General features: G+C 38.3%; 3 protein-coding genes and 1 long non-coding RNA gene across 4 annotated transcripts in view; 1 reads left to right on the top strand and 3 right to left on the bottom strand.

The window, feature by feature from the left end:
- The first annotated feature begins 7,170 nt into the window (after positions 1-7,170).
- LOC137185285 (protein NLRC3-like) lies at positions 7,171-9,890 on the top strand. The gene is given in 3 exon segments (XM_067593632.1): positions 7,171-7,257; positions 7,713-7,890; positions 8,029-9,890. Coding segments are annotated over 3 exon segments (2,127 nt in total).
- A 6,269-nt stretch (positions 9,891-16,159) lies between these two features.
- On the bottom strand, positions 16,160-33,557 carry LOC137185185 (ADP-ribosylation factor-like protein 8A). The gene is made up of 7 exons (XM_067593506.1): positions 33,128-33,557; positions 29,114-29,194; positions 28,332-28,405; positions 27,855-27,948; positions 26,108-26,175; positions 25,443-25,513; positions 16,160-24,407 (listed from the first exon to the last, which is right to left on the bottom strand). Exons 1-7 carry the CDS (start codon positions 33,248-33,250, stop codon positions 24,355-24,357), a joined length of 564 nt encoding a protein of 187 aa, XP_067449607.1. The 5' UTR covers positions 33,251-33,557; the 3' UTR covers positions 16,160-24,354.
- Positions 33,558-43,616: 10,059 nt separating this feature from the next.
- Positions 43,617-46,238, bottom strand: LOC137185411 (uncharacterized). Its single transcript, XR_010928859.1, has 2 exons — positions 46,096-46,238; positions 43,617-45,647 (listed from the first exon to the last, which is right to left on the bottom strand). It is a non-coding gene; the product is annotated as an uncharacterized lncRNA (long non-coding RNA).
- Positions 46,239-49,277: 3,039 nt separating this feature from the next.
- LOC137185284 (tyrosine-protein phosphatase non-receptor type 7-like) overlaps positions 49,278-54,835 on the bottom strand; it is a 9,871-nt gene continuing 4,313 nt past the window's right edge. Inside the window, exon 5 of the mRNA XM_067593631.1 lies at positions 49,278-49,379. Within this exon, the coding sequence (XP_067449732.1) occupies positions 49,278-49,379 (102 nt within the window). The remainder of the gene's footprint in view (positions 49,380-54,835) is intronic.

Genomic DNA, 54,835 nt, shown 5'->3' with positions numbered 1-54,835 from the left:
CTGACTGTTTTTATTCACATTTTCAATTTGTGCATAAAAAAACCTGAAAAGGCAAAATATTGATAAAAGGATTTTTCCTGTTGCCTGAGGAGTAAAAGTTGTTGTGTGGATAAAAACAAATGTAATCAGACTGAGTGAATAAATGATAACATACGTGACTTAAACGTAATTGAAGAGCTGAAAACATCAGATCAGTGTGGAGCGATGAGGAGACTGTAACCTTCCTCAAATGAATACATTAAACTGACAGAAATGTCATTTTTCCATCACGTTTCCACATGGTTTTCCATTGTTGAGCTTTGACTGTCGCTCTTTTAATGACGTCAAACTTTAGGTTAAACTTTGCACTGAATTTGCCTTCTCTCAGACAAAAGAGAATAAGGAGTTTCACAAAATGTTGAACTATTCCTTTAACGTAAAAATAGCCTAACAGTCAGGTGGGAAAATGAAAGAAACACTGTATGTGTGTGAAAGTCTCACAGAGCCTCTCACTCACCGTGTGAACTCCATTATGAAGCACTACTTGTCTAAAAACTCTGTGTGTGTGTGTGTGTGTGTGTGTGTGTTCAACTTTAGCCATCTCTTCAGCAGGAAGGGGTGAGTGCATGAACAGCAACAAGTGTGTGTTTGTGAGTGTGTGTTTGTGAGTGTGTGTCTCTGAACACAAGCTCAATGAACACAAACTAATCTGACCTGAATGTCTCTCACACACACACACACACACACATACACACACACACACACACACGCACACACACACACACACAGCCAGGAGCACAATGTTAGTTTTGTTCTGTGGGAAAACTGATGAGGGAAGGATGGAGGGGGAGGAGGGGGGATACTGTTGTCATGACAACGAGTATGGGGTTTCGATGGAGAGCTAGGTTGACTCTCATTTTGGAACAAACACACACACTGGTGGGACCACCTTGTACTGAGGACAGGAAACATTGAGGCCTGCTTCTTTGTTGATTGGTATAAAAGTAGTTATACACACACACACACACACACACAGACACACACACACACTTCACACTGTGAAAGAAAAGTTTTACCCACTTGTTGACAAGCAGCACCGAGAGAGAAAAAGCGGAGGGAGGGTCTGAAGAGGGGATGGATGTACGGAGAGATGGAGTTTTTATCAGTGCGATCACGTCACGGCCAAATGACCAGATGACCGGCTTCTTCCTCCTTTCAGGTTCTTCACTTCTTTTTTTGTCTGTCTACTTTTGAGTCGCTGAGAACGCTTAGCTCCAGATTCGCTCTTCTCTTCTATTAAACTATTAATTATCTGCCCAAAACACAAACCCTGCATGATAAAAGAGCTGCTGGTGTGATGTAACAGGACATTCCTCTGGTGGTCATTTTGGAGGTCTTCACGGTTGAAGGCCTCAGCATGGATGTATAAAGTGAACTGGATGCAGCGTCAGAGGTGGAGCCCCGTTCATTTCTATGAAACAGAGGCGAAGGACGCCAAAAAAAGTTAAACTTCTTCCGCATTGCTTCCGCATCTGTGGGGCCCACGGAGCAAGTGCACTAGTGACTTTCGTTGTAATTACACGGTTTGGCCGTTATGGCGCTCTTCCTGTATCCAGTTCTTTTTACACATCCATGGGCCTTAGTCTCAAGCTCAGCTTCTGAAACTTGTATTTCCACAGTGAAATACAGGGTTCCCACACAGTGATTGATAGTGGGTAGAAGTGATGATTTACATTGATTTTTTTTTCAGCACTTTACACTTTGCTACCTTGAAGTCACATCAATTACAGAGTAAGAGCAACAGTCGCTGAAAAAATCATGATCAACTGTGAGAGTGGAACAAAGAAAGGTGTCAAACCTGCAGCTGGAGGGCAGAGCTCCATGTCCAGGGACTTTCTGTAGAAGATACATGTTGGCTGGTGGAGTGTCGGGGGGTGGAGGGTTGTGGTCACACATGGGTTGGGCCCAGGTTCACAGCAGTTTGTAAACCATACAGAAAATGCACAACAATGCAATAGAGCTGTGAAATGGGAGGAGATATTTCAGATGCCCCTGGTTCCAGAAGGAAAACAACCTTTCTGTTTCCTGCAAGTAGTCAGGACACCTGCTGACAGCTGGTTTATTATGCTGATTTATGGTCCAACTGTATATAAAGTAGTGTAAACTAGCTCCACCTCCAGCAGCTACAACAGTAACATGCTGCTCTAACACTTATGCTTCAGTATTAATAATCTAATGATGCCATATATAATAATATATAGCCACTGCTATTACTTTCATACTTTTGAACTACATTTTTCTCTCTCAGAACTGGTTCTCATGACGTGCTGTCTGACCACATCAGAATTCAAATGTTTTGACAGGTGAGAACAACAACACACTCACAGAGGACAGAATTACAGTGAACAATACAGACTGGGACCAGAATCAACTGTAAGAAAGTGACTGTACATAATTTATTAACTCAAAAAATGGATTGACCATTACATTATTCTGTGCTCTATATTTAAAGCGTGTCTCTCTAGTGTGAAATGAAGACTTTTGTTTCTTGTCTTGATTAGTTGATTGAGAGAAAATTAATCAGCAACTATTTCAAAAATTGATGAATCGTTTCAGTGACTTTTCAAGCAAGAACAACTGACTGGTTCCAGGTTCTCAAATGTGAGACTTCTCTGTTTCTTGAGTTCACATGATAGTAAACTGTCTAAATAACTTTTGGACTGTTGGTCAGACAAAAAGACATTTGAAGCCACCTCAGAGTCTGGGAAACTGGGATGGACATTTTTCACTGTTTTGTGATGTTTTATAAACTAATCAAAATCATTTGTTTATTTCGATCTTTTAGCTGAAGGCCAAACTTTTGAAAGTTAGTTGCAGCCCTAATTCACAAGAGTTTTTTTTAGACTTCCAGCCTTCGGTCTGACTGATAATGATGATGATGGTGATAAAGATTGTCATAAACTGCTGAGCTCTGCTGCTGATAGAGACACACATTAGAGACACACACAGAGTTGAGCATGAACCACACACACACGTCACAACAGAGACACACCACAAACAGTAACAGGTCTAAAACTGATGAGGTTTATAATGTTTGTGTGCGTGTGTGTGTGTGTGCGTGTGTATGTGTATGTGTGTGTGTGTGCTGCCCTCTGCTGTTCAGGTCTGAACCAGTCTGCTGACACGACACTGTGACACTTAAAAATACACCTAAAAATAAAACAGAAATACAGAAGATACAGAAAATTAAAGTCCCTCCACTCAGAAACTTGTTCATTCAGTTGGATGTTGTTCTTCCTCTCTGTGCAGAATGATGTTTGTTCAGAGTTTGTTCTCACATTCATCTGCTGAAGGAGGAAAGTTTCTCTGTTCTCACCTTCAATCTCAGTTTAACACATGTACAACATGGTTTATCAAAGTGATTTGATTTTTTTGTGCATCAGAGATGAAGATTTAGTAAACTTACTACAGAAACATGTTTGACCTTCTTTATGTTTATCTTACAGTCTTCAGTTCACACGTGTTCAAAGTGTTAATTTACTTGTGATCATTTGAGTGCAACACTATGAATGTCTACAAGCAGACACTGTCTGAAAGTGTACATCATTCCAGCCTTGCATGTTAGTTGTTCAGAACAGGTAGAAACACCTTCTAACTTAAGATATGATTGGACAACACTGGCCAACAACCTGCCTAAAGTCACCTACTACGCCCCTGTCCAGCCCCAAGGCCATTTGCTCCTGACCAATGATTGTTTGTGGGAACCAGTGAATCAAGAGAAACAAAAGGCCTTTCTCATTAAAAGCTTTAAAAATATAATTTATAGAATTTTGTTACCATGAATATCAATAGTGGCTAATTATTGGAACTGAATATATTATCCTGGAACTAAATAAAACATACGTGCTACTCCTGGCCCACAGGAAGTTCTCTCCTGATTGTCCCTGTCTGTCCATGTGTCTGTATCTGTCTGCTCATCTGAACCTGCTGCATCTTCCTCATCCTCTTCTTCACCACTTTCTTCCATCCCAAGTTCAAACTCATCCTCATCTCTCATCATCTGACAACTCCAAATCTGAATCTCCCTCAACTATCCAGTAAAGAATCCTCTCTGCTTCAGTTCTGTTTCCTACAACAATGCTGTGATTAAGTGGATTAATATGCATATTAATAATAAATGGGCTATTATTTCAAAACACAAATAATTTAACTCCTTTCAGAACTAAATGTATAATTCCTGACATGTTAATAAACAAAAAACATGTATGATTATCACAGTAAAAAAAGCAACAGATAAACTATATTTGACTTACCTCTCCTCTTTCCATAAAATATGCTTGCAGCTATGCTGTCCATTTTGGATGAAAAGGAAGAGGAGGTTTCCAGCATCCCAGCCTATGAAATGACATATCACTGGAAATCCCAGGATGTTCTTACAATATAGCAGGGATTGATAGAGTAGGTCAGAGTAAAAGGAGATACATGTGTAAGTATCAATGGGCTAGGTCTCATGAGAATACAGGGAGCAAGCCCAAATAAACAACCATACTTTAGAAATAAGCCCAAAAAAACACAAACCACGAATACCAATATCTGTAAGCGACTTTACAGAAAAATAAGCCCAAAGTTGCTTATAATAAGTGGATTTGGCAACTACGATTTCCACAGTGTAATACAGGGCTACCACTTCACACAGTGGAAGTGATAAATTACATTTACTTTTTTCAGTATTTTGCACTTTGCTACCTTTGTAGTCGCATCAATTACAGAGTAAGAGCAAAGGTCACAGGAAAAGTGATGATCATCTGTGAAAACAAAGGAAAGGTGTCAAACCTGCAGCTGGAGGGCAGAGCTCCATGTCCAGGGACTTTCTGTAGAAGATACATGTTTGCTGGTAGAGTGTTGGGGGTGGAGGGTTATGGTCACACATGGGTTGGGCCCAGGTTCACAGCAGTTTGTGAACCATACAGAAAATGCACAACAATGTAATAGAGCTGTGAAATGGGAGGAGATATTTCAGACGCCCTTGGTTCCAAAAGTAAAAACCCTGTTCATTTCTCTCATAAACAGTGTTAGTGACTCTCAGGTCTCTCTTCTACAGTTCAGATCAACATGAAACTCTTCTTGTTGAATCATCAGAACAAAAGATGAACAACTGTGTTAGAAAACATCTGGTTCTTTAGTAAAAAGTTGAAGCTACAAGGCTGTGGACAGAAAGATTTTGGGATAGAAGTTAACTATGACTCCCAAGGTGCATTTCAGCATGAAACAGCCAATCACACGGCTTAAAATTCAGTCACGTGTGCCGCTAACAGAGAAGCTAAAGATTACAATGTTGAGAAAACTGATTTTACAATCTAAAGATAAAATCAGTTAACTTTTACTTTCTGGGTCACTTTGAGTGAAGTCAGTAACCATGGTGACATGGTCTTTATTCAGCAATGAATTCTTTACACTCTGATTCGCACATCTGGCTTCATCTCGATAACAACGGCATCCGAGGACAAAAGAGGATTTCTCTGACATGAATTGTAAATAATGTAAACTGGTGTCAGAATATAAACCTAAACTGAGGGTCTACTTTACTCTTCCTGTGGACTGTAGGCACAGATTTATCTGTTTGACTTCATCTGTTGACACAAGAACACGTTTACTGGAAAACCTTGTGTCTGTGTTTGTACCTAACGGCCAGCGAACAGTCAGAAAACTTTTCAGAAATCTCTGCTCACACGTTAAGCTGAGTGACTAAAAGAACATTTATCTTTTCTCACACACAAGCATGCATGCACACACACACACACACACACACACACACACAGAAACACACATACACACACATATGACTTCCAGTAAAGACGGCGGGTGAGCAAACAGGTAGGGCGTAACGGTGAAAGTTCAGTCTATTCAGTCTCTGTTTTAAAGTCAACAGAGCAGAAGGAGGAAAACAGTCCCAGTCTGAGGCAGGGTGAGTGTTAATATCAGGGCTGCAAATGATGATTACTGTCATTATTGATCAATCTGCTGATTATTTTTTGGATTAATTGCTTAGTTTATTAAACTGTGAAAAATATGAGATCACAGTGTTGACGTTTTGAAACATTATTTCCTTTTTTCTTTTGCTGGTTTCTGCGTCCTCACAGCGATGTAACGTGGCACACTAGTACGGTCAAAATAGAGAGAAATCACAGTTAAGAACCACACAGATGTTTATCTGAAGTCTGTTTGTTGGACTTAAACCAGAGTCAAAGTTTATCTTGGTGATGGCTGGAAAACACACATGGTTGTAGCTAAAGTAATGTAAACTAATAAGAAGCTACTAAGTTGAGTGGCAGGACTGGCTTTATTATACTGTGTGTGTGTGTGTCCCAAGTGTTACTGGTTTACCTCTCAGACTCCAGAAGATGAATGATTTGGAGGAAGAGGAGGACGGAGCAGAGTCTCTGATATCCAGCTGTGTGTCTATGAAGAGTGACCAGTCTAAAAATGATCCTCCATACTTCAGTAATGAACTTGGACCCTCGGGCACAAAGTAAGAGACTGTTTCTACTGTAAACTGACTTGAAGATGATTCAATTTTGAAATGTTATTTAAAAACAAACACCACTGACTGACAACCTACACTCTACTACAAACATTTACATCAGATATTAATGAGATTCTGAAGATCTTCTGCAGCAGGTCATCTAAATATAAAGTGGCACCTGATGTGAGATGAGATTCAAACGCGTCAATGTAGAGGAGTCTTGCGTGCAACTTAAATAGCCATGCACGCATATTATTATTGCGAGCGCTTTGACAGCACTGTTTAGCCTGTGAGGAGAAAACTATGTTTCAAGCACACGCAGAATACGAAAGAGTGCGTGACTGTTATCCTCAAGCACACAACTCCTATCATTGCTCTCCTGCACGCAAAACTTTCCCCTGCTCACTTGCGAGTGTTTTTTCTTTTTGGGTGGACCCAGTCAAAATAGAAAGAAGTCACAGTTAAGAACAACACAGATTTTTATCTAAAGTCTGTTTGTTGGACTTAAACCAGTCAATCTTTGTGATGGATAGAAAACACACATTGTTGTAGTTAAAGTAATGCAAACTAATAAGACGCTTCTAAGTTGAGAGGCAGGACTGGGTTTATTATACTGTGAATGTGTGTGTGTCTCCAGTGTTACTGGTTTACCTCTCAGACTCCAGAAGATGAATGATCTGGAGGAAGAGGAGGACGGAGCAGAGTCTCTGATATCCAGCTCTGTGTCTATGAAGAGTGACCGGCCTATGTTTATGGTATGGCACTGGAAATTATTATTATCATTTTATAGATTTTTTTTTTTTTTTTCCTTTTTTAATGGCTCATAGTAGATTAAAGGGCCCCTGTGGAGTTTCTCAAAACAAACAAAAGCCATGTTCACATTTATTTACTTACAAAATGCATTGTGCGTATCATTGTGGTCTAACAAATGTGTTGAATCCATTTCCCTCCTCATGAAACATTTGCAAAGCCAATTTTTAACTTAGTATTTTAAATCCTGCAACCTTTACACCCATGTTTACTAGCCTGCAGTCTTCTTCTCTGCCTTTGCTGGCACATTGTTTTGTCTGTCTAATTACTTACGAACCCTCGCAATTGTAGTATCCATTATTTTATTTCAAATTGAATGTGCTTAAAGCCCAAAGCATGAAGAACAAAAAAATGTGTAACTGTCTAAATACTTGATTACATTTCTGGACTGTTTATGTAGGGAAAGAGCTGCATGCAGAGAAAGGAAAATCTCTACCAACTGTGGACACTGGTTCTGCAGACAATGTATCACCTCATACTGGGACCAGTCTGCTTCATCACAAGACTCCTCCTGTCCCCAGTGTGGAGAAAGATCCAGAACAAGACCTGGACTGCAGACAGACAATCAGACCAGCACTGTAAGTAAGACTGAAGATCCACCTGCTGATGTCATCATCTCTGAAAACAGGACAAGAATTTATGTCCTCTATCGTACTGAAAATTAAGATACGTGAGACATTTTTCTTTTTATTTATTTATTTTTTCCTCACTTTCAGCAGATAGTGATCTGCAGGAGGTTTTAAATGAACATAAGATTAGTCTGAGGAGGAGATGTGGATGTGTGACTGAAGGAACTGATGAAGCAGGAAGTGAAACCCTCCTCAACAGGATCTACACTGAGCTCTACATCACAGAGGGACAGAGTGAAGACATTAATACCCAACATGAGGTGAGGCAGCTTGAAAAAGCTTCCAAGATGGAGACCCTCCATGACACTCTAATCAAGTGCCACGACATCTTTAAAGTCTTACCTGAGCAACAGAAACACATCAGAGTTGTTCTGACGAACGGTGTCGCTGGCATTGGAAAAACCTTCTCAGTGCAGAAGTTCACTCTGGACTGGGCAGAGGGCTCGAAAAACCAAGACATCAGTCTGGTGATTCTGCTTTCGTTCAGAGAGCTGAACTTCATCAAAGATGAGCAGTACAGTCTCCTCATGCTGATCCATGTTTTCCATCCAACATTACAGAAGGTCACAGCAGAGAAGTTCGCTGTCTGTAAAGTTATGTTCATCTTTGATGGCCTGGATGAAAGCAGACTTTCACTGGATTTCAAGAACAGGAAGGTTGTGTCTGATGTCACACAGAAGTCATCAGTCAATGTGCTGTTGACAAACCTCATTGAGGGGAATCTGCTTCCCTTGGCTCTCATCTGGATAACTTCACGACCTGCAGCAGCCAATCAGATCCCTCTGACATGTGTTGACAGGGTAACAGAAGTATGAGGCTTCACTGACGCCCAGAAGGAGGAGTACTTCAGGAGGAAATTCAGTGATGAAGAACTGTCCAGCAGAATCATCTCACACATCAAGACATCCAGGAGCCTCCACATCATGTGTCACATCCCCGTGTTCTGCTGGATCACTGCTAAAGTTCTGGAGCACATGTTGACTACAGACAAGAGAGGAGAGCTGCCCAAGACCCTGACTGACATGTACTCACACTTCCTGCTGGTTCAGACAAAGAGGAAGAAGCACAAGTATGATGAGGGACATGAGACGAGTCCACAGGAGCTGACGGAGGCTGACAAGGAAGTTCTTCTGAAGCTGGGGCAGCTGGCATTTGAACAACTGGAGAAAGGAAACATCATGTTCTACCAAGAAGACCTGGACCAATATGGTCTCGATGTCACAGAGGCCTCAATGTTATCAGGAGTTTGTACAGAGATCTTCAGAAGAGACAGTGTGATCTTCCAGAAAACAGTATACTGCTTTGTTCATCTGAGCGTTCAGGAGTTTCTGGCTGCATTCTACATGTACCACTGTTACACCGACAGCAACACAGAGGTACTGAAGGACTTCTTGAGAGAAGACTACAAACACAGGGAATCAAAATCAGAGTCTTTCCTCAAGAGGATTTCGTATTTCAGAAACAATGATAGCTGTGACCCATCTCTGGATAACTTCCTGAGGAGAGCCATGGAGAAATCTCTCAAGAGTAAAAATGGCCACCTGGACCTGTTTATTCGCTTACTTCATGGTCTCTCTCTGAAAGCCAACCAGAAACTCTTGGGAGGCCTGCTGTGTTGGACAGAAAACAGTCCAGAAATCATCCAGAGAGCCATCAACAACCTGAAGGAGATGAATGCCCACAGAATCTCTCCTGACAGAAGCATCAACATCTTCCACTGTCTGATTGAGATGAATGACCGCTCAGTACATCAGGAGATCCAAGAGTTCCTGAAGTCAAAGAACAGATCTAAGAGGAAACTCTCTGAGATCCATTGCTCAGCTCTGGCCTACATGCTGCAGATGTCAGAGGAGGTTCTGGATGAGTTTCACCTGAGAGAGTACAATACATCAGAGGAGGGACGACGGAGGCTGATCCCAGCTGTGAGGAACTGCAGAAAGGCTCAGTAAGTCCTGATGTGATTAGCATTATAAATCAGTGTAGATTAGTAGTTTAGTTCTTCAAATATAAATAATATAAAATTCGTATTATTGTTAAAATAGTGCTTTACTTGTGTATAGCCAAAATAATATGTCAGTTATATTCAGTCTCAGTACTTGAGCTGTTTCAAATGTTGTGAGTGCAAATAATGTTGATTTTTCAGTTGGTTGTGTTTATAGCTGTTAAGTTAATGAACACAGTTATTGTATTTATTTCTAGTAATGATTGGATTTTACAGTTTTCTCTTCTATTTATCTTCCTTTGGGTGATGGAGGCGTCATTCAAACCTGGTAAAACAAATAATGGACTTTAGAGTTGTGGTTGAGGTTTTGTTGCTGCAGCAGTTAAGTTATGATTACATGAGTATGGTTCTGAAAATAATATCAGACAAACACTGTTTTTACCACTGTATGATTAAGAGTTTAAAATAAGATGTGTCATTTTCCAAAGGTGATTTCTGAAGTCAGAGAGAATTACTTTCATTATGGTTTCTGAGCCATTTCATAGTGAGCACAGGGGATCAGCAAGTCAGCAAACTGATTCAGTAATGTCAGTTATACAACAATATCTTAAGTTTGCTAACATTTACCAACATTAGCTTCCATAAACTACTGGTCATATGATATAAAACCCCTGAATGTGCTGAACCAAGCAATGGTACCTTTTATTTCTCATGAATTCAAATTTGTATTCTTATATTCTGTTCATCACAGAAAGAAACTCTTAGATGTTTAGTAGCAGGAAATGCACAGTGGTTTGATGAGTATATATGAGCAGAATGGTAGAATTCATTTATGCTTTTTAAATGTGCATAATGATGAAGCCCTTGCAAGTGATGCAGGTCTTTTATTATTTTTGCTCAGCTGTTTTGCACATGTAGATTTGAAAAAATATAAATGTGACATGTTTTAGTCTTTTTGCATTTTTGCTGCAAACATGATATTGTATAGATGGCGTCACTGGTGGGGCTGCAGAGTTGTCTTTATTGAAGTAGCAGCATGTTGTCATTAATATTAATGAGAGCTCTTTTTCATTGTTTGTATCTTAACCTGCATCCTGTTGGGTTCAGGTGTTGAGAGTTTCCATTTTCTAAACTTCTACATTCTAAACTTCTTCAGCTCTGAGCAGATTATGAAAAATTGAATGATTTCAAGCAGGAACATTGTCCTCTATTCTATTCAGATTGAGGGACTGCAGGTTGTCAGAGATCAGCTGTGCTTCTCTGGCCTCAGCTCTGAAGTCCAACCCCTCTCATCTGAGAGAGCTGGAGCTGATTGACAACAATCTGCAGTATTCAGACATGAAGCTGCTGTCTGATCTTAAGGAGAGTCCACAATGTAGACTGGAGATTCTGAGGTCAGTAGAGAGTCAGTCTGTGCTGGTTTCAGCAGTATTGTATTAAACACAGTATCAAAGCAAATATCCAGTATTTCCTGGTGAACCTCAAACCTCCAACCTGGCTGCTTTCCTCAGTGAAGCTGTGAGAGGACAATGGTGACAGGCTTCAGGATTGGACAGAAAGACAGAGAGAGAGAGAGAACAGTCAGCCAATCAGATCAGCCAGAAGCTTGTTGTGATCATGTGTTTGAGTTGATCTGAGGGCAAGTGTTATTGTGTTCATGTCTGCGGGAAATAAAGCTGGTTTAGATAGAGACAGTGGTTCTCGTCATCAAACTGTTGTACCATCAAATCTGATATGAGGTGTTTGATCTCTCATTTCAACACAAAAGAATTGACCAGTTCATCTTTGTCAGAGCTCTAAGATCAGTCTGACTGAAGCCTGCAAATCACTGGCTCTGATTTCACAGAGCCATCATTATGTTTAGTAACCATGTGGTCTTTATACAGACCAGAAACTCTGCTGAAGTCCAGGAATCACAGCAGATGTTTAGCTGAGAGCTCTGACTGATTTTCATGTGATGATTTAACAGCAGGAAAGATCTTCAAATCCCACAGAAACTCTGTAGCTTTTAAACTTTTATAACAGTTCACATGTATCAACAGTAAATCCATCAGTATGTGTTCATGACTCAGTATTCATGTGTTCATGAGCAGAATTTTTCTTCTGTGTACTTCTGTGAAATCTGCAGAGTAAACAGACTTGATGCCAAAATTCTTTGCAGGTCTGTGAGCTTGGAGCTCAGTGTGTTCACTCCAACACATTAACATGAGAACTGGCTACCTGCTAAAGGAAGCTGGCTATGCTGCACAGCAGTTCCACCTCTGATCTGAACAGGACTGAAGTCCCTGCTGCTCTTTATCCTGGATGTGCTGCATCACTGACTGACGGATGAAATGAGTCTCACTAAACACTGATTTGTGACCTCTGTTATTTCTTCTTCTCTCATCAGCTGGAAGTGGTGATCTCTGTAAGAGTGTGAGTGAACATCCAGAACTGTGTGTTGTGAGAAGATCAGCTGTATCCTGATGATCCAGAGAGGCTGAAGCAGCAGCAGCTGCTGTGTGTAGAGAGGCTCTGACTGGGCCATGTTACTGGGAGGTAGAGTGGAGAGGAGAGCTTCATCCAGCAGTGACTGACAGGAATCAGAGGAAGTGGAGATGACTCTCAGTGCTGCAGTCTGAACTGATCTGAGAACAGCTCTGCTGTCAGATACAAAGTCAAGTCCACAATTATCCCTCAGTGTTCCTCTGGATCTGATAGACACAGACACTCCTCCACCCTCCAAATCTCTTTCTTTTTTTGATCCATTCAGATCATCTAAAACCAAAGTGATTCTGTAGATAAGTTTGGTTTATGACAACATATATCTTAATTTACAGTAAATTAAATGACCTGTTTTAAAAACTTCATTGCTTTCAGCTTCACTCTGTGGAATAATGTAGAATTGTAGTACATTTCCACAATATATCTCTATAAACAGTTGGGGAAGTTGACATTAAAAAGCAGCATCCAGCCTGCATGTATAAAGTTACCTCTCTAAAGTTCTGGTTATTACCACCAAAATGCTAGATAAATCTAGACTTTTCACTCATAGTTTAATAGATAAGCAATCATTTATAACACAGAAACAAGATGATAAAACCTCTAGAAAGTGAGGATTGCATCAAAGCTTCACTGAGGTTTCTTAACTGATTTGTTTGGATTTTTCTCACAGTGAATATCAGAAAAGTTTAATAATTTTGTGTTGTTTGACAAAAAGTAACAAGAAAAAAGGTAGTCAAAAGTATAGACTGCAAACTCAAGTATCATTGTTATTAGTGTAATATTATATCTGTCAAACTGATCGAGTTACTGCCGAAACCTGAACTAAATAAAAGATAATTCAGGTGAAAATCATCTGTAAGTTGGTCATTATGAACGACTCCTCTCACATACTTGTCATCTTTTGATCCATTGTTAAGGTAAAATATTAATTAGAGCAGCTTTTATAGATAAATAAAATATGAATAACTTGTGAAAATAATACAAAGGTATGAACTCCAAACTTTAGTGTCATTGTTAGATCCACACTGAATAGCTGTTAATTTCCATATTGTATCTTGGAGGTTGGTGTCAGAATGCAGAAGGCAGCCTGCATGTATCATTCTAATTAGTACTAGATTATATTTCTTTATACTTGTTCATTTTTCCTCTGTATTTTTATGTTCCTATTTTAGGAGTCTATTATTACTGTATTGGTAATTGGTAATATAAGACAGGGTTTTTTTTCCTGAAAATTCGCCTGAAAAGTGGGGTCGTCTTTTATTTGAGGTCTAGAATTTTAAATGTCTGTGTAAGTATACATTCTCAACAACAGATGGCACCAAAAATCTGTAAAACAAGTGCTTCCCTCCTGACTGAAACGATTCACCATCCCTCACATCCCAACTAGTCTACAGTGCCAGGGGGCCTGAAAGATGGAAAGAGACAGTGATCTCACACAAAGTAGGCCGGAGTGTCCTTCGAGCGAAATACGGTATATTCTGTAACAGATTGCATTACTTGCAGAAACCAGTATGCATTTAGCCATCTGGCGAAGTAACTACACTATAATGAGTATTAGGAGTGTTTTTTATTATTGATCAATGATTCAGTCATTTTTATTTTATGAATAAATATGAAAAGATACTGTTGGTGCTTTCATTCTTGTTCCACTGGTTGTTTTCCTGATCTGCTATATGCAAAAAAAAAAAAATTGACATTGTGGGTGTATGTGATGTGCTGTTGTGTGTAGCTTTGTATTTTGTATTTTGTATGGTTTGTTCTGTGTGTTTTTTGCTTTGTACTGTTTGTTGTTGTGCTGTTGTATGTTTTGATTGTGGGGGACTGCTGATGTAAATTAGCTTTGAGCTAACTCTGCATCTTTTATGTGCTGCTGATGAAGAGACACATTAGAGACACACACTAATGACGTTTATGGTGTGAGTGTGTGTGTGTGTGTGTGTGTGTGTGTGTGCATGTGCTGCCCTCTGCTGTTCAGGTCTGAACCAGTCTGCTGATATGACACTGTGACACTTAAAAATACACCTAAAAATAAAACAGAAATACAGAAAATGCAGAATATAAAAGTCCTCCTCTACTCAGAAACATGTATCTTCTTTTTCCTACAGTTGGATGTTGTTCTCTGTGCTGAATGTTTGTGCAGAGTTTGTTTTCACATTCATCTGCTGAAGGGCGAAAGTTTCTCTGAGTTTACCTTAAATCTCAGTTTAACACGTGTACCTACAAGCAGGATTTCTGACATCACAACTAGTTTGGAGCCAATCGTGGTCCAGTATGCAATTTACATGAGTGTGATGTGGAAACATGAAGCCTCCACTGCACAAACACTGAGAATGGACTTTACAGTGAAGCAGGATACATCTTGTGTGTTGATGTGCTCATATTAATAGATTATGGATTTTTTAGTGGCAAATTTCTAACTTGGTAATTTAAGTTTTTTGTGTAAAAAACATATCCACTATTATTCTAATGTCTCTATGTCTTATAATTATCTGGAGGGAAACTTAAAACACAATCCACGATTCAATTTGAGATAAATGTAATTTTAGATAAATGTAAAGAACAAACTGTAAACTGTAAATTTGTTCAGACTGTGTGTGTTGTATTTCTGCCAAATAGTCATATACATTAAGACATTTCCAACATAGTTTCAGTCAACAGCTTCTGAATTATTGCTCATGGTTTATGTTAGAACAATACTGACGCTTTACACTATGCTTAAGATCAAATTACCCGACAGTAAACTCAAAGATTTATTAAGCCCCTTTCTATCTGTTAAAGTGCTGGATTTATGTCAGTCAGACAGAGGAGATGTTTACATTAATGTTCCTTACAGCTTTATTTAGAGATGACAGGACATTTAAGGAAAGGGACAATGATGTTTGCGTGATATTTGGCACCTAGTGCACGTGAGGAAGTTTAATGATCAGATGGAAGTGCTGTCCATCCTTTCTCAGGCTGCATCATCAATGGATATTATAACTTATTTTTTGGTTGTAGCTTTAATTAATGACATTTGACCAAGTGCTCCTCACAATGAATCCTGTAACAAATTTTCACATCTGTTTTATTGTTTAATATAAAACACTGAATGACAGGACATTCTGTTTAATTCCTGTTAGCTCACATGCTGTATGTTAAGCTGGATATTCATTTATTCATGTAAATGTAAAATATACAGAGAGAGCTCAGATCATTATTGTGGTTGTTTGAGGGGTTTTTAACCTCTTGCTGCGGTCGCAACACAATAGGAAAATTGTTTTTATAGACTGATCTGATATTAGAGGTTTCTCTTTCACTGTTTCATACGTTTATTAAACTTAAAACTTATTACAGTGAAACATGTTTGACCTTCTAACAGACTGTTCATCTAACAGACTTCAGTTCACACTTGTGCTTAACGTGTTACAGATATGTTTCCAGTCTGACTTTGTATGATTATCATCACGACTTCTACGTAAAAGTGACAGCTTTTATTCAGACATGTTAAACTGCTGTCACATTTATGTAAAGAAGTGCACGTCTGAAAGGGGCTTTATTTGTTTCCACTGTGGTCAGCTGGGTGCCAAACATATTTACTAATCAACAATCCAGATTTTTCTACAGGGTTTTCATTTTCACTTCTACTTTTTGTTTTCTTCTATGACAAGTGTGCTTTAAGTTTGGTTTTGTACTCAGGTCTACTTGGTTGATCAAATAAATAATACAAAACATAGACAAATTGTACTTTTTTCCACACTTCTCACTCACTCACTCACTCACTCACTCACTCACAGAAGTAATAAGCGACTCACGTTGTTTCTCCATAGTATTTAATTAGTATCATACACAAGCATGTTTCTATTAAAACACATTATATCAACTGAATCCAAACAATAATGTACAAACAGGTTCAAACTGACAGGCCGTCTCACCGCGTTCATCCTGCACGTACAAAACCCGACACAAGAAGACCCGGATCAGCAACAAAACCTGACAAATCCAGTCAGCAACAGTTATATTTTGAAGTTTTAACTTTTAAAATCACATCCTGGTTAGAGGACATGGGTGTATGTTTGTGCCAGCAGGTGCTTCAGCTGAATTTACATAATGAGCCATGTAAATCTGTTTTCCATATTTCAAAACTGAATTTGATCGAGCTTTCTGAACGTACTGCTTCAAATTCAGAAACTATGACCACTTAAGAATTAGTTAAAGTCAAACTGACTTCAGGAAAAAAAAGCATCAGATTTATTGGATTGAGGCTGAAGGTGAGTTTTCATCTCTTGATTTCATTTAGGGAGGTCTGCCTAAATTAAATAGAAATTGACTATTTTTGATAATTAAAGACTGTGATGAATTTGGACATAATGTTTTCAAAGTTTAACTATAAGTTTTAAGTGTGAAATTTATATTTTAAGGTATGAAAAATGGAAATTTGAACATTTACAACAAAGTGACAACTGGACAAAATTCAAAGCTCCAGAACAGCTACTAAACTGGACATTGTGGTGAGATTGTTTTGTCATTTATTTACTTCACTGTTGGACTGTTAGACTGATTTGAAAGGAAGGATACATTATATTTTTTTAAGAGAAATCAGTGTTCTGCAGGAGAAATCCACCGGAAGAAACCAGGTGTCTTTAATCCCCGACCAGGTTTCTCATTTAAGTGCATGTAAATGCACAGAGGCCATGTCTACATTAAAGGCTGATTTATGGTTAACTTTAGATAACATGGAACATTCTTGTTTAATTAGCCCCGGTCATGATGATATAATGTAAGTAAACAAGCTGGCTGGAGGATTGCGTCTGGCTACCATGGAGATAACCTACCATAAATCAGCCTTAAACCGGCTAAATTGGTAAACGCATCTTGTTCCCTCTGTTTTGTTCCTCTGTCCAGACTAAAATAACGTTTTTCTCTCAGAAAAACAGCCTTCAGAGAGTTTAAATGTGAAATGCTGGCTTTGCGTTGTACTGTGTCTGGACGGCTTCATGCGAGTGGTGTTCTCTTTATTGCCTACATTAAAAGCTTGTTTAGAGTTAAACATAGCTATCTACCACCTTTCTCTGCTCAAACTGTTGGAATCTGCTGCAATAAACCACATCTGGAAGTCGCCGCCAAAATGGAAGTAGTATACCGTTCTTTGTTGGTTTGGTTGTTGGATTTTAATGTGGACGGAGGTGTTTGCAGAAATGAGTTGAAACTCCTGCTGTGGAGTCTTGATGTTTTAGCTCAAAAACATAATTTTAGAATTTAGCCAGTTGAATGTAGACTTAGTCTGAGAGTCAGAGAATAACGAGAGATTTAGTAGCTGTGAGAATACTTGTGCTGGTTGTCATTTGTACCAAACACACTAACACTCTTGTGATGCTGTTCGTTCTGTCTGGATTCTGTCATATTTTGGTGACAATTCCATAGAAATCTCCATTGACTGATGTTCTGACGAGTTTGTTACCCAACAGGATAATCATGAAAAATTGGACATCACATCCTGCAGAGTTTCAAATTGTACATGCAGGATTACAGGTCGTCTCTAGAATATTTGCCATAAAAAAAAAAAGAAATATGTTAAACTTTACATTACAATGACCACAATCCAGTGTACTCATGTGTAAGAAAAGTACTGTAAGACACGTCGTCATTGTGTGATCCTCCTCAGACATCACGTACTGAGAAGCTTGTAGAAACATAGTTTAAGCACAATGTCGCTGCTTCTGATTTATTGCACTGTTTTAAGTACATTTCATGTTGTGTACTTGCATTACTTTTCTGTAGGTTAATACTCAGGTTGATGCACTGGATTAAGGCCATATAATGGTGAAGTTGCATCAAAATAACCATTTACTTCTTCAGGTCCCGCAGATATACAATCCCTGCCCTCAGCATGCAAACTAAAGAGATCAGAAGTGATCAGAACAGAGCTGCAGGAGGATTTCAACAGTCAACCATCCGACAGAAAAAACCACCAGCTGTCATTTGAAGTTCTTGTTCTGCCGGCTGACAGGTAAACTAGTCAAAGTAGCTGGTGAATCTCAGAGTTTACCAGTCGAGGTGAACTGAGAAACGACAAATCGCAGCTGTTGAGGTTTCATCTGTTCTTTTGCTTTCCAGTGTGATCCCATTTTTTTGTTTTCTCTTTGTTTTAATAAAGAAAAAGGACAAAATGAGGCTTTTTGACTCCACAGATGTTTCAAGTGTTGACAGGATTTCTTAAGAATGTATTTAGAAAATTGCAGGCTGAGGCAGTCCTGGTGGCATTAAGGTGTCAGTATGCCTCAAATGACGTCAAACATCTGAAACCCCCTTTTTTCAACATCAATCAAAGGGTTTAGGGGATTATTACCGATGCTTTTTGTAACTTTACGAGACGGACAATTTGACAATCACGCCCACTTTATGCAGTGATTGGTAAGGTATGTGGAGGTGTGAAAGTAGGTGGGGTTTGAAATTGTCCCTCGAGCTCTACTTTTATCATTCTTCACGACTACTTTTCTTGTGAACAATTGAGTCCAACATCATGAATGTCTACATGTAGAGACTGTCTGAAAGTGTGCATCGTTCCAGCCTTCCAGGTTAGTTGTTCAGAACAGGTAGAAACACTTCCTGACTTAAGATGTGTTAAGACAACACTTTGCGAAAATGGGTTTGTTTGAAGCATATTGAACCCTTCTGGATCTAGATATTGACTGAATCGCAATGTCATTGGTTCAATCCAGCCAGGGACTTTTGTTATGTCATCCTGCTTCATTACCTGTCGACTCAATACTATCAAATAAAGGCAAAAACACCCCAAAAATTATTTTTCAAAAAGACTGTAACGGTAAGTATTGAGCGTTATTTTCCACAGATAACAGGCCAAGACGTGACTGTGAAATTCCCCCGGCAATATGGTCTGTCTGACGGTGTCAATAACTAATAATCAATGTGCTGGCTGATCAACAGATCAATAAAGTTAGTGTGGACCAGAACGGAGTCAGACTGAAAACTCCAGAGCTCGACACCTGGAGCAGCAAACAATGAAAGGAGATTCAGTTTTTACTTCCTGGACTTAAGCAACACTATTTGATACATCAGTCTGACTGGAGTTGTGCTTGTTGTTTTCTGTCTCATCATGAATTGACACCTGCTGAGGCCTCCAGCTCATTAACACAGCTCCTTTAGACAGTTATTAAGATCAGCTTTCCATTGTAGGGCTAAAGAGGGCTGAACAACAGCTTTAGTAACTTAATATCAGAATCATATATTCTGCTGGATGAAGTCATCACCGTTAACACAGATTGTAGAGAAACCAGTGAATCAAGAGAAACAAAAGGCCTTTCTCATTAATGACTACGCCAAGTTGGAGCGCGCAAACTTAGGAGTTTGATAATGCTTTCTTTGGAGCTCAAAATTTGTCTTTCTGGGAGTTTCAACTCATCATTTTGGACTCGTCTGTTATTGCAACAACAGTATTGTTAGGGATATCACCGGCACATACAGGCCTGGAGGATTACACATCAACACACCTGTCCACCAACATCAGGTCCTCACATCTCCATAATGAGCAAGGAAGTTAAGAGCATAGAAATTACACTGACTGCTCCCGTCCTAATCAACCAACACTGATTACCAAAATACTGTCAATAAATACCCACATGTAAATCACCGATAAAAACAACGTAGAGATAAAAATTTCATTAAAACATCCAAACAATATCAAAGTAAATTAGATTAAAATCCCAATGTCACGAAGTAAATTAGGATTTTAATCTAAATGATGATTTCTTTATTTTTATGTTGTTTTTATTGCTGGTTTACATGTTGGTATTTATTTACTGCATTTAGTTGATTAAGAGAGTAGCACTATGATTTCCATGCTCTTATGAATGAATAAATTGAACATTTTGAACTTCTGAAGCATTATGTTGATAAACTGACAACATATCACAAATCTAAAGCGTAGATTTTCGGCTAAAAATCTCTAAACTAAATTTGGCAAACCAACAGTTGTCATACGAAAAGTTGTGGGTGTGGCTGTCCCCTGTTATCACTGCTGGTTGATGTTGAATAACAGTCGATTAATTGATTAATAGAACAACATCAACAACAGTTTTAATGAACTGTTAAGGTAATTTTTCCAAGAAATAAGTTTTCCTGCTTTGTGTGGTCTTGTACGACAGTGGACTTAACATCTTTGGATCTTCAGAGGTGAAATATTTAAGATGTCACATGTGATCAGAGCTTGGAATCGGTAATCAATACCTTTAAGGTATCAACTGAAATAAGTACAAAGTAGTATCAAAACTTCTCCAGTCAAACGATACCTGCATTCGATCCTTTTTGTACCCAGATCTAGAAAAAAAATTACTATTTGTATGGTTTTGCTCACAGCCAATCACCGCAAGCGTTCTTCAATTTGATGCAATGTGTGATTGGCCCACTATTGCAGCACCCATACACGTAGTGTGTGGTGGTGAAGTTAAGTGGGGTGTGTTTGATAGAGTTGTCAGTTCAGTACGGTAAGATGCCACAAGAGTAAATATTTCATAATTTGAACACTTATAATGTATTTGTGTAAAAATCATTTGGATGGGGAGGAGTGGTGGCCTTTTACACAACCGAATGTTTCCATTCACATGATGGGTATTGAATGACGTAGAAAAAAACTGGTATCACTGGTATCACTTTAAGGGTACCAGTATTGGTACTCGCATCATAATTTTTTTAACAATACCAAGACCCTATGTCTGATTGCTGTTATATATATATATATATATATATATATATATATACACACATTTATTTTTTATACCAAACTCAACAAAGTATTCAACAAAGTATCTTAATAATGAAAATAAAATAACTGCTAACTGCAGCCCTAGCATCAAGAACACTATTGAGTATTTGGAGCATTCTTGACTAAATGACTAAATGTGTGACTTTGAATTGGGACGCGACTGATAACATTTAACAAGTCCACAAGAAAAGAAAATCACCCAGATTGGAAAGGCCTCAAGTCTCTCTTGAACCTAAAATGGAGGCCACTTTTGGCCCAACAGTGGAAAGCAAGCGAGTGTTTGCTAACAGAGTATCTCCCAAAAACTCAGCAGACAGTTTGACCATTCTTAAACAAACAGACCTTAGTACAGAACAACATGCAGACAGGTAATCGTCCTTCTGCTTCCTGTTTGTCCTGCAGTCTGACTGGCTGCTGTTAGGACCAGGATGTTGTCACACATAATGTGAACCAACAGGAGTACAGAGCAAACAGATGCATAAGTAGTGTGAAAATGGCGTGAGGATGTAATGACGTTCTTTGTATCAAAGTATGCGGTATTTCGTGACTCAAGGAAAATTTGAATAAAACCTGTCACTCAGACTCAAAAATCTCTAATTACAGATTTAGATATTTTTGATCAATTAACAGGTTGACAGGAACAAGATCTTTGCACCACAAATCATGAGATAAATGAGAATCTGTCAAAACATGCTTTTAATACCTTCTCTGATTTGTTGTGGTTGATGTCGTGATTTACATCAGATCACTCACTAGTTTAAGATTTAAATGCCTGAATATTTGTTGCTACCATTAACGCCACTTAAAACATATTCCTTCACATTCACCATAAGCTGATAGTAAACTTGAACCAACTATGCAACTGCTTATTTAACATAAATTACATAAATAAATGAATTAAAATTTCAATTTGATTAAATTATTTAATTTCACTACTATAAGCCACAAACTTCCATATTTTGCTGCCACCTCATGTTAATTAAAAACAGGATGTGGACATTTTCTGCGAGCAAGTACGGAAGGCCAAAAAGGACAATTTTTCTTTGTTAAACCTATTACATTATTTTTTGTGACACTTACATGACAGAGTTTGTTTTCACATGAGAATGAAAAACAAAATCCTAAAATGTATTTCACCGTTGAAGCACCTCGTCAAGTGGTGAATGAACGATGAATCATGGAAATGTGTCAACATTACAATAGATGGATGAAAACCTCTTAGTCAGCGGTTCTATTTGCATAAATATCAATATGCGATTAAGTAAATCTTATCTGCTTGAAAGATGTGGTAGACCTTAAATTAAAAATGATGATTTCATTTCTCTATTTTGTCTGACATGATGTGAATGTAGCATGTGATCACGTGACACTCCTGGTCCAATCAGCAGACGTGTCAGACCAGAAAACACTGAACTCTGGTTAAACATCCAGAGTAGACTTATGAAGTCAAAAAACAACATTAAAAAATAATAATATAAAACAAATAAGAAATAAAAAGCTTATTACAGAGATATGAACAGAAACAATAACATTTCTCCTTCTCCAGTTAAAGTACCACTTCCTTAAATCTGGACAGACCAGGTTATGCCACAATAAGAAGATTATTAACATTATTCTCATTATTAATATCTTACAAAACCAAAATCAACAGTGCAATAAAAAGGTTTTTTATCCCTCGCTCAGCAGGAGAGAGAGGGAGAGAGATAGAGAGAGAGAGAGAGAGAGAGACGGCAAGGGGCGGGGCTTGGCGGCAAGGAAAGAAGAGAAAGAAGGTAACATCCAAAAATAATAAAAGAAAAAGGAAGGATAGAGGGAATACAGAGGAGGACAAGCAGTTTACAACAGACGAGGGAGGAAGAGGGGCTTCTCAGGATTATGAAATTATGAAGGTATGAATGGATGGATGGAAGATACGGAGGTAGAAAGGGAAAAATGGAGGGAGCAAGGAAGGAGAGGGGAGATGATGAAGGCAAGTTTGTGTTTACTGGCTAAGAGGTGATACAGGTGGGGTGGAGGAGGAGATGGGAAAACGTCAGGAAAGTGTACAGATCCACACAGCAGCTAACAATGCTACCTGTGTGTCTTTATGGCAAAAAAGTTCAGTTCTTCCTTCTTTTTTTTTCCAGTTATGGTGATGATTAAAAGTCAATATCAATGTACAAAAAAAAGGCTTTTATTTTAGCATAAACACCAATTTAAAAATAACGACTATGATGGGGGTGATGTGTGTGGATCTGTAGAGATGCACTGATAGCACTTTTCTGCAGCTGGTACCATTAAAAGTTTTTACCCAAATTACAAAAACATATTTCCTCTTTTCCTTCTAGTAACATCAATCCGTGCAGATAGTTTTGGTTTTATTCATCCAGGTTTTGTGATTTCTGACTCAAATGCTTCACAACAGAGGTGAATGGAATTTAGTTTGTGGTGCTCAGAGAATTGAAAAATTAACATTTAAACAGCAATCAAAAAATTTGGTTTTCTGTTTTTTTTTGGTTGTTTTCTGTCTCATTTCTGCAATTGCATCTGTAAGATCATGTGAGCAAACTGCTGAAAGCAAATTAAAAGAAATAAACAATAAGTTCCCTGTGAAATATTGACAGCGTGTTCTGTAATATGAGTGAACTGACCTATTAAGTGTAAATAAATTCCTAAGCTGGTCTCCTACGACTGTTGCCTTTGAGTTTCTTTAATTTTTAATAAAAATGACCAATTTGTTAGAATTATGTCTGTTAGAGTTATTGATCTGTTTATTTTTGTTTTAATTAAACAGCTGTATTTTAAATTTCTGTGTAAAGCGCTTTGGTCAACACCTGTTGTTTTTTGAATGTGCTCTATAAATAGATATGACATGACTCAACTATGGTGCAGTGTTTTGTTCTTGACAAAACCTATAAAAAGACGGACGCTGAGGCTCATGGGTAGTGTAGTATCATAATACTACCTTATGGTGTGGTGAAATTATCCAGAAATTTTATAAATACAGTTCCAGTGGAGAAAATATATGTATAATCTGGAACCATTGATTCTGCCTTCCTCTGTAAACAAACAAAAAAGCGGCATCAGTGCATCGCAAGATGGAGAGGTGAGAGTAGAGGGGGGCTGGATGATATTAATGTGGATGGGGTAGATGTACAGGGGGATAGTCAGAGGTTTGGGAGGGGGGGTTGGGGGGGGGGGTTTGATCGAGTGGGCGTGGCCTGTTCTGTTGGGGGGGGCGCGTCTGTTCTCAGGAACTCCTCTTAGTCCTGGAGTGTTGGATCAACCACTGGAGAGTGATGTCTGCAGAGAGAGATCAACGTGACATCAGCAGAGAAAGTGTGTCCAGAGAGAAAGAGCAGATGTACGAGGAGAGGAAAGAATAAAGAACTCCACACACTCAACATGACCTGGAACATTTTTTTCACTGTTTTAAATGAGTAATTCAACATGAAACCATCCTCATAAAAACAATAAATGAATTAATTTCAGTTCCCCCCCTCTGTGATGTTTGTCTCCACCTGCTGACAAACCTCGGCTACTTACTGATTTGTTTCTTGTCACGTATGATCACAACATTGTGAGCATCTTTTCTCTTTTATTAAAAAAAGTCCTGTATAATACATTCCTTGGGACATGGTTAATTTTTATTGTACATAAGCACGTTTTTTGTAATCATGGATTTTATTTTGTGAGCTGCAACAATTAGTCGATTGACAGAAGATTAATCAGCAATTATTTTGGTAATCAAATAACCGTTTTAGTCACTTTTTAAAAAACAATGCCACATATCTGCTGGTTGCAGCTTCTCATATGTGAGAAATTGAAGCTTTCATGTGAGCTGTTCATGTCAAATCTTTGGATGGACATTTGCGGACGTGGCTCTAAAAAAAAAAAATGATAACACGACTGACGACGTTGGTGATGTGATTTGAAATATCGGTGTTAAATATCTGTGTCTGTGTTACTGTCAGCACTCTAAACTTTACTCTGTGGTTTGAATCACGGAGCTGCACTGATGGACTTAGTGCTGGGGAAATGTTCGTTATATTGAATGTACCATATGACCTATTATAGTTCAGATACTTCCACCTCTCATCAGTGTTTTTTACTCTTTATCAATTGGACTTTGTTTGTTTGTGACGGCCACATGCCGGTTATTATTTGAATACTGTCTTTTATATGAGAGTTTACAGTATGTAACAGCCTTCTGCTAAACAGTTAATAACTTGCTTGTGGTGAGTGACGTTAAACTGAAGTTGGTACAATAAAAACAAACCTTGACCTTTGTTTGCACTTCTGTACTAGTACAAATGTGTGTGTATGTGTGTGTCGTACCAATGTTGTCTTTCTCCTTGCAGGAGATGGAGTAACAGCAGATCTCTCTGTCCTGGATGGCTGACAGATTCCTGATTTAAAAAAAAAAAAAACACAATCAATTCAAATTAATATGTCAAGGATTACACACACACACATTCATGCAGTATCATGATGTTGTGACAATGTTGTTAAAACACACAGCTTATTCTCTGCTAAAGTGAAACCAGGAGGAAACTCCAAATAGTGTGTTTGTTTCTCAGGCTTCTGTTGAACTCTCTGGGACAGATCTGTGCCTGTGACACAACAGTATGGAAGAAAATCAAAAACATGTGGTCACATGACTCATCTGACCAACTGCGGATGACGTGTTCAGCACATCAGCCTTGAAAAACTGACATTCAAAACAAAACTTGATGCTACACTTTTAAAGTGTAGTGAAAACACAAAAAATCTAATGTGTTTGTCTGTTTTATGTGAATAATTTGGCACCATCGATTTCTGATAAATGTCTCCAGACGTAGCAACGCTGGCTCATTTCAGTTTAATCAAAAAAAAAAAAGTCACGTGGGTGTCATGCCCAGAATGTGGTGCTGTAGCTCATATTCATGTACAAACAGATTTTTATTGTTTACACAGATCATAAAACATAAGATCTGAGAGTCAGTGTGCTGGTGTGAACTTACATCCTCTCTATGAGCTCTTTCTCATCCAGAGCTCCTGGTAGGTCCCGCTTATTGCCCAGAACCAAAACCTGAAGACACACAGACAGAATATACATCAGATAATACAACAGATATCAGTCAGACACCATACGAGATCCCACTGCCCCGGTCGGTTCAATCGAGTTACTTTGAGTTTATTTAAATTTGTTTAGGTGGAGTTAATGTTTAATGTAGAGTTAATGTTGTGGACACGAGTAGGAAGTGAAGACAAAAAACCTCACAGACAATGAGGTTACAGGGGACGTATCAAAATAATGTCGGATGTTAAACATGGTCAAAGTTCCATATCTTGAGGTGAACGTATGTAAAAATGCTGCCTTCAAGTCAAAAGTCAGGGCTTCAACCTACTGTGAACGCTCCGTTTGAAAAGTTACCTCTATTTCCCCATCAAACTGACATCAGACTGTTCATGCATGACCACAAACAGCCGCCCTTTCAGTAGCCTTTGTTGCTAACATGGTTGCTACGGTGTTTCCATGTGTTGTTCATGTTGTTCACTCTCATATTTCAGATGTGATTCAACTCCAACATGTACAGATGGATTTGAGAAGTTGACATTTGGAGTAAAGAAGGAGAAAAAGAAGTGAAATCCTGCTACTATAGTTTGTTTACGTAGCCTCCGGAGCCAGAGGGAGGAAGCTTCCTGAAGCTGACCAATCAGAACAGAGTGGGCTCATCAGGAGGCGGGACCTTAAAGAGACAGGAGCTAAAACAGCCTGTTTAAGACAGAGGCTGAACTGAGGGGCTGCATAAAGGACCAGTAGAAGATAAATAACTGAAAATCACACACAGATATTCCAGTAGAGCCCCAGAATATAAACAAGGACCTGGAAGTTTGCAGGATATGTGTCCTTTAAGATACCATGATGTCACAGGAGCAACTGCGAAAGGAAAGCTCCCCAGAATGCACCAGGACAACAGACTCAAAGTTATGAAGTCTCCTTTTATGGGTGCCCGTGCATCGTCACTGGTGTTATTGTATCTCATATCGTGTTCTTTAACATTTTCACTACTTCCTCAGTTAATTTGTCATCATAAGATGAAGATTAGTTATTACCATGCTCACTTCTGTATCTGTTTGAAACAACAGCTATTGTTACAAGGGCTGTAACAATTATTTTCAGAATGTTATTGATTAATCTAACAATTATTTTCTCGATTAGTTGTTAGACTATAAAATGTCAAAAATGGTGAAACATGTCAGTTTCCCAAAACCCAGAACCCGAGATCACCACAGTAATTAATATAAACTCCACTGAATCAGACTGTTTTATTTGACATGTGTGGCTTGTCCAAGGATAAATAAATAAATGAATAAACAAACAAACAAACAAACAGTATGGGTGCACACTGCTGCTGATGACCAACAGCAACTGCTTGTTGAATGTTACATCATTATTCAAAATTGAAAGTGAAAACAGAAATACCACCGAAGAAGAGTTTTATCCCTTACTCTACTAATGAGTGATAGTTTTGATAAATGTCATTTATCTCCATCTGGTGATATTAATGATGAGTCACCAACAGAGAATATGAGGATCAATTTGTTTTGTCTGTTCTAAGCATTTTATTGATATATTTTTGATATTTTACTTATAGTATTAAATTTTACAGATTTTTTTTGGATATGTCACTGATATTTCACTGATGTTTTACTGCTATTTGAGAGGGGTCTGCTCAGGATCAGTCTGTTCTGGTTTGTACTTACAGGGATTCCCTGCAGCTGCGGTTTGTCCAGCAGGTTGTGGAGTTCATTCTTGGAGGCTTCGATCTTCTCTGGATCTGCTGCGTCCACCATGTAGCTGCACGAGAGAAAATATCTATGAAAAAAATCTATACGATCACTCAAAAAAAATGAATCCAAACACTTGACTAATTGAAAGTATCTCCACATCATCCCTAACAGTCTGGTTCAACAGTTCAGACAGCCAAACACGCAAAACTACACGACTACTTTCTGCATTTCTGTGATCATCACATTCAGCTGACCAAGAGTCCACCAAACTCTCAACAATCATCAAATATTAGATTTACTGCAGAGAAACGTGTTTGTTTGTTGGACAGAAGGATCAGTTGATTAACAGTCCTTTGTGTCTCTGGGCCTTTATTGTGTTTGGACCCTCCACATACATCCAAGCGATCTATTCAGGGGACAGTAACCACAGTTTAGGAAACCAGGACTTACACGATAGCGCTGACTCCTCGACAGTAACGCTCCCACATGCTTCTGAACCGAGGCTGACCTCCGATATCCCACAACTACAGACAGACGGAGAGTTCGGAGAGAGAAGTTAGAGTGCATCACAAACACAGTGGAAAAGATTATTATGAGTTATTAAACATTATTGACTCGTGTTTTACAGTTCGGTCAAACTCAACTACTGAAAAATCCTCCATGGGACTGGTTTCAGGAAATCTATAAATGGCACCCACATCTTTTTAAGTCCTTGGATTTTCCTTTGAAAGCAAATGATGATTTCTTCCATAGATAACCAGCTTAAAAGTCCTTTTAGCAGTTTATTCAAAGACGGCTTTAGTGCTGATTTCCAGCACACAGCAACTGTATATGGCATGAAGACACTGAACATCTTTGTTTTTCTTTCTTTTTGATTATTGTGTTTTGTATGTTTGACATAAATGTTTAAAACAGAATAAATACGATGTAAAAATACTAACAAAAAGGCCATTATTGACATAAATAAATAAATAAAAAGCAGATTGTGAAACACTGACGGTTAAATAAAACTATTTTATCATTCCTGAAATTACAATAACCTAAATTTTCTTTTGACATCCTGACCTTTTACAAATGTTACGGATAAAAAAAATACATTTTTAAAAAGATAATTTCTGGCTCTTTACATTAAATGTTTTAATTCTGGAGTGGGGTATTATCTGTACAAACAGTCTGTATGTGTGCAGACAGGCAGCAGAGTGTGGGTACAAACAGGAAGTGGAACTACCAACCTTGATGGTGACGTTGCCCTTGGTGATCTTCCTCATGTTGAATCCAACTGTGGGAATCATGTCTTCACTGAACTGACCGGACTGAAACACACAAACACACACTTCTTAGTGACATAAGCCACTGCTGATTGTGATACTGTATGACGCAGCTGTGTGTCAATCATCATATGCTGGTGGAACAAGTCACTAAAACAAGAGTGCAAAACCATCAGAGCTTGTCACAGATGTATAATATCGATTAGTATGTTGGAAGAAGTGACAAGAAACTGGAGTTTGCAACATGGGATGGCTGGTGGCCGACCATAAACCTAGGAGTCCACCTGAGGACCTTGGTTTCATGCTATGAATAACAGATGAATTGATTATTGATTGATCACATACCTGATTGATCTTTTTTTCTTTAGTATCTATGGACAGTATGGCGCATGGAAAAAACGTGATGCCACACGACCAAGATGATTGGCCCAAATGTAAGATATTTTTTTCTGGAAATCGAGTTTTTTAAAGCAGGGGTTGTATTATATTATTTCTTTTGAAATGGAAAAACGGTCTCTTATAGAGTGTGTTGCATTATGGGTTTTTTTGTAGCACTAATGTTGCTAGGCTAGCAAGTTTCTTCCAGTCTGTTTATAGTGAGACTACGTAGACAGCCGGCTAAATTCTAAAACGCTGTTTTCAAGCTAAAACAACCTGCAGGAGTTTCACCTTGTTCCTGCAAACACCTCCGTTCCACATGAAAACAAGTAATTCTCCTCCTACTGAGCATGTGCGGAGGACAGACAAGCCAAATCAGCCACAGAAAACAAACGGAGAAGAAACGATATACTGTTTTTGGTTTTTTGCGACGGCTTCCTGACATTTAGTTTATTGCAGCAGATTCCAACAGTCTGAGCAGAGAAAGGTGGTAGATAGCAGAGTGGACGATAAAGAGAACAACACTCGCATGAAGCCGTCCGCCATTGTTGTCATTGTGTTTCTTCTTCTTCTTCTTCTTCCAATGAAACGCCGCGCTACTGCCACCATCTGTCCTGTCAGTGATATGACAGTGTTTCTACAAAGCTCCAGTACACACTACAACGCCAAGCCGGCGTTTTCACATTTACACACTCTGGAGGACGTTTTGGAAAAGCTCCGTTTTCAGAGCAGAACAAACGCTGTGTTAGTCTGGATGGAAGCCAAAACAGAGAGAAGAAAACGCATTTACAAATCTAGCCAACTTAGCGTGGACATGGTCTCAGTCTGTTACAGTCTGTCAGCGCTAAAAGTGTTTCGGTCCAGTTCAGCCTACGAAGGCTTTTGAAGGCTTGTGTGATGTGTTTTTCTGAGTAAATAAATTCCTGATGAGTAGAAATGAGTAGAAATGAGCTGACCGCAGAAACACAGCAGAGCCCAAATCATCTGTCAAGCAGCAAAAAAAATGCCAATCTTGTTTCGAAGATAATGGGGAGCTCAAAAAAAAAATGTCTAAAAAAAGAGAAAATTATTTTTCACCGCTTCTAAGAACCTGGAAGGAGAGACTGTGTGACTGACAAAATACACTAATGTGGGATTTATGTTATAATTTATTATAACATAAGTATTTGATGTTTTACTTCTACGTCCCATCATCAGGGTCGTCTGATATTCTGGCCAATACGATAGATTTCCTCTCTGTGCGGTTACTCGATCTAGAATTGAGCATATTACACAACTAATCGATCTGTGAAAAACATGAGAGTCAACATTTATACTAGGAACTAAATCTAAGGAATCCTTACAAAAAATGTTTGTTTAGAAAAAAACAAAATCTTTATCACTGTCCGATTTTATAGCTCTGAAAATATAAATTTCGAACTCAGAAATAAACCATCAGTTGAGCTGCATTTCAGACTTCTAAAATGATTAAAACATACAAAAATCTTTTTGGGTGGAGGAAAATCTATTTGAGTGAGTCACCCATATTTTCAACTGTAAAACATACCCCTCTGCACATAACTCGGGTCAGAATTATCTAAGACCCAAATCTAAAGAATCCTTATCAAAAATGCTTATTTAAGTAATGTGATTATGGTAAAATATTATCATCTCTATGTGATCTTTTAACCCTTACAGTGACAAGTTACAAGTATTCAGACTCTTTACTTAAGTAAAAGTACCAATACAGCAATGTAAAAATACTCCATTACAAGTAAAATTCCTGCATGAAAAATCTGACCACAGTTTAAGTACATAAGTATTATGAGCTTGATGTAGTTAAAGTATTGCAGTAAAAGTACATAAGTATTATGAGCTTGATGTAGTTAAAGTATTGCAGTAAAAGTACATAAGTATTATGAGCTTGATGGAGTTAAAGTATTGCAGTAAAAGTACATAAGTATTATGAGCTTGATGGAGTTAAAGTATTGCAGTAAAAGTACATAAGTATTATGAGCTTGATGGAGTTAAAGTATTGCAGTAAAAGTAGTGGTTTGGTCCCTCTGACTGATATATTATTATATATGACATCGTTAGATTATTAATAGTGAAGCATCAGTGTTAGAGCAGCATGTTACTGTTGTAGCTGCTGGAGGTGGAGCTAGTTTACACTACTTTATATACAGTTAGCTAGTTTAGTCCAGTGGTTCCCAACCTAGGGGTCGGGCCCCTCCAAAGGGTCAGCAGATAAATCTGAGGGGTGGTGAGATGATTAATGGGAGAGGAAAGAAGAAAAAACAAAGTTCTGATACACAAATCTGTTTTCAGTTTTTTGGACTTTTTCTCTAATCTTTGATTTTTGCTGAAATATTGGATCATTTGAACATTTATTGAAATGAAAGCATGTGAGAAGTTTAGAGGGAAAAATCACTATTTGGTGGAGCTGTTAACAACTCATAGACATGTGAAATGTGACCCCGACTACACACTGCTTTTTGTAAGACGTCAAAAGACAAAAAGGTTGGAAACCACTGGTTTCATCTTTAACAATGTGTTGTATTTTAAAAGCTTGTTATATTATCCATTGTGTCAAATCTTCATCTGAAAAGTAACTAAAGCTGTCAAATAAATGTAGTGGAGTAGAAAGTACAATATTTCCCTCTGAAATGTAGTGGAGTGGAAATATAAAGTAGCATCACATGTATCAAAGTACAAGTACCTCAAAAGTTGTACTTAAGTACAGTGAGAAGCACAGTAGATAAATGTACTTAGTTACTTTCCACCACTGTGATGCATTTCAAACTTCTACAAGGAAAATAAAAAGAAGTACAAAAATCTGGAAACATTTTTTTCAGGTAAAGGGTGATTTAAGTGAGTCACCTAAATGTTCAACTGTAAAATTTCCTGCTCTGCACATAACTTGGTCAGAATTCTCTAAGAACCAAATCTAAGGAATCTGTATTGAAAATGTTTCTTTTGGTGAAGCGATTATGGTAAAACACAAAACTCATCATCCAGTTTTCCAGCTTCAATGAGCAATTATCAGTTGGGCAGCGTTTCAGACTTCTAAAATGATTCAATTAAATGAAAAGATCTTTTTCGGTTAAGAAAAATGTACTTGAGTGCATCACCCAAAAATTATAATAAGAATCACTGGAGGCTGATGTCAGCTGATGGTGTGATAGAGAGGGAAGGTCACTCTGTCAGGAGGAGGGGGGGGGGGGGTCGACTCTCTTTCACTGGACCCACACATCTCAGCTACGGCCCTGCTACCAGCACCAGGGCTGTGGGGGTGGGGTATGGTGGGCTGGGGTTTCCTGACCCAAAACCTGTCATCCATCTGATAAAACTTACCTGTAATATAATATTTCAGGTGGAGGTTACGAGCATCGACCGGCACAGGTGTAACAGCAGCTCTACTTGATCAAATGTAAAATCAGAGCCAGAGGTTTTATATCTACAGCAGGGTGTTAACATCTGTCAGAAAACACAGCTAACACCAATCTGCCGTTTAGAAAGCATCTTCTACATCTTCCTGAACTGGCTGACCTCAGCGCCGCAGGACAACAATGGATGCAGCCAGATGCTAACTGACAGCTGGCTTCAGCAAAGGAATCTTACCGCTATCACATTGACGAAGGTCGTCTTCCCGGAGTACTGCAGCCCCACCAGGGTCAGCTCCATCTCCTCCTTCCAGAAGAGCGCCTTGAACCAGTCCAGCAGTTTGTTGATCAGCGCTATCATCTTTGTCGTCTGGTGCTAATGCTAAAGCTAGCTGCGGCTGCTAGGTGGCTCTGCTAGCGAGCTAGCTGGGCTAACAGCTAACGCCCCGATCGTGTTTTCTAGACGCCGACAGTCTCCGTGACAACCACGGACGGTAACGGGGGACCGGACGACACCGACTGGCGTTATACGAACCTAGGTGGAGCTTTAATAACTGTGTGTTTTCAGGCTGTAATGTCCGCTGTGTATTTCTGTGATGTTTACTAGCTGCGCCTTTTCCACCCGCTCCGTCAAGACAGCGATACTTCCGGTCAAGCATTTCATAATAAAACCCGCTCCATCGAAGCAGGGATTTTTCCGGTCAAGACTTTCATAATAAAACCTGCTCCGTCAAGACAGCGATACCTCCGGTCGAACCTTTCATAATAAAACCCCGTTCCGTCCAGACAGCGATACTTCCGGTCAAGCCTTTCATAATAAAACCTGCTACGTCAAGACAGCGATACTTCCGGTCAAACCTTTCATAATAAAAACCTGTTCCGTTAAGAGGTGTCAAATCTGGATTATTATTATTATTATTATTATTATTATTATTATTATTATTATTGGACTATATTATGATTGTTATGATTATTATTATTGTCCATATTATTATTATTAAGATTTGACGAGTCTGAGTATGGTGGTTTTTGATCTAGATCTGGTCTGGATATAGAAATATCAGTGAAATCACCTTTTTTCTGTTTTCATAAGCAAAATAAAGGTTTCAAAAATCTGGAAGTGGGTTTAAACAGCATTAAGGCTTTTTGCTACCATGTCTAACACTTTTTCACAAGTATAAAATCCGAGAATCAGCTGCTAAATATCATTATTTATGTTTCTCTTTGTCATGGTTTCTACCTTCATATAACCCATACCCCCCTGCCAGTGTGGAAGCACCGGCAGACAGCTGTCCTCTACCTCTGACCTAAGTATCGGACGGGTTCCCAAAATCTACACGCGAGACCGTCTTAGTCTGCTTAGGGGGCCAGAGTTCAGCCTGGCTTTCATAATCAACTGCTGTCATTGAACCACGCTAATGGGCCTATTTAGTCAAGAGTTCCTGACAGAAGGGACACAACGAAGTTTATTGGTACAAATAGGTGTTGGAGGTTTGAAAGTACTCCAAGATGGCCTTCTAACAGGTCATCACTGGAGGAGGCCCACTCTGACGGTCGAGAGCACTTGCCTGGTTTCATAGGGCGGCTTCGATGCCCCTCCACTAACTGTTTAGCCAATTAAACAAATATAATAAACCTTTCAATCTGATACTGTGTTGAAATTATACCTCTGTCACAGATTCCAATTATGTTAGTTAGTAAACATTACATGTTTATCCCTGGCAAATTTCATTATACATTTTTAACATGAATAAATTTAAATCTCTTGTCAGCCATATCCCAGAGGGGTGTCTTCTTACCTGAAAGGAGGTATCAGAAGACCTCAGAGATGAGCACAAGTCAGGAACTTTGGTTGGTGTGTATAAAAATACAAACCAGTTTTATTTGTTCTTTTCAAAAATGAGTAATGCAAAATACAACTTCCTCTTATTTGTATTACCACATATCGTCTATCTCCAGGAGATTGCAACGAGTCTGTCTCCTAGAAATTACCTTTATATGTGACTAAAGTGTTTCACAGTGACGCTGCGTTATCAAACGTTATCTCTGTCTGGATGATGTTCACAGTGAGATTTTGTGGAATGAATGAAGCTACATTACTATCTGTCTCTGCAGTGGGAGGGAGGAGGTCGGGGTGATTATCAGGTTATTTGTGTAGCACATTTCAGCAACAACATCAAAGAGCTTTACAGAGAGCATAAAAGGCATCAAGACAGAATATAAAAGCAAAACAATAAATAAAATTAAAAAAGTGTTGAATTTGGGAATAAAAAGAAGCTAAAAAGAATAAGACAGATAAAACATGAAGCTACATTTCTATGTGTCTCTGCAGTGGGAGGGAGGAGGTCGGGGTGGATGGGGGGCTACAAGATGTTTCATACTTCACTTTCATACTGCTGTAGTTTCTACCAGCAGAGATTTTACTGCAACATCAGATATTTTGGTGGAAAAAAACAACCAGGTACGTTGTCTCTGAACATTTCACTCATATGTTCAGTATCAACACTTAAAATTTAAAATACATTAACAAAAGAAAATGTAATCAGTAGGCCATTGTAGAAGATGTGATGAAGTCTTGTTTTGATCAGAAAAATTAAAAGTATATTTCACACATCTAAGTATGAAAACCAGTTAAATTTGACCCTAACACAATAGGACGGTTAATTGATTTTAGCATTAGGCTGCTACATAACAAAATGTGAATAAAGTAGAGTCTGAATAGTTGTGTATCATCAGCATAGAGGTGAAAAATAGCATGTTTATAGATAATAGTTGCTGATTAAACAAAAAGAAGAAAGAAAGTGGAAAAAACTGGAACTTTGCAGCACATGTTAACCTGCACAGTACAGAATCCAGATCCAAATCCAAACATCATCATGTGTTTGCTGTGAGTGCAGAGTAGTTTTGTCTGGATCCCTGTCGGCTGGATCCAGGCTCTGGTAGATATTGTCTTCACACGTGAAGACTGGAGGACAGTTCTCATTGATGACAGATAACTGAAAATAAAACAGGAATGACATCAAACCTAAAATATAGCAGTAACCACGGTAACAGCCCAGATATTGTGTTCTTCAATTGTTTGCTGATATTTTAGTGATAACAACTCGGCAGGCCAGAGGTCTATTAACAGTAACTGTGATTTTATTTAATTATACTTTGTACACAGTAGTGAAGTAGTTGCAGCCATGAGATTGTTTGTTCCTAACTGCAAAAATAAAATGTATAAATGCCAACAGTAAAAGTTAACATGTTAACAAGGGCCACTGCCATTATTCCTTGTGTGTTTAAACTCTTTCTGACATTGTCATATTTGTATTTTGTAGATTTTTAAATGTGTGTGAATGAATTGTATATGTGTACTTGTTTGCAAACGTGCTTCCCCCTTGAGGGATGAATAAAGTATTTTTGAATTGAATTGAATGAGACATACAGAGTTAAAGGAAGTCACCTCCATGTTTCTGCTGTCTGAGGTTCCTCTGGTGTTCAAACCAGAGTTCCTCCTCTTCTTCAGTTTGTAGAGGAGCAGCAGAACAACAGCCAACAGCACAACAACCACAGGCACACATACAACCAGAGGCCAGAAGTAACCTGGGCGAGAGACATCACACATGGCTGGGAAGGAAGAGAGAGAGAGACATTTATTAGTTTAAAAGTCTGGGATCTTTTGTCTTGTATTAGAAGCTTAAGGTTCCCTGTGGAATTTTTGACCACAAGTAGCTTGTTTTTACATGTGGATCTACGTTGTGCACACGTGGTTGACGTGATACACAATCCTGCCAGTGGTTTCACATCATCCCACTGATCTACAGGATGCAGGAACCTGCCCAGAAACACAGCAATGCACCAACAAAAGCAGGAGAGAAGAAGACCACAAGCAATGCAAGATTTAAAATACTTTATATAATCAGCTTTGCAAATATTTTATGATTGAGGAAACATATTCAACACTTATGTTGGACCTAAAGGATACACTCAGCATGTTTTGGTGAGTAACACTGAATATAAATATAACCTTGTTTACAAGAAAACTACACAGGGAACCTTTATCAAAAATGAGATCTTCCTGTTGAAAAAACATCTCAGACTTTGGTCTGAATGTTTCTTGACTTGTCATGTGCTGACATCACATGTTAATAATTATCTTACATCATTAGAAACGTAGGATGTGTTTAAACATTAGACGTGAAGATAACAAGGAAATTTATTGTAAAATTGAATGTGAAATGTTTTCTTCTAGGTGCTGAACTGTCTTATGTGCTGAAACACATGTTGGACCATCTTCTTATTCTTATTAGACAACGTTGTTATGCTGAATTTGACTGTTTTAAGAGGACGTTTTGTTGCAGAGAGACAGTGATGGACAGATGGACAGACATGAACTGTCCTGTACCTGTAAACTGCTCTGTGGTTTCAGGGAAAGATGATGAAGGTGTGAAGCTACCTGAACTGGAGATTAAACTCTGTGTTGTTGTTGGTGTGGAGGCTGATGGGACTGATGTTGGAAAAGGTTGGAGAGTCCGGTTTGGTTTTGAAGTGGTTGGAGCTGTGAACAATGAAAACACATTGAAACAATCAGATACTGAATCAATAATGCAGAGAAATGAGATGCTGCTCTAGACAGAAAGATCATATTGACAGCATCCATCACATACACAAGAAATACGCAGCATTAAATATGTTAATGAAGTAAATGATTAAGATTTGTTCTATTAATCACAAGAAAGTATTGTTATTTGGACAACTAGTATGTCTCCGCCAACCTCAGCACTCCTCTTGTTGTCACTAATCAACTTCTGGCTGTAACCCGAAAAAAGAGATATTTGTTTCTGTCATGTCATTTCCATCCACTCTTTAAATGTTGTATTCAAAATTCATTTTTTAAGATTATTTCTTGGGCATTTTATGGCTTTATTTGATAGTGATAGTGGAGAGAGACAGGACATGTGGGGAGTAGAGGGATGACATGCAGCAGACAGTTCGGCCAGCTGGGAATCAAACTGAGGACTCGCTGCTCAGGGCGTTAGTGTCCATGTGATAACCACTCAGCTATCAGGTCACCCCAAAATTAATTCTTTCTTATTTTAAATGAAAATATGACAACTTTTCATAATATTAACCATTTAAAAATTGATATTCATTGAACAGAATGTGGACTGAAAATAAAATATAAAACTCACCATCTACAACAAAGATCTGGAACGTGTTGGATGAATCTGGAGACGAAGCTCTGCCGTAACCACACCTGTACCGTCCTGTGTCTGACTTCTTCAGCTGTGTGATGGTCACATACAGTCCAAATACAGATCCTTGTGTATATTCAATGCTGTATCTGCCATTCTGAGCTCTGTTCTCTTCTGTTTCAACCAGGATGTCTTCTTCTTTTTTACATTCATCCTTACAGAAGAACTTCCTGCTTCCATAGACAGTATTGAGGCATCCTTTTGTGAAATTTGCTCCCATAGTTCCTACAAAAAGGAAACGAGTGTTTTCACCCAACGTTGCTGCTGAAAAGATGAACAATCAACAGTTACTGTCTGTACTGGCTGTAAGATGCTGCAGTCTGATCACAATATTTTCTGCTTCACATTTACACAGATCCACAGAGTCACACTGGGAGCTGCCCAGTTCAACCACAGTCTGACTGCTGGAGTAATGATTTCATCCAACATTGATACACTGAGTCAATATATCATAAACGTCTCACATTCTTCAACAATTTAATTAAATTCTATCCGACTTCATTTATTCTTAATCTTTAGAATCATTAAATGGGATGAACATAGTAAATATATCAGGTTTTATGACTTTCAGTAGAAACTCACCATCTATAACTGTGATGTCAAAGTCAGTGTAAGCATCTGGGGCTGAAGATCCACCCAAACCACATCTGTACCGCCCTGAGTCTGACTTGGTCAGCTGTGTGATGGTCACAGTCACAGTTCTTCTTCCAGAAGATCCATCTTCATATCTGATGCTGTATCTGCCACTCTGAGCTGTGACATCATCTGTTTTAATGAGAATGTCTTCTTCTTTACATTCTCCTTTACAGAAGAACTTGGTGCTTCCAGATGAAGTCAAGGAGCAAATAATTGAACCACTTCCTCCTTCAGCTCCAGCAAAAAGGTTTATTGCATTGACGAGTCCAGTGTTTCCATCCTGCAGTGCTGTTGGAAAGATGAACAGTGAATACTGATGATCAATACTTTGTGTATTGTAGACTTACTGTAAACAGACTGCAGATTAATGAGGGCTAATCCATCAGTTCACAGAGAAGCAGAGATGATACAGAGGCAGCCATTAGCAAAGTTTTCACTGACTGTACAGCAGTTGCTGTTGTTCTACTTGTAGCTGCAGTTGTAGTCACAGTGTCTCTGTGTAACGTCTGTTTTTCAAGAGAAGCCAAAGACAAATTTCCACAGAGGTGGACAATAAAGTCAGTTAATCAATTAATCAATCAATATGTTTTGTTAAATTACAAGATTAGATTATAGAGATGTTGTAATTAGTAACAGAGTAATTTAGAGAACGACAGGAAAACTAATTAACATGACAGCAACATGAAAACTAAGTGATACAAATCTGACATTTGTTAAAATGAACACAATGAATGTCCAGAAGCAGTTTGTGCTGCAGCTTTACAGACACAGTCAGGTAATCAGTCCTCACCTGATAAGAAGCAGAAGAACAGAACATGGTGGATATTCATTCTGAGTTTGATCCTGATGCAGAAAATCATCAAACTGTCAGAGAACTGCCCCCCCCTTTTCTCTCTCTCTGCAACATGAGTGATCTAGAGGAAGCATACATGTCTGACAAACATAACCTTCCTGTTCCTCTTTCTCTCTGTGTGTTTGCAACATGATGATGATGATGGTGGTTAAGGGTACATTAATGAATGAATAATTCTATTTTTGACCCCATTATTTGACCCATATGACCTCTGTGGAATTATTCAGACACATTAAACACCAACAAACCAAACGTTCCAGTATGTTAACACACCAGCATCTCACAGCACAATATATTGACCTCATATAAATCTTTACATACTGTATAATATCCCAGGAGATCCCAGGAGTTATAACCATTTATTAAATATCAGTATACAACTTATAAATGCTAAATATGGGGACGATGTTAAAGTCAAGTGTTACCAATAGATATTCAAACAAATTGAAGGAAGCAACAAGAAAATGTTCAGTGAAGTGTTTGTTCAGAAAAAGAAAAATAGATCAGTGAGAGATATTTTGGCTCTAACTGAGACTCTGTGAGAGGAGTGTGTTGCTTTTTGTGTAAAATTAATATCACAACTACTGACTGCAAACTTCCTTATTTCTAAAATGCATCAGACAACCTTCAGAACCAAAGTGTCCTGGGCGTTAACTCACACCAATGAATGTGTTTGTTCCCTTCAATTTGCTTCTCAAGGTTTCTCATGAGCTTTAAAATATATTGCTCATTTCTTTTCTTTCTTTTTTTTGTAGAATAACACAACTATTTGTAAATTAAGAGACATATGATGTGAACAGCTGTATTAATGATTTATGATGGATTATAAATATGTAGACTTTATTTGCCTAAGAAATAGACCTAACAAGAGCATTTACTAGAACTCTGAAAGTGTCAGACATGAACACTGACTTGAAGCTGACTTGAAATTTGTTGGGAAATAAAAAAAGATTCAGTGAAGAAAACAGTGAAAGACTGCAGGACCTCTAGAGGCACGAGGCTCTGTGCAGCAGCAACATTCACACCACTTGCAGAAGTTCTGGGGGAAGTAAACTGTAAAATTCATGATGCAGCTGCTTTGATGTGCAGTAAGAACAGCTCTGACTGAAGTCACTTTTAAATCTTAAACCCTTTATATTAAATTTAAAGAAGCAAAGTAAAAGTTTAGTGAATGTCAGCACCCTCGACCAGTTTAGATTAAAGGTTCATATTTTGCTTTTTTTGTTTTTCTGTCATTTATATCTGGGGATGCACGATATTGAATTTTTTGCCGATATCCAATATGCCGACATTTTCCATCTCATGTTTACAGACGATACCAATATCGATTTGAAGACTTATAGTAGCTTTGATGTCTGCTGTGTGGGTGTTGATTGGCCTTCCTATATGTTTTAAGACTATCTTGCCAGACTAAGCAAGATTCTTCCACTTTGGTGGAACGCCAAATCCTTTCCAATTTTCGCGATGTTTGCTTTAATTTGCAGGTTTGAGAGTTATACCATGGAGCTAACCTCTTATGTTTTATTATCTTCCTTTTTAAGGGGGCGATGGAGTTGAGTGTTATTCGTAATGAGCCTGCAGCACTATCATCAAGATTATCAATTTGGGAGGGACTAAAGTTAACATAAGAGTCCTCTGTAGTATTGAGACATGGCAGTGAATTCAGTACTGATGGAATTACTTCCTTAAATTTAGCTACAGCTCTATCAGATAGACATCTGCTGAAGACATTTTTGTCTAATAGTGTGCAATCCAGTAATAGGAATTCAAAAGTTATTAAGTAATGATCTGATAAAATAGGATTTTGTGGAAAATTTATTAAATGTTCAATTTCAATCCCATAAGTCAGAACAAGGTCGAGGGTGTGGTTAAGACAGTGAGTGGAATTATTTACACACTGCAAGAAGCCAACTGAGTCTAATAATGAGATAAATGCAGTGCTGAGACTATCACTATCAATGTCCACATGAATATTAAAATCACCTACTATAATTACTTTATCTGTACTAAGGACTAAGTTTGAAAAAAACTCAAAAACTCATCAATATGATGATCAGTTCTCCAGATCCTCTGTGTTGCAAAGCTGCTGTGCTGATCCAGTTTGACCTGCTGTGTGTCTGTGGTCACCTGCCTTCCTGCTTCACTGCCTTGTGTTGAGATTGTCAACTAGAAGTCTGTTTATTGAATTTAAAAGTAAAACTGTCTTTCACTCAACCAGCCTGTCTGAGTGTCTGCATGAGGGTTCTGCTTCCTGTTGTCTAAACTGGTTTGTTACAGTACAAACTGGCCAAATGTGGACGATCAGCACGTCAAACATGAAAATGGAGATGTGAAACTTCATATTAATTCTATGATTTAAGAGTATATAAGGGGAGGTTTTCTGAATAAAGAGACTGGGTTCCTGAAGCTCCACACTGTCAGCCAAAGAAACTGAGCCCTTTAATTGAATTTAGGAGTTTCATAACGACTCGGTAAAGTAGTTTTGATAAACCTCATTAAAAGCTTCTCATAAATATTAAAGTGACAAATAATGATTACAGGCCAGAAAACACGTGATGCAACATGTGATGTCAAACAGGAAAAGGTACAAAAATGAGCAGCTCAGATTAAGAAGCTGCAGCGTTCTGAACAATTTGAATCAAATGTTAAACTTCTCTGTGTGTAAATGTCTTTTTCAATATGACCACTAGGAGGCACCAGAGTCAGACACTTTTAAATTACCGTATTTCCCCTAATAGTAACTTAATAGTTATTTACCTCAACTACTGAGGGTACCTGGCCCTTAGCTTTAGCATGCTCATAGATTTATGCTCACCGGTTCAGCCAAGTTACTCTGGTTACCTTGGTAACTCATCTTGATGTTGTGTCGCTGCCATCAGTATTATTGAAATATGAGCTGTTATCCCCTTATAAGACGATATTGCATCTCCTCCGTCCCCCTCCCCTCTCTGTGACAGTTGGTTAGAGGGCTACACATGTACTCATAGAACTCGAGTTACATCCAGGTAACTATATTTATGCTTAACTGGCATGCACATTATATAACAGGCATCAGGAGTTTATCCACCCGGCTTTTCATTGACCACCAGCCACTATTAGAGGAAATACGGTACACACATACTGTCTGTAAAATGACTCACTATGGTGGACACAGACCGTCTTATTGCTGCTGGAGCAGCAGTCATGTCCTGTCTAAAGATTGAGATCTTTTTTGGATGTAAATGTGTCCAAAACTAAAGAAATAGTAATCTCACTAGAACACACAGACAGTTCCAACAATCATTCTTGACTTCAGTAAGTGTTGAACTTGTCCAGACCTTCAAATACTTGGGAACTGTGTTTGATGATGTGAGGGGTCAGTGGATATCAGTAAGATATTTTATATTTGTTAATGAGGCCATTCCCTACTGTTAAATCAGAGACCAGCCCCCCCCCCCCGATTTATTTTCTTTTGTAATTTAGTTGATTTTAACAGGTTAATTTGCAGAATGTAATTAATCTAATGGGTTAAATTTAAACTGCATAAAAGTTCATGTCCGCAGGCAATGTAGATCATTCTAAATGCCTTTCCAGGATACAGTGTTTGTGAGTTTGTATTTCATTCAGTATTGTTTGTGGATGCATTGTCTGGTTCCTGCCACCAGATTATGCTGTTGAGTCAGAAAACGTGAGTTGTGAAGGAGAAGAAGAAAACTGTTGATGTTGTTGTTGTTGTTGTTGTCATGGTAGCCAAGAGAAGAAGACAATCATTTTTTAGCAGCAGAGAAAGTGTGCTGCCGGACTGTAAGAGTGAGCATAGACTGCTTTGTTTTTGTTGTTTATAGCAAAAATAAAGACATTGCTAGTTGCACGACAGTCCTGCATCTGCCTGAGTCCTTGGCTGCAACAATGACATGACATTGAGATTTAGTGACAGTACATATGTTATTGTGAAAAAGACTCAGTAGTGTCTGTCCTGTAAACTAAACTCCTTTGGAGTCAATGAGAGAATACTGACAACGTTTTATTCCTCTTTTATTGAAAGTATTTTAACTGCTGGTTTACATTTGTCAAAAGGACAAGAACCCATTACCACACGTTGTTAACTTCAGCTCAAAAATTATTAGCAAAACACAAAGATCCCTGTTACAGCTTAATACTGAACAAGTCCTCAACAAAGCAGAGAAGATTGTCAGCAACCACACACATGATGTCCTCTATGACTACTTTAACCTGATACCATCAGGAATGTGTTTTATATCTCCTGCAAGTAAAACAAACAGAAGGAAGTTTGGCTTTATTCCATCAGACTTGTGAACAGTACAAGAAATGGTCAGTTTACCTCATGTATGATTGATTCTTCTGACATAATATGGACCTTTGTGGTGTTGGATATTGTTGACCAGCTACAGACCGGCCTCTGCCATTAAATTCTTTCTAACACTGTCATATTTTTATTTTTTAGATTGTTTTCATGTGTGTAAATTAATTGTATATGTGTACTTGTTTGCCTCAAATTGCCCCTTGAGAGACGATTGAAGTATTTTGAATTGAACTGAATAAAAATCAGGATTCTCTTGGCTTTCATTAGAAAATGTGACTTGGTCTGATACATTAAGTAAAAACTGAGCTGCTCTGACTTCTTCATGTGTTGCTCAAAACGAGTCTGTCTCCTAGAAATGACCTTCATATATGACTAAACTGTTTCACAGTGATGCTGTGTTATCAAACATAATCTCTGCCTGGATGATGTTCACAGTAAGGTTTTGTTGAATGAATGAAGCTACATTTCTATCTGTCTCTGCAGTGGGAGGGAGGAGGTCGGGGTGATAATCAGGTTATTTGTATAGCACATTTCAACAACAACATCAAAGTGCTTTACAAAGAGCATAAAAGGCATCATGACAGAATATAAAAGCAACACAATAAATAAAATTAAAAAGTGTTGAATTTGGGAATAAAAAGAAGCTAAAAAGAATAAGACAGATAAAACATGAAGCTACATTTCTATGTGTCTCTGCATTGGGAGGGAGGAGGTCGGGGTGGATGGGGGGCTACAAGATGCAGGACTGTGACAGCAGAGACCCGGGTTCACATCCTGAGTCCTGTGTGTGTTCAGGTTTGGTTCAGGTTAGTGAAAGATGCTGCTCTGGCTTAAATGTTCATAAACATGTTGAGCTTTAAGTCACTGCAGACTTTTTTCTGTATTAAACAGAGACCAGGATCTTTCTCTGACCTGAACCAAGTGCTGCCAGAGTCTGAACACAACCACAAACACTTTCATACTGCTGGAGTTTCTACCAGCTGATATTTTACTGCAACATCAGATATTTTGGTGGAAAAAAAACAACAACCAGGTACGTTGTCTCTGAACATTTCACTCATATGTTCAGTATCAACACTTAAAATTTAAAATACATTAACAACAGAAAATGTAATCAGTAGGCCATTGTAGAAGATGTAATGAAGCCTTGTTTTGATCAGAAAAATTAAAAGTATGTTTCACACATCTAAGTATGAAAACCAGTTAAATTTGACCCAAACACAATAGGAGGGTTAAATGATTTTAGCATTAGGCTGCTACATAACAAAATGTGAAAAAATAGTCTAAATACTTTCTGATGCACTGTAATATGCAATTGAGTTGAATATGAATGTAATTTCTAGGAGACAGAGTTGGCTCAAAGTGTAGAAGAACAATATCAAACAACATCTACATTTATGAAGACAGAATGAACATTTCAGAATAAGCAAGTAAGAAGAAACATAATCAGTTGTGTATCATCAGCATAGAGGTGAAAAATAGCATGTTTATAGATAATATCTGCTGATTTAACAAAAAAAAAGAAAGAAAGTGGAACAAAATGGAATCTTGCAGCACATGTTAACCTGCACAGTACAGAATCCAGATCCAAATCCAAACATCATCATTTGTTTGCTGTGAGTGCAGAGTAGGTTTGGTCCAGATCCCTGCTGTCTGGATCCAGGTTCTGGTAGATGTTGTCTTCATACGTGGAGACTGGAGGATGGTTCTCATAGATGACAGATAACTGAAAATAAAACAGGAATGACATCAAACCTAAAATATAGCAGTAACCACAGTAACAGCCCAGATACTGTGTTCTTCAATTGTTTGCTGATATTTTAGTGATAACAACTGGACAGGCCAGAGGTCTATTAACAGTAACTGTGATTTTATTTAATTATACTTTGTACACAGTAGTGAAGTAGTTGCAGCCATGAGATTGTTTGTTCCTAACTGCAAAAATAAAATGTCTGCCAACAGTAAGAGTTAACATGTTAACAAGGGCCACTGCCATTATTCCTTGTGTATTTAAACTCTTTCTGACATTGTCATATTTGTATTTTGTAGATTTTTAAATGTGTTTGAATGAATTGTATATGTGTTCTTGTTTGCAAACGTGCTTCCCCCTTGAGGGATGAATAAAGTATTTTTGAATTGAATTGAATGAGACATACAGAGTTAAAGGAAGTCACCTCCATGTTTCTGCTGTCTGAGGTTCCTCTGGTGTTCAAACCAGAGTTCCTCCTCTTCTTCAATTTGTAGAGGAGCAGCAGAACAGCCAACAGCACAAACACCACAGGCACACATACAACCAGAGGCCAGAAGTAACCTGGGCGAGAGACATCAGAGACGGTTGGGAAGTAAGAGAGAGAGAGACATTTATTGGTTTAAAAGACTGGGATCTTTTGTCTTGTATTAGAAGCCTAAAGGTTCCCTTTGGAGTTTTTGACCACAAGTAGCTTGTTTTTACATGTGGATCTATGTTGTGCACACATGGTTGACATGATACACAATCCTGCCAGTGGTTTCACATCATCCCACTGATCTACAGGATGCAGGAACCTGCCCAGAAACACAGCAATGCACCAACAAAAGCAGGAGAGAAGAAGACCACAAGCAATGCAAGATTTAAAATACTTTAAATAATCAGCTTTGCAAATATTTTATGATTGAGGAAACATATTCAACACTTATGTTGGACCTAAAGGATACACTCAGCATGTTTTGGTGAGTAACACTGAATATAAATATAACCTTGTTTACAAGAAAACTACACAGGGAACCTTTATCAAAAATGAGATCTTCCTGTTGAAAAAACATCTCAGACTTTGGTCTGAATGTTTCTTGACTTGTCATGTGCTGACATCACATGTTAATAATTATCTTACATCATTAGAAACGTAGGATGTGTTTAAACATTAGACGTGAAGATAACAAGGAAATTTATTGTAAAATTGAAAGTGAAATGTTTTCTTCTAGGTGCTGAACTGTCTTATGTGCTGAAACACATGTTGGACCATCTTGTTATTCTTATTAGACAACGTTGTTATGCTGAATTTGACTGTTTTAAGAGGACGTTTTGTTGCAGAGAGACAGTGATGGACAGATGGACAGACATGAACTGTCCTGTACCTGTAAACTGCTCTGTGGTTTCAGGGAAAGATGATGAAGGTGTGAAGCTTCCTGAACTGGAGATTAAACTCTGTGTTGTTGTTGGTGTGGAGGCTGATGGGACTGATGTTGGAAAAGGTCGGAGAGTCCGGTTTGGTTTTGAAGTGGTGGGAGCCGTGAACAATGAAAACACATTGAAACAATCAGATACTGAATCAATAATGCAGAGAAATGAGATGCTGCTCTAGACAGAAAGATCATATTGACAGCATCCATCACATACACAAGAAATACGCAGCATTAAATATGTTAATGAAGTAAATGATTAAGAATATTTGAAGTGGGTTTGTTCTATTAATCACAAGAAATTATTGTTATTTGATTTTTGATTACAGACGAGTAAGAAAATAACATCCACAGGTTGATTTTCTGACATTAAACATAAAAGCACAAATGTCTGAAAAGGTTTTTAAAAATCGTACAAACTGATTGTTGTAAATTTAAAAACTAACATTATAAAGGCAACACATTTTACATCAGATTACTTTGTGACTCTACAAATGAGTTTCATCTTTAGAAACATTTTAGAGTATGATGTCTTGAACATTAAGGAACCTGAGGAACCGTTCTTCTCTATGTTACCTAATGTTAATAGAAATATAGAAAAGGTCCCAGGTTGGACAGCTAGTGTGACTCTGCCAACCTCAGCACTCCTCTTGTTGTCACAAATCAACTTCTGACCCAAAAAAACTTTGTTTCTGTTAAATTTTGTATTCAAAGTTTTCATAATCTTAACAATTTAACAATTGATATTCATTGAACAGAATGTGAACAGAATATTGAATATAAAACTCACCATCTACAACAAAGATCCAGAATGTGTAGGGTGAATTTGGAGACAAAGCTCTGCCGTAACCACACTTGTACCGTCCTGTGTCTGACTTCTTCAGCTGTGTGATGGTCATATACAGTCCATATTCAGATCCTTTTCTATATTCAATGATGTATCTGCCATTCTGAGCTCTGTTCTGTTCCGTTTCAACCAGGATGTCTTCTTCTTTTTTACATTCATCCTTACAGAAGAACTTCCTGGTTACATTGACAGTATTGCTCCATCTTCTTGTGACACTTCCTCCCACAGTTCCTACACTGGAGAAACGAGTGCTTTGACCCAACGTTGCCGCTGAAAAGATGAACAATCAACAGTTACTGTCTGTACTTCCTGTAAGATGCTGCAGTCTGATCACAATATTTCCTGCTTCATATTTACACAGATCCACAGAGTCACACTGGGAGCTGCCCAGTTCAACCACAGTCTGACTGCTGGAGTAATGATTTTATCCAACATTGATACACTGAGTCAATATATCATAAACGTCTCACATTCTTCAACAATTTAATTAGATTCAATCTGACTTCATTTATTCTTAAGCTTCAGAATCATGAAATGGGATGAACATAGTAAATATATCAGGTTTTATGACTTTCAGTAGAAACTCACCATCTATAACTGTGACGTCAAAGTCAGAATAAGAATCTGGGACTGAAGATCCACCCAAACCATATCTGTACCGTCCTGAGTCTGACTTGATCAGCTGTGTGATGGTCACAGTCACAATTCTTCTTCCAGAAGATTCGTCTTTATATCTGATGCTGTATCTGCCACTCTGAGCTGTGTCATCATCTGTTTTAACGAGAATGCCTTCTCCTTTACATTCTCCTTTACAGAAGAACTTAGTGCTTCCAGATGAAGTGAAGTGGTTACTCAGTGAACCATTTCCTCCTTCAGCTCCAGCAAAAAGTTTTATTTCATTGACGAGTCCAGTGTTTCCATCCTGCAGTGCTGTTGGAAAGATGAACAGTGAATACTGATGATCAATACTTTGTGTATTGTAGACTTACTGTAAACAGACTGCAGATTAATGAGGGCTAATCCATCAGTTCACAGAGAAGCAGAGATGATACAGAGGCAGCCATTAGCAAAGTTTTCACTGACTGTACAGCAGTTGCTGTTGTTCTACTTGTAGCTGCAGTTGTAGTCACAGTGTCTCTGTGTAACGTCTGTTTTTCAATGTTTTTCTTTCATACTTTCTAATATCAAACACATTAATGAGCAACAAATATTCATGATGGATGGTTCATAACAAGCTCTCTAAAATTGTTAACATTGCAGGGAAGGTGATTGGAAAGTCACAAAAACAACTTTGCAATATATTTGACAGTGCTGCACACAGGAAGGCTAAACATAGAACTGCAGATACCTCTACACTACACAACTACACTCAGAGACTGAGCTGCTCCCATCTGGCCGTCGATTCAGGGCATCAAAGGCCAACCAGTACTTATACACAAAGTCTTTTATTCCCTACACAACACAGGCGTTGAACACAGAATGATGCATCAGGGAACACTTGTTATTTTATAAGATTTGCTCTCTGGTATTATTTATATAACCTATCTGCTGCTACCTGCCCATTTACACTATTGTATGTTGTATATTTTGTATGTTTTTAATGGTGTGTTGTGCTATGTGTAGTGTATGTACTTTTGCTTTATTGTGGGAGAAGCCAAAGACAAATTTTCACCGAGGTGGACAATAAAGTCAGTTAATCAATTAATCAATCAATATATTTTGTTAAATTACAAGATTAGATTACAGAGATGTTGTAATTAGTAACACAGTTATTTAGAGAACGACAGGAAAACTAATTAACATGACAGCAACATAAAAACTAAGTGATACAAATCTGACATTTGTTAAAATGAACACAATGAATGTCCAGAAGCAGTTTGTGCTGCAGCTTTACAGACACAGTCAGGTAATCAGTCCTCACCTGATAAGAAGCAGAAGAACAGAACATGGTGGATATTCATTCTGAGTTTGATCCTGATGCAGAAAATCATCAAACTGTCAGAGAACTGCCTCTATATGTCTGTCTGATCAATCAGGAAGCTGACGATGATTTAAGTTAACATTCCTCTCTCTCTCTCTCTCTCTCTCTGTGTGTGTGTGTGTGTGTGTGTTGGTGGTGGTAAGGGTACATTAATGAATGAAAGAATGGATAATTTTATTTTCAACGCCATTATATGACCTTTATGTAATTATTCAGACACATTAAACACCAACAAACCAAACGTTCCAGTATGTAAACACACCAGCATCTCACAGCACAATATATTGACCTCATACAAATCTTTACATACTGTATAATATCCCAGGAGATATCCAACAATGAAGATTAAATAAATACATACACACAGTCTAACATATATGAACACAACAAGTGTAATATTAATGTGTGTAGATCAGTGGTTTCATGATGAAGCTGCTATGAATCCTCCTTCTGTAGGCATTTAAGACCTAGTGAAATGAAAAATACATTTCCCAGTTTTAATCCTGTGTCCCTGTGTTCATTGTTCATCTATCTCTTGTTATATGCCAAATACAGATATGGTTGAAATTATTAGTACCCTTGCATCTTATTAATTAATGCACCATTTGCCCTGCACGTTGTTGAAATTAAATGATATCTTATGGTCAATGCATGTCCATGTTTGGTTTGCAGTGGAACAAAACAAAATAACTGAATTCATGCATATTCTACAAAGACATTCTAAAATAATCTAGATAAGATTATTGGTACCATTTAGAAGTTGTAAGACATAATTGACTTGTAGTGATACTTCAAGCAGATTATTGTGTTTTAATTGGTATCACAGGTGTTTTCAATCTTATAATCACTCATGCAGCCAGTTTAAAACGAGAAAATTACTCACTCTGCTGTTTTGTGCTACTGTGTGCATCACATTGAATGTGGAAAACAGAGGGAATCTAGAGAGTGGTCTGAAAAAAGTTTATAGCCAAGCATGGTCAACATAAAGGTTACAAGACCATCTCCAAAGAGTGTGATGTTCCTGTGACCACTGTTGCCAATATTATTAAGAAGTTTAAGACCCATGAAGCTGTAGCCAACATCTCTGGACGTGGTCACAAGAGGTAAATTGGCCCAAGATTGAACAGAAGGATTGTTTGAATGGTGGAGAAAGAACCAAGGAAAACTTCAATATAAATCCAAGTTGATCTACAAGTTTAGGGTACAGTAGTTTCAAGTTGCACCATCCATAGCTGTCTGAATGATGGTAGAATGGGTAGAAGACCCAGGAAGACCCCACTTCTGAGAGGGAGACGCAAAAAAGCCAGACTGGACTTTGCCAAAATGAGTGTTGATAAGCCGCAGTCCTTCTGGGAGAATGTGCTTTGGACAGATGAAACAAAATTGGAGCTTTTTGGTAAATAACACCAACTTTATGTTTACAGAGGAAAAGATAAAGCCTTCAAAGAAAAGAACACCATGCCTACCGTGAAACATGTAGGAGGCTCAGTGATGTTTTGGGGTTGCTTTGCTGCCTCAGGCACTGGGTGCCTTGAGTCTGTGCAGCACCATGAAATCAGAAGACTATCAAGGCATTTTTGGGCAAAACATACAGTTCAGTGTCAGAAAGCGGTGTCCTAGTTGCAGGTCATGGCTCTTCCAGCAGGATAATGACTCCAAACATACATCAAAAAGTTTTTCATGCAGACTCGAGGCCTGGCTCCTGTCATGCCAGTGTCTGACACATAGCTGTGGACTTGGCACTCAGACCCACCTAATCAGAAGGCTTCATTTTTTGCTGGATCATCCAATGAATAGCAGTCAATGAAAACTGTTTCAAATGTGACTATGAGACCAATAAAAATAAACAATTCTTGCCTCTTGTTTACCATATGATGATGTTGATAGGTCAGATTGTTTCACTCAGTGTACAGCCATGTACACTGAACAGAGGAGCAGAAGCATACTGTCTTCTAGCTAGCTGCTTTTAATGTAAGTTAAGATGAAAACCATAGTGAAACAAAGCAGTCACAAAAAGACGTTGTGAGGAGCAAGAGGAAGAGAATCCAACTCAAGTTCAGCCATCATTCTCACTCCAGACACCTCCCCCTGCTCCAGTTTCTCCTCAAGTGCTGAGTAGTTTCGACACGTATGTGGTTGCTAATTCAGCAGCAACAAGCTGTACTGTTGAAAGAGGTAAAAACTGGCATCAGGGCATCAGTGATGACATACAGACTGAACTCTTTGTCCCTGCTCTCCTTTGAAAGAGAACTGACTGAATCATTGGACAGTCATGAAATAACTTCAGTGTTGAACACCAAGCTATGTCGTCTCCTGCTCTAATCATCAAAAGTAAGATAATTTACAATTTTGGACTGTAGTGGCCTGTTGCCTATTTCAATATTATTGTTTATTGGATATAGCTTTTTCTTGGGTGCACAACTGGATTTTATGCTGATGTTGCTGCGTCTGCCATCTGTGTGTATGTGTGTGTATGTGTGTGTGTGTGTGTGTGTGTGTGTGTGTGTGTGTGTGTGTGTGGCCGCTGTGCCATCCGCGTAGTCATTGGTTTGCCCGGATGTGCCTGTGCCATCTAAATCTCAGACTGGCACAGTCAGCATAATCATAGCAGCCTGTCACAGGCTGTCATATGTTCAAGTGATCACTATGATGTTCTTCTTATTCATATTAATAAAAACAACTATAAATAACGACGTGTCTTTAATCTTAATGGTCCAGTAATGGGATCAGCTCAGTTTTACATTTAAAAATCCATAACCCTTAACATCTATCACAAAAGAGGATGAGACAAGTGACAGCTTTATGGAACTGAACATTTATTTATAGGCTTTCAAATATGTCAAGTATATTCAAGTATGTGTTTGAAAAAATAATTTTCAGGGTTCAAGTGCTTTCAAAGGGAGTCAATGTAAATCTGTTGATTATAATATCCTGAGCTGCCAGCAAAACTTAGTTATGAGTCTAAACAGCAACTGCTTTGCAAGCTATTGTTTAAAAAAAAATATATATATATAAATATATATATATAAAAGCACAAATAAATAGATTGCAGGATGACAGAATTTGTAATGCCTTCAAATGTCCTCTGTTATAATTGGCTGAAGGTCAGCTTCCAGGCTTCCAGCTCACCGAGTGAGAGAGAAACAAGAATGAAAATCAAACACAGAGTGAGAGAAAGAGAAATGAAGCAATTTAATGGTAGAGAGAAACATTTTACACAAGAACGAGACTTAACTTCCCTTTATGAAGTAATATCAAGTTCTTCAGAAGAGTGGTGACAAGGATTCACTGTTATCTTGTTTGTCTTCTTAAGAATTCTTTCCCCAGCTGACTTCTGTTCCCCTTTCAAGGTTAATCACAATGAGACAAATGTAACAAATCACCTAATATGTCCCAGGTTTTAGTAAAGCTTGGCAACAAACTGCAGTATATTTACAGCAACCTGAGCTGTAAATAAGTTTTTTAATGTGTGCAGTAAGATGTTGCAAATCTTTTACTAGTCTGTTGTAACTAGTGCAACATTCTTCACTGCTACTGTATCTGCTGAGGCTGAATCGCAGCCAAGGAAACTAAACTCAACAAACTGATGAGGACAGCAGGCTCTGTGATGGGAACCTCTCTGTCAAACATCCTGGAGAACGTCTCTCAGCCCGTTATGACCGACTGCTGAGAAAGAGGAGAACTTTCAACATGAGACTGATTCAGTTCCATCACATGAACTCACAGCAGAAATGCTGCAATGTAGAAAGGATTGTGTATATTTTTGTGCTGTCTTGCATCATTGCACTACTAACATGAACATTAGTTTCCTATGTTGAATCTTCATAAGCACTACAGAATGGAGCTGTGTAGTCTTGTTAACGTTTACAGAACAAAACTACACACACACACACACACACACACACACACACACACACACACACACACACACACAAGAATGTACAGTTAAATCTGTTAATTCTGTTTGTAGGAGCCATTTTCACTTGTATTGATATATTTGTGTTATTTACGTTTAAACCTCTGACCACCAGGCAGCGTTTCCTTGTTTGGAGGTAAATTGAGAAATGATCAGCTTCAGATGTTGCTGATGTGTGTGAGAAGCATACAGTTTTTGCCTCAGCCTTTATTTTGTCTGATTATTTTTGTTTATCCCTTTGTGGACTATTATAAACAGCAGTGGTGAGCTGTTAAAAGCTGTATAATTAATCTGAACATTTATTGGAAGTATGCATCATTATAAATCTCACAGCAGCCCCTCAGTGGCTGTTTAAAGGTGGCAAGTAGTCACTACACTGTTTAATATCCCAGGACTGCCCTGCATCTTACCACCTTTACCAATATCTACTTGACTTGCAATGATATTCAGTATATTACTCTATATTGTTATTATCGTACAGTGTATATTCAGCACCAGGATGGAAAACAAATTACTGCAGACTCACTACTGAAATACTTTAATTCATCTGCTAATGACACAGGGAGCTTTTATACTGTCATGTGTATGATAATGGGACATGGAGAGAAGATGGAGGAAAAACAAATGAGACACAGAAAAGGAGAAGAGCGGTTGATGGGTGTGAGAAGACAGGAAGTTAGAGAGCAAATATATGAAATAGAGAGATGATGAAAACATAAGATAGAGAGAGGGTTAAGAGGTCAAAATGGACAAGAGGCAAAGAGATATAGAAAGATGTCTTCTAACATGATCCTGTGATGTCCAAAGTACCAAAATATTTTAAAAGCTTGTACCTCGAAAATGTAATTAAGTATATTACTTGAGTAAATGTTCTTAGTTATTTTCCACCACTGCTTCTCACCTGTTCCTAGGTGCAAGGCCAATTGAAATCAACATCAATCTAAAGAATAAGGGTCTTTTTAAACCTCTAGTGTGTTTGTTCTAGTCTGAATCAGTGGATGAGTTGATAAA

The sequence above is a fragment of the Thunnus thynnus genome, chromosome 6 (genome assembly GCF_963924715.1).
Source record: "Thunnus thynnus chromosome 6, fThuThy2.1, whole genome shotgun sequence".
In the NCBI taxonomy this organism is placed as follows: Eukaryota; Metazoa; Chordata; class Actinopteri; order Scombriformes; family Scombridae; genus Thunnus; species Thunnus thynnus.
The sequence above is the reverse complement of the archived record's forward strand: the minus strand, read 5'-3'. Positions and strand labels throughout refer to the sequence as shown.

Coding starts and splice junctions, on each gene's coding strand:
- LOC137185185 (XM_067593506.1), bottom strand. CDS start 33,250: ATGATAGCGCTGATCAACAAACTGCTGGACTGGTTCAAGGCGCTCTTC. Junction 29,195..33,127: donor CCTTCGTCAATGTGATAGCG/GTAAGATTCCTT, acceptor TGTGTGTTTCAG/TCCGGTCAGTTCAGTGAAGA. Junction 26,176..27,854: donor CGCAGCTGCAGGGAATCCCT/GTAAGTACAAAC, acceptor GTGTGTCTTCAG/GTTTTGGTTCTGGGCAATAA.